The sequence below is a fragment of the Callithrix jacchus genome, chromosome 7, assembly GCF_049354715.1.
Source record: "Callithrix jacchus isolate 240 chromosome 7, calJac240_pri, whole genome shotgun sequence".
In the NCBI taxonomy this organism is placed as follows: Eukaryota; Metazoa; Chordata; class Mammalia; order Primates; family Cebidae; genus Callithrix; species Callithrix jacchus.
In genome coordinates this window covers 149363073-149423629 of record NC_133508.1, presented here as the reverse complement: position 1 = coordinate 149423629, position 60557 = coordinate 149363073, and the positions used below count along the sequence as shown (strand labels likewise).

At 42.6% G+C, this 60557-nt stretch overlaps 3 protein-coding genes across 5 annotated transcripts; 2 read left to right on the top strand and 1 right to left on the bottom strand.

Moving 5' to 3' along the window:
* Positions 1-5931: 5931 nt before the first annotated feature.
* Positions 5932-19171, bottom strand: ATP5PB (ATP synthase peripheral stalk-membrane subunit b). The gene is made up of 7 exons (XM_002751221.7): positions 19044-19171; positions 18752-18788; positions 14396-14541; positions 12604-12767; positions 12096-12221; positions 8909-9088; positions 5932-7652 (listed from the first exon to the last, which is right to left on the bottom strand). Exons 1-7 carry the CDS (start codon positions 19081-19083, stop codon positions 7575-7577), a joined length of 771 nt encoding a protein of 256 aa, XP_002751267.1. The 5' UTR covers positions 19084-19171; the 3' UTR covers positions 5932-7574.
* A 195-nt stretch (positions 19172-19366) lies between these two features.
* Positions 19367-29380, top strand: WDR77 (WD repeat domain 77). 2 transcript variants are annotated; one of them, XM_017975019.3, is made up of 11 exons: positions 19367-19573; positions 19812-19997; positions 21015-21156; positions 21443-21492; positions 24444-24514; positions 24647-24701; positions 25169-25240; positions 25780-25888; positions 27559-27627; positions 28263-28338; positions 28394-29380. In XM_017975019.3, the coding sequence occupies exons 1-11, from the start codon at positions 19459-19461 to the stop codon at positions 28454-28456; spliced, it is 1008 nt and encodes a 335-aa protein (XP_017830508.1). In that variant the 5' UTR covers positions 19367-19458; the 3' UTR covers positions 28457-29380. The 2 variants fall into 2 exon arrangements, with proteins under 2 accessions (XP_017830508.1, XP_002751265.1); XM_002751219.6 differs by having other exon boundaries at positions 28263-29380.
* On the top strand, positions 28970-56333 carry OVGP1 (oviductal glycoprotein 1). Of its 2 annotated transcripts, XM_017975018.4 has the most exons (9): positions 43487-43555; positions 44540-44596; positions 46268-46433; positions 46835-46959; positions 48524-48632; positions 48734-48919; positions 50810-50926; positions 53767-53902; positions 54845-56333. In XM_017975018.4, exons 3-9 carry the CDS (start codon positions 46278-46280, stop codon positions 56182-56184), a joined length of 2169 nt encoding a protein of 722 aa, XP_017830507.4. In that variant the 5' UTR covers positions 43487-43555; positions 44540-44596; positions 46268-46277; the 3' UTR covers positions 56185-56333. The 2 variants fall into 2 exon arrangements, with proteins under 2 accessions (XP_078188867.1, XP_017830507.4); XM_078332741.1 differs by adding an exon at positions 28970-42932 and having other exon boundaries at positions 43351-46433.
* Positions 56334-60557: the final 4224 nt, after the last annotated feature.

Here is a 60557-nt window from a genome sequence, read left to right as displayed (position 1 = left end):
TCCCACTACTGATCAGCACAGGAGTTTTGACCTGCTCCCTTTCTGATCTGGGCTGGTTCACCCCTCCTTAGGCAACCTGGTGGTCCCTCGCTCCCAGGAGTCACCATATTGATGCTGAACTTAGTGCGGACACCCAATCTGCATAACACACTACAGCCCAGAACTCCTGGGCTCAAGAGATCCTCCCACCTCAGCCTCCCAAGTAGGTGGGCTACAGGCACGTGCCACTGCACCTGAAAATTAATTGTATTTTCTTTATAAGTTATCTGGTCTCAGGTATTCTGTCATAGAAGCATAAATGAACTAAGACAGACATTCAGTAGTGAGGATAAATAACAAGTTTAAAACATTTGAAGAGAAAAACAGTGGACTGGATATATAACACAGAGACACAACAAGATAAAAACATAAAAGAGAGGCCGGGCAAGGTGGCTCAAGCCTGTAATCCCAGCACTTTGGGAGGCCAAGGCGGGTGGATCACGAGGTCAAGAGATCGAGACCATCCTGGTCAACATTGTGAAACCCTGTCTCTACTAAAACACAAAAAAAACTAGCTGGGCATGGTGGCGCGTGCCTGTAATCCCAGCTACTCAGGAGGCTGAGGCAGGAGAATTGCCTGAACCCAGGAGGTGGAGGTTGCGGTGAGCCGAGATCGCTCCATTGCACTCCAGCCTGGGTAACAAGAGAGAAACTCTGTCTCAAAAAACAAACAAACAAACATAAAAGAGCGATTAAAATATTAAAATTTCTAGCATGATCACTACAATAGAAATTGAAATACTCAAACTATTAGAGAAAATAATTGGAATTAAATTAGTTAGAAATACTCAAAGTATTAGAGAAAAAAATTGGAATTAAATTAGTTAATCCAAAACAATGAATAGCAAAAACCAGAATAGGCTGCAAAACAGAAAATATAAAATATATTAGTGGGAATGAATCAGAATAGAACAGTAATTGCTAATTACAATAAATGAAAATGGACTATACTGTTTAGTTAAAAGTCAAAGACTACCAGACTGAATAAAAAATCTGCTATATGCTGTTTGAAAAGATGTATCTAGAACTTAAAAAGCCATAAAGGTTGATAGAAGAAGGATGAAAACTTACACCAAGAAAGGGGGAGCAAGATACCTGGTATATTCATATCAGGCAAAATATACCTTAATGTAGAGACTATTAATTTAAAAAAGAGGTCATCATTACATACTGTTAAAAGCTTAACTCAGTGAGACGCTGTAACAATTCTATTTGCATCTAGTTACCTAAACTACAAATTTATAAAGTAAAATTGACAGAACTACCAAAAAAAAAAAAAGGCCCAAAACAAACACAAAAACCCCTAAACTTAACAGATCTACTAGCAAATTAGAAAATTGGGTTCACATTTCTCAATCTTTGGTAGATTAAGCAGACAGAATGTTATAAGTATATAAATTTGTGTAACACAGTCAGTAAGATTAATGTGATAAACATATATAAAACCCTGCATATGTTATGTGGAGAGTCCAGATTTCTTTTTTTCAAGAACACCTAAAATATTAAAAATTGAACACATTGCAAGCTAGGGGTAGGTAAACTTTTTCTGTGAAGGGCAGATAGTAAATATTTTGGGCTTTGTGGAGCAGATGGTCTCTGTGGCTAATACTCAGCTCTGCCAACATAGTAACAAAGAAGCGGTAGACAATATGTAAATGAATGAGTGTAGTATTATGTTCTGATAAAACTTTATGAACACTGAAATTTGAATTTTATGTAATTTTAATGTATAATATTATTTTTCTTCCATTGTTTCCAACAATTTAAAATGTAAAAACCATGCTTAGCTTCCAGGCTGTACACAAATCGGTGTCAGGTCAGATTTAGCTCACAGGTTATAGTTTGCTGACCCCTGTTTTAGGCTGAAAGTGACGCTCAGTCGTTTCAAATTGATAGCATACAGGCCACATTCTCTGACCATCCTGTAATTAAGTTAGAAATCAACAATAGAAAGAAGTAAAAGAACAAATCGGTTTAGAAATTTCAAAAACATACTTCTAAGTAAATCATAGGTCAAAAAAATCATAGTTGAAATGGGCCCTTTCTCACCAGTATCCTTCGCCTGCTTGATTTCCTCCATGCGATCTGGTCGAGATGCCCTCTCTTCTTACTCCATCCGGCTTTCCTAAGTGACCTCAGCCATTCCCTGGATTTACTGTCTATATGCTACTGATGCCATACTTTATGTTTCTAGCCATTACTTTGGCCAGATCTTAAGCTCACTTTCTAATGCTGCTATAGAACCATCTCATTGTCAACTTACATTCAACAATAAACTGAATGCTGTAGCTTCTCCTCTATTGTCTATCTTAATTAACAGTACCACACAGCCAGAACCCTATGAGGCAATTTACATGCTTTCCTCAATCTCATATCCTCCTCTCCTCCTATCAACAAGCAAGCTTTGTCAATTCAAAGTCTAAAATCTTACGGCAAGTCTCTTCTCTCTCGTTACGGCCATTCTCTCCCAGGCCACATCAGATCCTCCTTAGACTACTCTAGTAACTTCTAGATGGTCCCACCACCTACTCTTATTGTTTTCTACAGTCTTACAGAGGTCAAACGGATGTCAAAAGAAAACAACAGAACATAAACAATTATGTAGGACAGAATGTATGTGGCCCTCAGAGTCTGAACTCTTACAATCTGGCCCAATAGAGGAAAAGTTCGCTGGCAACTCTTTTAATACATTATCCATACTTACCTTGCATAAAGTCTACTTTTTAAAAACTGGCTTTCCAGTCTTTTGAAAAAAGCATAGAATTCTCAAATATGGTCAAAAGGCCATAAACGTGCATAATCTGTATGATACACTTCACCAGCATTATCTCCCGCATCCTCCCTTGCCCTCTCTGTGCTCGTCTTTCATTCTAGGGTTGTTTTTCAAGGTGCCACGCTCCTTCCTACCTCAGGAACTTTGCACAAAGTATTAATATTCCCTCTGTTTGATGATCTCTCTTTTCTACAGATACCACTTTAAATATTACTTGCTCTAGAAGGCCTTTCATAATCTCCTACACTAGATTAAGTTTACTTATATGTGCCCCTATCACCCTACAGCTTGTTTTTGTTTTTTTTTTTTGAGACAGAGTCTCACTCTGTCACCAGGCGCCATGCTGCAGTGCAGTGGCACAATCTCGGCTCACTGCAACCTCCACCTCCCAGGTTCAAGCAATTCTCCTGCCTCAGCCTCCTGAGTAGCTGGGATACAGGTGCACGCCACCACACCCAGAAAATTTTTGTATTTTTAGTAGAGACGGGGTTTCACCATGTTGGCCATGATGGTCTCGATCTCTTGACCTCATGATCTGCCCGCCTCCGCCTCCCAAAGTGCTGGGATTACAGGCTTGAGCCACTGCACCCGGCCTCACCCTAGTTTTAACAATGGCAACCCTATACTACTCAATGCCTGGATTGCTAGACTGTAAGGTCTGTGGTGATGCCATATTGTCTTACCTTAATTTCTAGCAGTAAGCATGACACATGGTATTTTTTTTTTTAATAAATGATTAATGAATGAGCTTCCTGTTCCTCAATGAAAACCTTCATTCTTTCAAGGTCCATCCTTACCTTTCTAGTTTCAATGAAATATGTTTACCTTCTGTTAATTTCTATCATGTGAATACTATTCTCCCACTTAGAGATTTTACTATGTTTATCTTCCTTCATGGTTTTCTTTTCATCCTCTTCTTCCATTGACTTTTTCTTCATTCGAGCCTCTTAAAAACAATATTCCCCTGAGCCAACCTTTGGCTCCCTCTAGTTACTGGGGTGAGAAGTGTTCTGGAAATTAGTCTACATTTAAGTCAATTTCTTCATTGCTGTTCAATCCTTTTAACCTCATGCACACTTCTTCTGTCCCTACCATTCAACCAAACTACCATAAGGACATTAAAGACCTCTAAGCTCCTAGCTCTAATCAGCACTTTCAGTCCTTCTCTTAATCTTAAAAAATTGGTTACTATTGACTCTTGTTTGATGAAACTCTCCAGTCTCTCAACTTGATGACATTACTCCCTGCTGTCTTCATCCAATGACTGGCCATTCCCTCTTTTGCAGAATACTTTTCTCTGCCATGCCTCAAATGTTGGTGTGTTTTCATTGCTCTATACTTAGCCCTATTCTTCCTGAAGCACAGTTGTCCATGTATTACAAATTAGTAAATAGTGCCTCCTTTTTCTACCCTCTCAAGCAAGAAACCTGATTCAACTTGATTCTTCTCTTCTTCCATATTCTCCTCAGTCGGGTCCTACAAATGTTGCCGTTAGTATTTCTCAACAGTTCTTTTCAATCTATACTGCCAAGGCCTTTGGTTAAGGCCTTCAATGTTGGTTAGCTAGAATGATCCAACAGCCTAACTAGCCTTGCCCCTCCTCTGTCACTAGTGATTTTTCTGAAACAAAAATCTAGTCATCATGGCTTAAAACCTTTGGGGGGCTGCCCTCTGTCAGAACAAAATCCAAATTCTAAGCACAGCATTTAAGAACACTAATAATAGGCCAGGTGCTGTGGCTCACGCCTATAATTCCAGCACTTTGGGAGGCGGAAGCTGGCAGATTGCTTGAGCCTGAGTTTGAGGCCAGCCTGGGCAACATGGTGAGACCCCATCTCTACCAAAAACCCCACAAAAATTAGACAGGTGTGTTGGTGCATGCCTGTAGTCCCAGCTATGCAGGAGGCTAAGGTGGGAGGATCACTCGAGCCCAGGAGCAGAGGCTGCAGTGAGCCAAAATTGTACTACTGCACACTCTGGCCTGGGTGACAGGGCCAGACCCTATCTAAAAAAAAAAAAAAAAAACAAACCAAAAACCCACAAATAAAACTTATTAAATATTTATATTTCGCCCAAACTTGAGTTTTTAAAATGTCACACTCCTGCATCTCTACAATCACAAATGCTGTTCCATCTTCCTGGACTCTATCTAATCCCCCAGACACCCTCTTGGCTAACTTAGAAATGCCAGCTCAGACACCATTTGTTTTCCAACCTGTCACCTTTCTGTTCTCTCCATGGTTTGCTTGACCTCCTGGGTCTGAAGTTTTTAAGCATTTTTATTCATTCAGGTTAACAAGTATTGATAGGATAGTTAGTGTGGTGTTTGTAATGTCAGCTTGGTTAGGCAGAACTACATTTTCCAGAATTATCGTCCCTCAGTGTTCTGGTTAGGTAGGGTAAGCCACAAGTCTTCAGCAAAATTTGAAGGATGAATGTGAAGCAGCAGCTGTTTGATAGCTCATACATGTTGTGTTGGCTCACAAGTTGCACCTGGACAACTTCCCACCTTTCCCTGGTTCACTCTTGTTTCTCTAACCAGGTTTCTTTAAACCAGGTGTTTATGATGGATATGGGGTTATATAGAACAACCACAGTATCAAGGCCAGAGATGAAAAAAACTGACCTGGGTTTGTTTGTGCTTGTTATTTCCACTTGGTTCTTACTGTCTCCCACTTTACATTCATTTTCCCTTAACTGCCTGCCCTGTGGACTTCAAGTTCCGGCATCAGAAAGAACACTAACAGCTTTTTGCATTGTTTAACTAGCTCCCACAAGAGCGTAGTCAAATTCCTTATACATAAACATCTATTCTGCTTCTCTGACTGAACCCTGACCTGGATGAGGCATATTAGGGAAACATGAGGCTGGTGAGACTACCTGAAATGGTGCTTGCCACACTCTCAGAGCACCCCGTGTGCAAGTCTGTATTATCACACATTCTTACTGTCTTCCCAGTAGATATTTAACTGCGAGGTAAGGACTTTTATCTCCGTATGATCACTGCATTATGTTGCTTAGCATAAACTAGGTGTTTTATAATTTTTTGTTTAATAAATAATTTGAAATAACTGCGGACCCAATCAAATGCTCTTTAAGTAACAAAGACAACAATCTGATTTCAATATTAGATTAGTATATTAGCTATCAATATTAACTCAAATGATTACACAAAATCTTAGGAAGTCAATGAAAATAGCAATCTCTTGATACAGATTTTCAAAAATTTCCTATTACGTAATCTGTCCATTTGAATACAAATAAATCCTTGTAAAAGTATGGGAGAATTAAATACAGATAAACCTGTGAAGGGAAGAATTGTCTAATTTATCTGCTGGATTTTTCTTCAATTAAAAAACTGTAAAGTACATACAACATTTACCATCGTAACCGTTTTTGTGTATCATTTAAGAATGGTATTAAATACATTCTTAATGTGCCACCATCACCACTGTCCAGCTCCATAACTCAACTTATAAAACTGCCTGACGTCCTCAAGTTTCATTCATGCTGTAATCAGTGTCAGAATTTTCCTCAAGGTGGAATAAGATTCCATTACATGGATATACCACGCTTTGCTTATCCATTCACCCACTGATGGACACTTGGGCTGCTTCCAAGTTGCTGCTATCACCATGCTGTACCAAGTATCTCTTCAAAACCCTGCTTTTAATTTTTTTTCAGTATATATATGCAGATGTGGGATTGCTGGGTCATGGTATTTCCATTTTAATTTCACACTTTTCCACAGTGGCTGTACCATTTCATATTTCTACAAACAGTGCACAAGAGTTCCAACTTCTCATCCTCGCCAACACTTGTTATTTTCCATGTTCTTGATAGGTGCCTGCTGGATTATTTTTTTCCCTAGACGGAGTCTCACTGTCACCCAGGCTGGAGTGTAGTGGTGTGATCTTGACTCACTGCAACCTCTGCCTCCTGGGTTCAAGCAATTCTCCTGCCTCAGCCTCCTGAGTAGGTGGAATTATGCCACCTGCCACCATGCCCAGCTAACTTTTTGTATTTTTAGTAGACATAGGGTTTCACTATGTTGGCCAGGCTGGTCTCAAACTCCTGACTTCAAGTGATCTGCCTGTCTCAGCCTCCCAAAGTGCAGGGATTACAGGTGTGAGCCACTGCGCTTGGCCTGCCAGATTCTTAAGGGTGATTTTATGACACACTGAGTCCATAATATTTTCTATAGGCATACTACTAAAATGGTAATAAAGTCGACAATATGAATTGATATACAATATTCCATTTAGTTATTTTAAGAATACTACAAAGCTTTACATATCTCATATCAGCCAGAAATAATTCACCACTGGATGGTCTCATAAACAAGACAGTAGTTCAATGACATCTTTAATTTTCACCTATATGACAAAAGCTGAGTATTTCAGAGACTTATACAACTTGAAAAACCTCATGTCATTCAATTGTCACTTTATTGCAAGATGGTAGAATTAATTACAAATTTAAATTATCACGTGGTAATCTTTAGGCAGGCAGCAAGTTTTTATAAAGGCAACTGCTTATACAGAAGTGATCATAGAATAACTCAAATGCAGAGTAAGAAGGATGAGAAATAGTTGATTGGCCGACAGAGATTTCGTTCTCTCACTATTTAAAACAAACTTTCCATTTTTAGGAGAGGTAAACCATAACTTCAGTAGACACCAATACAGAAAGATTTTGTCAAATAGACTCGTTTCCATTTAGTCAGTCAACTTTCTAGCTGTCTCAATTGGAATAGATACATTTACATAACTGGCTGTGCTTGAGCCTTCTTTGCCAGCAGCTTTAGGTCAGCAATGCACTTGGCAATTGTCTCCTTTTCCTGTGATAAGGAAAGAGAAATCTGGTAAGACCTTTCCAAAACATGGAAAAGTATAAACACCGTTATTCTAAAAGACACCTCCTACCAGACCAGAACCTCAAGATGATTACTGGCTTAACATTATACGGCTACTCGACTGGTTTAGAAGTAAAATTAAAACAGAGAAGATACAATTTACTTTAAGCAAATCCAGGGGGTTAGTTAAAATTCCCTGGCTCACAGCTTTAATGAGTAAAACCTGCATAGAATTTGAGGCCAGATATTCCTGTGACCATCTGCCATGATGCTGGTTCGTACAATAGCTGCTTGAAAAAGACCAACCTAACAAATACTAGTAATATACAAATGTTAGGAATGAAAATAATTTCTAGTCTCTTTTTTAGACTTCTTTTGTATTTTCTAAGTTTCTTAAATAAGCATGTATATTAGTATGTAAAAGATAGTTTTTTTAAAAAAAAAACAACTTTGATTGACCCTGTTTTTCTAATTCTATATAGGTTATGCTGAAAATGACCAGAAATACTTAAATGTTATATTCCTAAGAAAAAAATCAAGTCACAATAAAGCAAAAATGTAAATAAAAAAAGTAATTCAATTTAAGCAAATAGAAAACATTTTCATTCAAGACAGACAAATTATGCAGCTGAGAAGAAGAAATGGAATGTCATAGAATTAGAAAATGGAAGGGGCTTAGAAATAGCCTTGTTCCGTCTTTTATTTATTTTATTTTTTGAGACAGGGTCTTGCTCTGTCACCCGGCTGGAGTGTACTAGCACAATTATAGTTCACTACAGCCTATGCTCCCTGGGCTCAAGAGATCCTCTCACCTCAGCCTCCTGAGTGGGTGGAACTACAGGCGTTTGCCATTGCACCCAGCTAATTTTTAAATTTTTTGTGCAGACAGGATCTCGCTATGTTGCCCAGGTTGGTCTCGATCCCCTTGCCTCAAGTGATCCTCCTGCCCTGCCCTTCCAAAGTGTTGGGATTACAGGCAGAGCCACTATGCCCAGCCCAGTCTGTTTTATAGAGAATCTAAATATATTGGTTAATGTTACCCAAATTTGAGGAAAGAGAAAAGCCATCGAGGTAGGTATGCAGCATCTTCTTGCTTATCCCTATCCAGAAAAACAAACCGGGGTCACATTGCTGTTTCTAGGCTAAAGACTCCTTGCCAGCTATTCCTACCTTAACAAAACATCAGTAGATACTCGTTAGAGATACAAGTACAATGTCAGAACGTCAAAAATATTGAGTACCTGCTGTGCAGAGATGCTCTGCACCACGTGCTTCTCCACCCAATTTATCATGTGCTCTTGTTCCTTTCGACGCATCATGTTCTGCACAGATATGTGATAGTCCAGGCGATTCTTTACTTCCTTATATACCCTATGCAGTCGTTCCCGGTAAGTAACCTCCAAAGCCAGAGCAATGTTATTCTGGGGCAAAATTAAGAAGTGAGTATTGTTTGTACACTTGAAGGAATACTTCTACTCTGAAGATTCTGCTAGTGAGAATGCCCCACTTCTTTTGTATTTTATGTGAAATTCTTTTATTTAATAGGTAATACAAACCTAGAAATTATAGTAGGATATGGCAAAAACATATTTAAAAGTGTATGCAGTAAGAAAAATTCTCCTTCAGTCTCTCCCATAGACCACTAACTTCCTGTATTTCTTATATTCCCTCCCAGAAATATTTAATAAAAAGAGGTACACACATCAAAATATAGGCCTATACACATTACTTTTATTAATTCTGACACACAAACCTACCTCAATTTTAAGTTACATTGGATTCCACTATACTGGTATTCCATAATTCATTTTTTTGTACTACAAATAATGATGCCTACATTGTATATTTGTTTTTGTGTTGATGTCATAATACTTGCTGGGTCAAAGAATAGCTAACATTTGTAGAGTACCAACTATGCTCTAAACACTCTTATGTTCAGATTCAATTAAACCTTATAACCACACCATGGCATAGTTATTATAATTATATCCATTTTGCAGTGAGAAAAGTGAGGCAGAAGCTAGGAAACTTGCCAAGGTTACAGAGCTAATAAACTGTGAAGCCAAGATCAGCATACAGGCAGTAAGGCTACAAGGCCAAGCTCTTATGTATCTCTACTTAGCTAACCCATAGGCGTCACAAACCAATGCATACCAAACTGAAGGCTATTGGCAACAAGGCAATCAGAGTGATCCTTCAATGACTTTCTCTCGTTCAGAGTCCAAGTCAAAGTTCTTACAGAAGCTTAAGGTCTTCACATATCATAGTCCCAGGCCACCCTCTATCTCCTTTTATTCTCCCCCCACCAATTCTACTTCAGCTGTATGGGCCTTCTTACTTTTCCTTGACTATGCCAAGCTAACTTCCAGGTTTACAGCGTTTGCAAAGGTTCTTCCCTCTGCCTGAAACTTATTTCCTCAGAAATCCACATATATTGCACTATTAGTTCTTTCAGGTCTCTGCTCAAATATCCTATTAGAGACATTTCTTGAATGCCCTATAAAAATAGTAACTCGCTCCTCCTGCAATTTTGTAGACACGTGGTCTCACTATTTTGCCCAGGCTGGTCACAAACTCCTGGGCTCAAGTGATACTCCTGCCTTGGCCTCCCAATATGCTGGAATTATAGGCATGAGCCAAATATGCCCAGCCTGCAATCTTTTTAATACAAGTTTATTTTTCTATCTAGCATTCATTACTTGTTGACATTTGTATCTGTTCTATTATTTATTTTCTGTGCTTCTCCTATTGCCTGGCTAGAAAATAAAGAGTCCATGAAGGCAGAAACTTTTTTGTTCTCCACTGTATTTTCAGCACACTGCCTTGGTCAGAATATCTACACAGGAAGAACTCAATAAATATTTATCAAGTAAATATAAATAAATAAAAACCTAAACTACTATCATTTGACTCTTAGGAAAAAGCTATATTTTACAATATAGTTTTTGTTTTGAAACAAAGTTTCCCTCTCGTTGCCCAAGCTGGAATGCAATGGCATGATTTCAGCTCACTGCAATCCAATATGGTTTTTTAAAAAAGCCAAAATATATGTGTGCATGCATTCACATGTGTATATCTAATATGCAAGAAGCAGGAATCAGTCTCTGGTTGTAACCTAAATATACATGGAATTAACATTTTCTGAGATTTTCAAATATCCACGTGCTTAAGAGTATTTAGGGATCTTGTTTAAAAGAATATAGATTCTTGGCCGGGTGCAGTGGCTCACGCCTGTAATCCCAGCACTTTGGGAGGCCGAGGTGGGTAGATCACAAGGTCAAGAGATCGAGACCATCCTGGTCAACATGGTGAAACTCCATGTCTACTAAAAATATAAAAATTAGGTGGGCATGGTGGCGCGTGCCTGTAATCCCAGCTACTCAGGAGGCTGAGGCAGGAGAATTGCCTGAACCCAGGAGGCGGAGGTTGCGGTGAGCCGAGATGGCGCCATTGCACTCCAGCCCGGGTAACAAGAGCGAAACTCCGCCTTAAAAAAAAAAAAAAAAAAAATAGATTCTTGGCTGGCCCCTAAGAAAGGTTCTGATTCCACAAGTCTTAGAAAGGAACCAAAAACTTAATACCAAAGATAACTCTAATGCATGTGGTACTAGCCAAGATCCTAAATATTTCAGATGCTTACTCTATCTTAACATCTCATTTTTCATTTAATTTTAATATAAAACTTTGACATATCAGCACCTCACTTTTAAATATTAGCCATAAAATACAAAGCTCAAAGTAAAATCAGTAATAACAAAATACTTGAACATGTTCCTAAAGATTGTCTTAGAAGCTACATATTTTAGAATCTAATCATGTTCTGACCTTTATAAAAAGCTCTACTACTATCTGAATTTGTTATGTGTATATGTGTGTTTGAGACAGTCTTGCTCTGCTGCCCAGGCTGGAATGCAGTCGTGGGATCGTAGCTCACTGCAGGCTTGACCTCCTGGGTGCAAGCAGTCCTGTCTCGCCCTCTTCAAGTCCTAGGATTACAGGTGTGAGCCACTGTGTCCAACCTGCTTTGTGGATTCAGAATGTACAGTATCAGATTTCCTTACAACAAAGACATTAAGATGTTCTTGTAGTGTGGTGTATATGACATACACAGAATATATTTTACCTAGTCTTTCTTAGACAATGCATGCCATTTTAAAATTACCTTTAACTTAATGACTATTTCCTTTTGTGTGGATCCAAAAAATTTTTTAAAATAACTTCCACTGTTTCTAACTTTATAATAATTTGAATTATTTTTCCACTTGACAGTTCTTAAATGTTTAAATAGCTGTGAATGCCAACTCCTACACAAATCTCTTTTCTAAATAAAATATGTTCAATCTATTTAACCATTCTTCATAAAAAATTCTGAAAAAAAATCACACACAACAAATAACTTGATTTTTCCTAGAATCTTCTGAAACCTACCCTCTGCACATCAAAAAGGTAGTGGCGCTTCTGAACCAGTGCCTGCTGTGCCTTCTCCATATCAACTGCATCCTGGATTTGTTTGATAGAAGCCTGCTTTGCCTCTTCCAGTTGGGCAAGTTTTTGCTACAATTGTAATAGCAATGACAAAGATCAGTAAAAGCACATACAGTTAAAAAAAAAAAAAGAGGAGATTTCATGCTTCCTCAAAGTTGTATCTCTCATTTGTAAAAACATCCACAAAGAAACATATATAGAAAGAAATGTACAAATCCTTAAAAAGGCTTGCCCATAATAGCTACACAATATCTTTTCAATGATTAAACTATAGAAAAGCTGAAGGGTTTAATAGATATAAAAAAATCTCAAATTAGTAATAACATTACATTTATTTGAAGCATTAGATTCATTTCTATGTTGCTCCTCTAACACTCATATCAAAAATATCACTAGATGCCCTTCATGTTTCTGCTATTCTAAAATGGGAAATAACGTTTATGGTTCTTACCTCATTGAGTTTATCAGCAAATGCTGCAACAGAAGGACCAAACTTTTTAACTCCAAAGATATATAACCCTATTACTGCTAGGCCAGTGATGGTCTCTCCAGTAATCACATATATTTCTTTGGATAAGGCATACAAGATAAGCCCAGTTCCAAGCACATAGGGTCCTAAAAGAAGAAAGAGCTATTTTATGCATGGATTTGCTATGCCTAAAAGAGGGAAGCTAGAAACGTACTTGTATATTTGATCAGTTGAAGGCAAAGTAATGACTTAGTTAGATTCGAAGACCAAACACTAGATTGATAAGCAAGCAGTACGGTAGAGCTGAAAGAATAAAGATATGGGCTCAGGGAAACCCGTATACTGACTTTACAACTTTAAAGAAACTGAGCAATCTAAATAATCTCTGAATTTAGTTCCTTATTTCTAAAATGGGGACAGTGCCTTCTTCAATTTGATAAATTTGAGAAGTAATGTTAAGTACAATGCCCAGCACAGAAACTTAAGTTATTCTACAAAGATGTCACATAACTTTCTAAAGTAATTTGTCCAGCAAAATATTCTATTTAATGAATGGGAACAGTAGACAAGATAAAATTTACAAGAGAAACAAGCAAAAACCAACTATAAAGTGATACGTATATAAAAGGATGAATAAATATTAGGATTCTCAACTCCTGTAGCACCTAATTACAACAGTTCAAATATGGCTTTTTCTTTAGCCAGGCCATGAATTCTGAAAGGGTGTAAAGCATGATTCATATTTCTTTAGTCTTTCCTCTGTGCCTCAGAGGATGTAAAGGAGGGCCAGAGCAGGCTTTTAGGAAAACATTTTACAGTATTTCTGAGAATTGTCATAGGACGGCAGGATATATCACGAGAATAACAGGGTTACAATCTCAAATACATTTTACCCAGTTTCTCATACAAAATTCCAACAGTTTTTTAAAACTGTCTTTAATATATACATTTTAAATATAAATTTGCAAAAAACATCTATCATATGTAACATTTTTATCACCTATGGAAGTCTGAGACTAATGTTTCTAGCAATTTCAGTTAGGAAAATGCTACTTTAGGTGACTCCAGGGCTAAAAAACACAATCTTTGGTTGCCAATGTTCCACAGTCATAGCAATACTTGGGTACAGGCCAAGAAAGACAGTCACTCATTTCTTTATTGTCATCCTACAACAGAATGTCTGTTCCGTGACAGCAGGCATTTAACACTGGTCAACACTGTATGCCTGCAACAGTGCCTGGCATAAAGCAGGCATCAAAAAATTGGATCTACTAATGAACAGAGATAATGCTGTAAAATTAAGTTAAAATCCCAAATAAATTTGTAACAAAGACAAGTTGGCACAATCAAATCAATTGTTACAATTTCCTTTTAAAACAGCTGACTTGTGGCTGCAGGCAGGTGGCTCAAGCCTGTAATCCCAGCACTTTGGGAGGCTAAGGTGGGTAGATCCCATGAGCCCAGGAGTTGGGAGACCAGCCTGGGCAACATGCTGAAACCCTGTCTCTACAAAAAATAAAAAAATGAGCTGGGTGCATGCCTATAGTCCCAGCTACTTGGGAGACTGAGGTGGGAGGATGACCTAACCCTGGGGAGATGGAGGCTGCAGTGAGCTGTGATTGTGCCATTGCACTCCGTCCTGGGTGATGGGAGTAATACCCTGTCTCAAAAAAAAAAAAAAAAAAACATAAAAAACCAAACAAAAAAACCCACCTAACTTGATTTTAGTGGTGCCATCAAAATACATCATCAAAGACTCAGCAAAAATGCTCACCTGTTACACCAGTTTTAGGATAAAGATACTGAAAGAATTCCTCAGGGATCAGTCCATGACGAACTTTTCCTCCATATTCAGGAAGAGGTGGTACAGGGGCAAGGTGTGGCTGCTCTGTGTGAAAGGTCCTTGTTGCTTGCAATACCCTACAGGTAGCAATTGTACAAATGTGAAGCTGATTTTTTTAAGGAGAATACAATGTATGAATAATTAGCAGAAACAATGAATGGGGTTGAGGATTGAGGCAGTTTTCTAACTGTAAAAATGGAAAGAGTGGACTGGGAATAGGAAGGTTAGGGTCCAGTAATCAGCTGTGACAAGAGAAAAGACTTAATCACAGATGCTTAACCTTTCTATAAGCCTTGCAGATCATCTGTCTAGCACTTTGTATGTCTATTATTAGCACTGAAATATATAAGAATGTGGATGTGGTAGCCAGCTAGACTCCTTGGGTTCAAATCCTAGACCTGCCCCTTGACTTTGAGTAAAGAACTCAAGCTTTTGTAATCTCAGATTTCTCTCGGTGAAATGAAAATAAATACATGTAAAGTGCTTCGAATGACCTCTAGCACATGGCAAAGTTTTATGTAAGTGGTTAGCTATTATATGCCTGATATGTTGTAAGCTCCTTGACCTTTTTGAATACTCTTTTGATGGGGGTGCTAATCACTATATGTAACAGACTTTTTAAGTACTGGGTAGCTCTAATTATGTTCATCTTTAAATTGAGATACTACATACATTCTTGGAAGTTCAATCCATTCTTAAGTCTAATTTTGCTTTTCTATGTAAGATAACACACATGTACCTGGGTCAAACATCTGTTCCCTCACAATCCTGACTGCCCACAAGGAGCTCTCTGGTTTTTTTTTTTTTTTAATCCGGTATACAGAACTGAATATAATACTCTTAGTTTGGCCAACTCATTCATTCTACAAATACTTGTTGAGAACTTCTGTTGCCAGTACTGAGCTTGAACAATTGCACTATTATCAACAGTGGATATGGAAACTATTCTTGTATTAAAGCAGCTTAAGACTACATTTTTAACAGTTACAGTATACCGATGTCTCCTTAAGCTTCTGATAACATAAACTCTAGTCTCTTTATATCTGCTGTCCAGTTTGGTCTCCTTCAAGTTTTCAGTATATTTTTGTCCCACTTCCTACCCTCTATTCCTCCACCCTGTCAACTTCTATCTCCTTGTAATGTAAGAGTTGATATTATTTCATTTATTTTGGTACAATGCTTATCTTTTGAATATTATTTCTGCCTATAAATCTATTAGCTGCCCTGCCAGGTTTTGATATCTGAGAATCATGCTTGAGATTTCTTCATTTACATAAAAGCTTCTCAACTCAGCACTACTGATGTTTGCACTGGATGCTTCTTTGTTATAAAAGGCTGTTCTGTGCACTGTAGAACGTCTGGCAGTATCTTCCTGGCCTTTATACAATAGATACCATTAGCACCCTCCCTCCTGTACCCACCCAATGGTATCGCTGAAAAGTACCTCCGGACATAGCCAAATGTCTCATGCAGGCAAACCACCCCAGGGGACAAACCACCCCAGGGGACTGATTGAAATCATAGCACTAGAGAATATGCTTAGGCTGACAAGCCTTCTCCTCAACTAGCTACCTTAGTCCAAGCCCTTATCATCTCTTGCTTAGTTTAACAATCCAAAACTTGGTCTCTCTGCTTATTTTATTTTATTTTTTGAGATAGAGTCTTGCTCTGTCACCCGGGCTGGAGCACAGTGGAGAAATCTCAGCTCACTGCAACCTCCGCTTCCAGGCTCAAGCAATTCTTGTGACTCAGTCTCCAGAGTAGCTGGGATTTCAGGTGTGTGCCACCACGCCCAGCTAATTTTTCTATTTTTAGGATAGACAGGGTTTTGCCATGTTGGCCAGGCTGGTCCCAAACTCCTGGCATCAAGTGATCTGCCCATCTTGGCCTCCCAAAGTACTGCAATTACAGGTGTGAGCCACTGTACCTGACCTCTGCTTATTAAATTCCCCAACTTAAACCTAGCCACTCACATTACTGCCAATGTTTCTAAAATGAAAATTTGACTTGAAAACTAAACAGGCTGTCTCCTGCCTACAGAAAACTACTTAGTCTAGCATACATAATCTAGTACCTGTCAATTTTTTTTTTTTTTTTGAGACAAGGTCTCACTCTGTCACCCAGGCTGGAGTGCAGTGGTGCCATCACTGCTCACTCACAGCCTTCAACTCCTGGGCTCAAGCAATACTCCCACCTCAGCCTTCCCAATAGCTGGGACTACAGGCATATGGCACGATACCCAGGTAAGTTTTAAAATTTTTGTTTTTGTCTCACCATGCTGCCCAGACTAGTCTGGAACTCTTGGGCTCCAGTGATCCTCCTGCCGTGGCCTTGGGATTATAGGAATGAACCACCACTGTGACTGATCAGGTCAAATTTTATAACCTCATCTTCCTTCATTCTCTTATTCTCCTGGAATTACTTAACAGCTCTCAAAAACAAACGAAGAAACATCACAAAAAAACTGCCCTATGCTGCTCCTTCTGCCTTTTATTCCCTTCATACTACGACTTAATAGCAATGACTATCAAGACCAACCAGTAGCAATGACTACCAAGACCAATCAGCCTTCAGATTTATAAGGCCCTCCCCCATTTTGGGCTAACATTCTTTCTTTCAGTCAATAAAACATTTACTGACTTTCTACTAATACTAGGCACCGGGAACAAAGCTCCAGCCTTCAACTTTCTAGTGGGGGTCTGGGAAGGGTGAGTGTGTATCTCCATACAAAATTCCAGGTAGCTGTAAGTGCTGTGAAGAGAAACTGAGCAAGGTAAGGGAATAGGGAGCAACAGAATGGGGAAGAGTATTTGGTAGGGAGTCAGATGGCATTTAACCCAATGATCTGGGGAAAAGAGAGAAGAGCAGCTAGAAAGATCCTGAGGCAAGAATACGCTTGGTAGTTTTCAGAGGAACACCAAGGCCAGTATGGTTGGAGAATGACTTAAGGAGATGGTGTCAAGAGATAGAATGGGATCAGTTCATGTTGGAACTTCTGGGTTATGCTAAGTTTGGATTTTATTTCTAGTGGAACGGGGAGCTCTGGAACGCTTTGGTGGGAGACTGACATAATCCTTCTGGCTATTATGAGAATGGGCTGTAATGGGACAAGAATAGAGATGCAAAGCTAATTAAGACTACTAAAATACCTAGGTGAAAGTTTATGGTGCTTCATACTTTAGCGGTAGTAGAAGTAGCAGCCAGAGGACAAATTTCTAGAAGAAGAGCCTTGCTTAAGTACTGGACATGGAGTGTGAAAGAAAACCAAGGACATTTCTTGTATCTTGTAAATATAGTTATTTTATTTACTACCTGGTATTACAATTATTTGTTTACAAGTCTGTATGGGGTCCTTTTTCTTATAAGTTGGAAGGAGTCATTTATAGCCTTACTTTATTGCATACATGTGACTTAATTACAGATAAGACCACATTTTCAAGTCCATTTTTTCAATGTAATAGTTACCATATTTTGCATGTTTTAGAACTAAGTTTGGAAGTAAAAAGAGAAACCTCTAGGAAAACCGACATGTCTTATGAAAATTTTAACAGTAACGGCTGATTTACTAAGCACACACCATGTACCAAGAAACTGTTTTTGAGTTTCACAGAAATTATCTCTTAATTCTCATAAGCCACAATATACTATTATCTCCATTTTGTAGGTGAGGAAATTGATGTCACACAGGTAGTAACTGGAGGAGCCAGGTGTACCCTGTTCTGGCTTTGGAGCCCTCACTCGGAACCAATACTCTACCATTCCTAGACTGTGAGCTCCATGAGAGCAAGTAATTAGCCATACTTATTCTTGTATCCTTGGTTATGTGTTTGGCAACGTAAATATTTACTGAATCAATGAATGATTTCTCTGTTATCATATGGCAGTAAAAGGTAGGTATCTGGGAAATCGACTGTAAACAACATGCTTTACTGTTTTGTTGAACAAAATTTGTTCTTGGGTATGTAATGTATTCCGATTCCGGCTGTAGGAACGACATGTCATAAGGTCCCAAGGGAAGGTCACAAAAGAGAGGGGAGGGTATAGAAAACACCAAAACCAATTTCTAGTTTAGTTGGAATACGTTACTTAACCTGTTAAAGTCTTGGCCATTAGGTGATTTGAGAGCGTTCCTCTCAGTTACAGGACCAAGTGTCTGAAAGAGGGTTTAAATGTCCCAAAATTACCGGAAAGAAATTTCTGGCCTAAAGCTAAGGGGGTGGGGGCAGGAATCGAGAAATAAAAGATGATTAAAAACAAAGACGAAGGAAGCATTACCCTTACACTTACCCTGGACCTAGGAAGGCTGCATTCTTCAGAGAGGGGGCTGCAGATAGACAAGGCGAAGGTCAGCAAAGTCAAATGAAATCTGGATTACCCCTTCCTCACCCCCGCCAGGCTAGATCACTAAGGCCATGTAGCCCTTTTTCCTGTCCCTCAACACCCCACGCTCCCTTTCGAGCGGCGAGTATCACTCGCCGCTCAGGCCCCCGTGGCTGCGCCCTTCTCCTTTCCCTGTGACCCCTAGATTCGTTTCTTTCCAGTCACTCTGATAGCCCAGACCAGGGTCTATACCCCTCACCCGCTGTGGCGGCAGCAGAAAGTACCACTCGGGACAGCATGGTCAGCGGAGTTCCAGACAGCAATCTTAGCGTTCCTGTGACCCCTGATAGGAGAATCTGTCAGGGCAGGAGCAAGATGGCCGCTCACAGGTCTCGCGAGATAAAAATTTTTTGTAGTCTTCATTCAACTTTCATCGGGAGTTTTTTTTTTTCTCGCGAGAAGAGGCCAGAAACGCTGAGAACCTATCGCAGAAGGGCAACAGCTAGAAAGCAGGATGGAGCCATTGAAGCAGTTCTCGCGAGAAGTAGAGTTGCCATAGCCTGGAGAGGGGGGCGGAGGCTCAGAAGCACACCACGTGGGGTTTGCCGCCGGAGCTGAGTCTCCGGCAGTGTCCAGTTTGATTTTGAGTCTAGGTTGAAGTTGGAACCGTGGAGATGCGAAAGGAAACCCCGCCTCCCCTTGTGCCCCCGGCGGCCCGGGAGTGGAACCTTCCCCCTAATGCTCCCGCCTGCATGGAACGGCAGTTGGAGGCTGCGCGGTACCGGTCCGGTGAGCCGAGATCCCGGGCCTGGGAGCTCCCTCACCCCGGCCCGGGGTGCCCCTCCCCGGGACTGACCCTCCTAGCCCATCCCCGCCCTGCATGTTATCCCGACCGCGAGCTGTCCCCAGCCCTGCCCCGCATTCCTGAGCTCAGATCCAGACCCGGCCCGCAAGCTGTTCTGTGCGGTCTCCATGGAAACGAGCCCTTCCACCCTTCATGCGCTGACAAGCTTGTACTCCCCTGTAGATGGGGCGCTTCTCCTTGGGGCCTCCAGCCTGAGTGGCCGCTGCTGGGCCGGCTCACTCTGGCTTTTTAAGGACCCTTGTGCTGCCCCCAACGAAGGCTTCTGCTCCGCCGGAGTCCAAACGGAGGCTGGAGTGGCTGACCTCACTTGGGTTGGGGAGAGAGGTATTCTAGTGGCGTCCGATTCAGGTGAGTCACTTCCCCCTCATCCACCCCCCACCCCCACCTTCTGGTGGAGTGATGGAATGGAAGCTTGGGGTACGGGTAGGGCTGAGCTCAATATCTGATGTCCTATATACTCAGTACTTGGAGGAGCATGAGAGTATTGGCCCCAAATGCAAACTCTTGTGTAGGTGGGAAATATTTTTTCTAAAATTCTAAATGGTCTGGTGAGATTTCCTAGAAAAATCCATAACGAAATTAAGCAATGGATTGGAACCATTTTTCTTCTGTGTAACCTGCCCCTTAACCCCTGCAGCCCAGACCAAGCATAATCTTGATTTTAAGATGACACCGAAGTCAATCTGGGCTACCTGTCTTTTCCCATTTCTTCCCGCTTTCTTGTCTTCATTCTGCTTTTTTGTGTTGACTGTTAGGCTCAGCGATGCAGGCGTTGGCATTTAAAAAAAATCAGAATTTGGAAGTTGACCGCCATTGGATGGAAGTTTAAAAGTTCCACTTTTTAATGGATTTAACCTCTCTGACAATTGAACTTGACTGCTACATAATCAGGACAACTTTTGGTGGATTCTCTATATTTAGCCAGTCACTATACAAGACATTCAGTTATTCAACATGTTTTTAAAGACTCTGCAAGACATTTATTCAACTAGTCAGCAAATACTTATTACTATCGAAATAATTGCGAAGTGTTAACATCACTAGATAGTGTGCTGCTTAGACAGTTGTGGAAACTTCATCCTTGTCCCCTTGGAGCTGATTTTCCAGTGTTCTCTTACTAAAAGCAGATAATGAATTTTACAGGCTGTTCCATCTTTGTCTTTTTCTAGAACCTTCTCCACCTACTTGTCTGGGCTGTCTAAAGTCAAAGGCTCAGACATTAGCTAAATTCTCCAATGATGTGAACTTTGCTTTATAGGAATGACTTACTTTGCTAATTTAGTGACAATGGCTCTTTGAATCTTAAAAGTGAATTACCGCCTTGGTATAATCCAAGCTCATATTTTCCTTACCCTACCCCAACAGGTGCTGTTGAATTGTGGGAGCTAGATGAGAATGAGACACTTATTGTCAGCAAGTTCTGCAAGTATGAGCATGATGACATTGTGTCTACGGTCAGTGTCCTGAGCTCTGGCACACAAGCTGTCAGTGGTAGCAAAGACTTCTGGTGAGTCCCTCTTCTCACTGCTCCTGTCTCTGAGCCTCCTTTGGGTGCCTTTCTTATCCTATTAACCTCATTAGGTAACATTTTGGGCTTATTCTAAGAAAGCGGTGACTGATTTTAGCCTGTTTATAAGGTTTCCTTAGGGATTTTGCAGTCTACTGTCAGTAGACCATATTAACAGTCCACGAGGCAAAGACTTGGGGAATGATTACAGGAAGTTCTTGTTTGTACACGTTTTTGTGTTGCTATGTAGGTGGAGATTAAGTGTCTGTTTCCTTTTGCTTCTTAGCATCAAGGTTTGGGACCTTGCTCAGCAGGTGGTACTGAATTCATACCGAGGTGAGTATTATCCCACTTTTAGGCCTGGCCTTAGCTGCTGTGGTTTTCTTCTCCCCTTTGGACGTTTCGAACTTCGCTTTGATGCTAGGAGCAGAAATTCCACATTATGTCTGATAGTTTTCTTATAAAGCACATAGTCAGGCTCCAGTATCCACCCCTTGTCCTTTCCTCATTTTCCCTGTTTCTCTCTCTCTTTTTTTTTAGCTAGTCAAGTGCAGTAGTGAAAAGGGGGGAAAGAGTAGAACAAGGAGTTTAATCTGTAACTGACTGAACAATCAACTGAGATAACTGGCTCCCTTCAGACCAGCCAGTTTCCCTGTTGCTACTGATGGCCTCACCTCTTTGGCAACACAGGGCTCAGAGTCTTGGTCCTCCTCCACCCTTTCTGTTTCCCCACCATCAGTTGCCCACTGAGTTCTTTTTAGTCTTTTCCACTGATCAGTCACTTTCCTGTCCATTTCTATGCCCCCCATTCACTTTCAGGCTTTATCTTCCACAGGTGATGGCACTCATCTCTCCACTAGCAGTCTAGCTCTTTTGGTCTTTTATTGGTTTCCTGAGGCGTGTGGATTACATTCCCATTTTCTTGTCACGACATTGAAGCCCTTCCATTTCCTCTCTTCAAGCTTACTAGATCCTTGATGTTCTCGAGGGATAAACCTTGAGACTTTCAAATCTTGAACCTCTGAGTATTTACCTTCATAAAATGTCTGTTTTCTGGTGAGAACCGTCACTTTCTTAATGCCCCTCTTTCTGCTCACTTTCGTTAACAGCACTAGTGGTTGACTTTCTCTTGGGAGCCATTCTTTGTGCAGATAATATCTGGAGCCTTAATATGCGCATGGCTATGAGATTTAGGTGCTGGGTGATCACCGTGGTTCACTCCGTGGCCAAGTGCCTTTCCCTGCCGTTTCTGACTTCAAAGTGCATGATTCAGTTATAGGCCAGAGAAATCACAGACTCATATCCAAGGTCCAGTGTGCTGGACCTCAGGGTCACTTTCAAATAGGTTTACAATAATATTGAATGCCCATCTGGGTGTAGTGGCTTACCACTGTGATCCCAGCACTTTGGGAGGCTTAGGCAGGCGGATCACATGAGGCCAGGAGTTAGAGACCGGTCTGGCCAACATGCCAAAACCCCATCTCTACTAAAAAGTACGAAAATTAGCCAGGTGTAGTGCTGCGCATCTGTAATCCCAGATTATACTTGGGAGACTGAGGCCTGAGAATTGCTTGAACCCTGGAGGCGGAGGTTGCAGTGAGCCGAGATCATGTCATTGCTCCCCAGCCTGGGTGACAGAGTGAGACTATCTCAGGAAAAAAAAAAAGTCAATGTCCCCTGTCTATTATGTTTGCTTTTTATTTCTTAGACATATGATGTGCCTTCCTGGTTAATATTAACTCTTTTTCATTACTTCAGCCATTCATCCCTTAGTTCTTCGTGTTTGTGTCTTATTCCCCTTGCTGAATTCCAAATCCCTTCTTATTTCTTAATTTTTTGTACAGAGTCTTGCTATGTTGCCCAGGCTGCTCTCAAATTCCTGGGCTCAAATGATCCTCCCACCTTGGCCTCCCAGAGTGCTGAGAGATTACAGGCATGGGCCACCGCACCCTGCTCCAAAACCTTTGGCGGTAGAGGAACCATGCATTCTTCACCTTTTGTACACCACCATGGTGCTTGCCCCAGAGCTTTGCTTTGTTCAAGTGAGCAATAAATTCCTTTTCTTACTTCTTATTCTGTTGGCTTCCTGTGAATTCTAGGGCTAGGAAAGAACTGTGGAAGTCAGTAAAATTCCATCCTTCTGCCTCAGGGAGGGGCCACATTCAGACTCCCTGGGAAAGTCTGGTAGAATGACCGTAGAAGAGTTTCGCAGTTTCTAATTAACATGTAGCAGTGACTTAAAGTTTTTTACATGTAGACCTCCCAAAACAATTTTGAAAATCGATGCCCCCTCATACATTTTTAAACTGATACCTAAAAAATTTTAAGTAGTTGCAGAGAAGGTAACTTCTGGCATATAATTTATTACATACTTATTTCAGGCATACATTTGTCAAAATTTTAGATTCCTAGTTAGTTTGTACGAATGTTTGCCAGATAGCCTAACTGGCAAATGCCAATGTGTGTTGAAAAGCCAGTGGACCAAGTTAGACTAAGTTTTCTGTCAGAAAAAGTCTGACTTTGTTACCACATTCAGATAAAGTTGTTGAATATGTCCTTATCACAACAGTCTGTCATATTTCTTAGTTCTTGTCATTAGACAAGAGTTAAGTCACAGAACCATACTTGTGTTTGTGATATGACTGAAACAAGATCAGCCCCTTCACTGAATTTTACCCAGATGCTCCTTTTGCTCTTTGGTTCTTAGGGAAAAGCCCCTTTTGTCCCTTAGTTTAGAACCCTTATATTTTTATACCCCTGAGCATTGTACCATGGAAAGATCTGGGATAAATGACAGGTATCTGTTTCTTCTATAAAGTGGGAGAAGGGTGATGGTGAAAACAGAGGCAGTTCAATTTTAGGAAAGAGAACATTGAGAGAAATTGGCGCTCTTAATGCTATTAGCGCCCAGAACTCCCTCGCAAGTTTCTGTATACTACTTGGAGGTATGTGTACTCCATCCAGCATGAAGACTGCTATTCTAGGATTATTTAGCCCTCATGTCTAGGAGGTCTTAACTGGAAATTCCTTTATTATTCTTACTAAGCCCCTAATTTCTCATTCCCTGTCTTTACTAATACTTTTCTTTACAAGACTTTTTAGGTTTTATAGGTCTGTAAACTTCTCCTCTTAGCTTCTGTCTAATCCATAACCTACCACAAAATTTGTTAAATTGCATCCTGAGACCAACTCTTCCTCCCTCCTGTGCCTTGATTATTCCTGGGCTGGCCTTCTTGTAATGCTTCGGCTTGTTTTCTGTCATATTTATCTTTCTCTCTACTTTTCAGCTCATGCTGCGCAGGTCACCTGTGTCGCTGCTTCTCCCCACAAGGATTCTGTGTTTCTTTCATGCAGTGAGGTGAGAGATAGCTCCTTCTTCCCTAAACACACTCCAGTCCTCCATAGGCCACAGTCTCTAGTGTGGAGATTTTCTGGCCTACAGCTGCTCCTTTGGATTGTGAAGTCCTTTTTCTTTTCCGCCTCCCTCTAGGACAATAGAATTTTACTTTGGGATACCCGCTGTCCCAAGCCAGCATCACACATTGGTGAGTCTGAGATTCATTGGTGGGAGAATAGTACTTGGAACCCCAATAGAAGAGACTTTCTTTGGCCAGTGTCAAAGCAGATTTGCCAGATTCCCGATCTAGTTACTGTGACATGAGTAACATAATCTCCTTCTTTTCCACTGAGGCTCTCCTAACCCCATTCTGTGCACTGAATACCAAGAGGAAGGGCCAGTTCCTGGGTGGGTTATTTATTTTATTAGGTGGGAGGACAAAGGGGCCAGAATTGTTATCTTCATGACTGTGTTTGAAACTGGCCTGCGACTCATGTCCAGAAAGCGCAGGAGGCTGGTGGATAAATGGTTATGAGGCTGAAGGATGAGGACATTGCTGCCTTAGCAGGGTTTGGGAACTCCAATAAAGGTGCTCCTAGGATTTATAGTGATGTCACTTGAGAAAGTGCTTCTTCTGGGCTCTGAGTTTTAGTCCAGACCCTCTTCTCTTTGCAGGTTGCAGTGCCTCTGGCTCCCTTCCTACCTCACTGGCTTGGCATCCTCAGCAAAGTGAAGTCTTTGTCTTTGGTAAGGCAGCATGTCAGACTTCATATTGACTCTGGGAAAGGGGAGGAGGAGAGAAAAAGAGCTGACTCCACAATGCACAAGGCTCTTGCTGCTCAGTCTTATCAGCACTCGTGGACGCTAGATGAATATGAATTAAGGGTGGGGAGGTGGGGGTGATGCTAATGTAGTTTTACTGTAGCTTTGGAGAACATTTTTTTTCCCAGTGGATTTGATTTTTGATTGATTGATCCAGCTCCGGTATTCTGGGCATGGCTAGAAGTCAGAGAGCCACAAAACAAGTGGGTTGCTGTATACGGAATTCTCTTAGACTGTGGGTAGGTGTAGGGCTATTGCGGTCATGAGGCTGTGCATATGGTGACATGGTTTGTGGTTAAAATAATAACTCCTTCATTCATTAACTTAATTTTCACAATCGTCCAGTGACTTCTTATTCCTACTTTGCAAACCAGAAAACTACTGCACCAAAAGAGAAAACTGACTTTGGCTGGCACCAAGTCCATGCTCTTAACCACTGTGACATGTTCCTTTCTCTTCTACAGGGGACGAAAATGGGATGGTCTCCCTTGTTGACACCAAGAGTACAAGCTGTGTCCTCAGCTCAGCTGTACATTCCCAGTGTGTCACTGGGCTGGTGTTCTCACCACACAGGTACTGGTCTTTGTTATCAGGGGCCTGATGGGTATGAATGGGAACAGTGAGGGGGTGTGTGTATATTTTCTTTCTTTTTTTTTTTGAGACGGAATTTCGTTCTTGTTACCCAGTCTGGAGTACAATGGCGCGATCTCGGCTCACCGCAACCTCCGCCTCCTGGATTCAGGCAATTCTCCTGCCTCAGCCTCCCGAGTAGCTGGGATTACAGGCACGCGCCACTGTGCCCAGCTAATTTTTTTGCATTTTTAGTAGAGACGGGGTTTCACCATGTTGACCAGGATGGTCTCTATCTCTTGACCTCGTGTTCCACCCGCCTTGGCCTCCCAAAGTGCTGGGATTACAGGCTTGAGCCACTGCACCCGGCCTATTTTCAAAGCATTAGCTGATTAAATAGTTCTTTAAAGCAGACAGTGTTCTAGCTGAGGTTTCGGAACATGAAAGGTCTTCAGAGGGCTCTTAAGTGTGAAGGAGCAACTGCAGGCCAGAAAATCTCCACACTAGAGACTGTGGCCTATGGAGGGCTGGAGTGTGTTTAGGGAAGAAGGCGCTATCTCTCACCTCACTGCATGAAAGAAACACAGAATCCTTGTGGGGAGAAGCAGCAACACAGGTGACCTGCGCAGCATGAGCTGAAAAGTAGAGAGAAAGATAAATATGACAGAAAACAAGCCGAAGCATTACAAGAAGGCCAGCCCAGGAATAATCAAGGCACCGGAGGGAGGAAGAGTTGGTCTCAGGATGCAATTTAACAAATTTTGTGGTAGGTTATGGATTAGACAGAAGCTAAGAGGAGAAGTTTACAGACCTATAAAACCTAAAAAGTCTTGTAAAGAAAAGTATTAGTAAAGACAGGGAATGAGAAATTAGGGGCTTAGTAAGAGTAATAAAGGAATTTCCAGTTAAGACCTCCTAGACATGAGGGCTAAATAATTCTAGAATAGCTGTCTTCATGCTGGATGGAGTACACATACCTCCAAGTAGTATACAGAAACTTGCGAGGGAGTTCTGGGCGCTAATAGCATTAAGAGCGCCAATTTCTCTTAATGTTCTCTTTCCTAAAATTGAACTGCCTCTGTTTTCACCATCACCCTTCTCTCACTTGATAGAAGAAACAGATACTGTCATTTATCCCAGATCTTTCTATGGTACAATGCTCAGGGGTATAAAAATATAAGGGTTCTAAACTAAGGGACAAAAGGGGCTTTTCCCTAAGAACCAAAGAGCAAAAGGAGCATCTGGGTAAAATTCAGTGAAGGGGCTGATCTTGTTTCATTCATGCCACAAATACAAGGATTTTTCAGATTACGCAGTTTCTGTTGAAATGGCTAAAATGTGGTCTCATTCCTGCCCAACACCCAAAATGGTTAATACCGTGGGCTTCTGTAACTGTGAGCTTGGAAAAGCCTGAGTTTCTGGGTTATTGCTGAAGCTATAGAGAGGCACCATATGGGGTGGTTAGTCACCAGCATGGTTGTCAACCCTGTCTTTGCTCCATTTGCCTCATCTTCCCTTGAAACTGTTAGTGTGAACTTGTAGTAGCCAGACCTTAGCCAAAAGTGGGGATCAGGCTGTCTTTCCTGCGTCAGTTTGCAGTGGCGGTGGGTCCGGCCCAGTTAAAGTTTTGTCTTGGGATCCAGGCTTTACCTACCCTCTCTTCTCTCTGATAGTGTTCCTTTCCTGGCCTCTCTCAGTGAAGACTGCTCACTTGCTGTGCTGGACTCAAGCCTTTCTGAGGTGTAAGTGTGAAGTGGAATCCTTTGGGATTCAGGGAAAGGGAGCAGTGGGTGGGCGAGTCCTTTTCCTCTCCAGAAAAGTGCTTTATGCCTTTGGAGAACAAATTCTCCATCTGTATCCAAAGGGATTTGGTGATGGAACAGGCTGGCTGTTGACTGTCTGTCTTCCTGGGGCACATTCACAACCAGCTGTATCCTTGGAAGAGGAGGGTGGTAGGTGGTAGGTGGAATTTCTAAGTCTAGTACTCCAGCCCTCCCACAAGGGGGCGGTTGTCTACCCTTTCACATAAAGAACTGCATAGGAAATGCAGCCTGCTACAGGGTAAAAGGCAGCACCTGGAAGAACTGAATTGTCCTTCCCCCCCCGCCTTGCCATTATTTGCTGCCTGTTTCTGCCCCACATCACTGCCTTGTTCTAGCCAGTGTTTCTTCATCTGTGAAAATGGAGGACTGGATTGGATCATTGATGACATCCACTGTGGACAGCTACACTGCTGTCCTGGTGATGAGGCCATACAGTTGGTGAAATGTGTGTAACAGAGCCAACAAATGTGCCACAGATATGCTGGGTTCTTTTTTTTTCTCCAGGTCTGCTTTTCTTATCTCTACTATGCCCCAGCTTTTTTTCTTTCTTCTAGGTTTAGAAGCCGAGCCCACAGAGACTTTGTGAGAGATGCTACTTGGTCCCCGCTCAATCACTCGCTGCTTACCACAGTGGGCTGGGACCACCAGGTCGTCCACCACATTGTGCCCACAGAACCTCTCCCAGCCCCTGGACCTGCGAGTGTTGCTGAGTAGACTGGATTTAAGACAAAAAGCAAGTCCCCCATGAGTGTCCACTTCTTTGCTCTGCCCCCTCAACTTGTGAGACAACACAGGAGCCTTCTGCAGTATGCTGATACTAGATCTGTGCCATTAATAGGCATTGTCTCTCAGCATGAGGGCGGCTGGATTCTGGCATCCTGCACTCACAGGGAGGAAATGCCTTCTTCAAAATGGACATGTATGTGCGTCTGAGCGTGTGTGTAGAACTATACTTTTTAGTGGGGGCAGGAAGAAAAACATCTGTCCTACACCTTCGCTAAGCCCTGCTTCTCCGTCACCCCCAAAAACAGTTGACAAAAGGATTTTATGCTTCCCACGTAGCTGTCTATGAAGAATTGGCCATGTCTGGGTGGGTTAGGGATGTGGGCATCCCTGGGTTCTTGGAAGCAGCTCTTATGCTACTCATAGAGATAGGATTCATTTTATTTTTTTATAGTGCTTAATTCATTATTAGGAGAAATGCTTCCAGTCACAAAAATCCAGCCCAGTTCACTTTAAGGAAGAAGCAGGACTTGGTATGGTTTTACACAACTCCTTGCCATTACACTGAATCAGAAATCCATCTTCTGGCAGAATAAAAAGTTTGGCTTGCCTGTGTAACATTCACTCCCCTCCTCCCAGCTTTATAGTGGTGGGGTATATATTAGAGAGGAGTGTTTTTCTGTCACAGATGCCATGGGGGAAAGTTTGGGGATGAAGGAAAGCTTAAAGGCATTTCAATTAAGTTAGAAAACTGACACAGACTATTGAGAAATCTGCCACTTTTCCCACCCCAAAATAGCCTGGGGCCTGACGTCTTCTGCCCTGTGCGCCTTTCTCTTGATGTGAAAAGTCTGAATGCAATATTTATAGACTTTTAAGGTTTTAAAATCCAGCATCAGAAAGAAAATCAGAAATAGTTGTTGGTGAAATAAAGAGTTTAGGCATTGTTGGTCTGTCTTTTTTTGAAGCGTGTGTGTTATGTGTAGTTAGACATATTTCACTTACGTGAGTCATCAGGGTGTTGGTCTTATAGCCCTTTATTCTTCCTGTGCTTTCCAAGCCTCCCAAAGTAGCTAATTAGAACTTAAGGTAAACATTTATTGGTGGAATGGATGTTGCCAGTTAGAAGTCATGGATCACTTACTGATTATATTGAAACTAAATATGATAATTATGTGCTTTTGAGCTTTGCAAGTTCAGTATAGGTAAAATCATATTATGGAACTGGAAGAGTCTGAAGGAAAATGGGCAAACTATTTCCCAGTAAAGCTTCCATGCTTCACCCTTCCCATGATTACCCTTGAGTAAAACATGGTCATTTGTAGTCCTGTGACCTGGGGTTGATGTGGGGTAGGAATGAAGTCTTCCATCATTTTTATAATGTGGGAGGAAATAGAATGGGTAGGTATAGTCACTTAAGTTCTGCTTCTCAAAGATAAGACTTCAATTTTGTGGACACTTAGGGAAGGTAAGGGGTTGGGGAGCTTGAGGTGAGTAAGAATTTGCATAGCCCTTTTCCTCATGGTCTTAAAAACGATGGAGGAAAAAACCGTGAAAGAGATGAGAAAGGAAATGTGTACATGTGTCAGGGTGGTTACAATAAGGAAGGAAAACATAGTGTTTTTTTTTTTCTCTTTTGAAACGGAATTTCACTCTTGACACCCAGGCTGGAGTGCAGAGGCATGATCTAGGCTCACTGCAACCTCTGCTTCCTGGGTTCCAGCGATTCTCCTGCCTCAGCCTCCTGAGTTGCTGGGATTACAGGTGCACACCACCACGCCCAGCTAATTTTTGTGTTTTTAGTAGAGATGGGGTTTCACCGTGTTGGCCAGGCTATTCTCGAACTCCTGACCTCAGGTGATTCACCCTACCAGAAAGCTTGGTTTTTGAAGGACTATATTTTAAAATACACAAATACTTTGCATTTAATTTCATTGGTTCAAATGTCTAAACGCTAGAGTAAACCCATTTCCTTATCTACATTCTTACCCTGAAGTCCACTAATCCAACCTCTATTCCATGGCTGTTCTCTGGTCCACCAAGGTCAATGAGGCTTACCCCTTGGATGGGCTCAGAACCACAAGAAATACTGAAGAAGACTTGCATATGATTTCACTAATTAGGTACCTAATCAGTGAAATGATTACTTTCTAAGGTATCTCTCCTGCCCAACAGGACAGTTGGAGTCTGGTTCTTTAATAAATAGCTATATGGACATTACTTACTGGTTCACAATCACATTATAGCAGCAAAAACACCCAAGGTCTAACTGGTCTGGCCTCTAGCCATGTTACCTCCAGATAGCACATTAGAAAGGGCAAGAGGGCCGGGCGCGGTGGCTCAAGCCTGTAATCCCAGCACTTTGGGAGGCCGAGGTGGGTGGATCACGAGGTTAATAGATCGAGACCATCCTGGTCAACATGGTGAAACCCCTCTCTACTAAAAATATAAAAAAAAATTAGCTGGGCATGGGGGCGTGTGCCTGTAATCCCAGCTACTCGGGAGTCTGAGGCAGGAGAATTGCCTGAACCCAGGAGGCGGAGGTTGCGGTGAGCTGAGATCGTACCATTGCACTCCAGCCTGGGTAACAAGAGCGAAACTCCGTCTCAAAAAAAAAAAAGAAAGGGCAAGAGATTCTAAAAATCAGATTGGACTTCAGAGGGCTCCAAAATATTCTTGCCACATCTAGACCTCCGAGTAAAGGGCTCTGATTGTTAAGAGACAGATTAGTGTTGCATTTGGACAGTGTGAGTAATGGTCATACTGAACACATTAGAAGCACTTGTGAAATTGATTTTGTTTTAAAAAAGGGTTAGCTGTAGTCTCAATTTTGAGTTAATTAAGATTTCTCAAGAACTTCAACAGTTCGCATAATACAGTTTTGGAAGAGGTAAACAAGGTAAGCAGACAACTCTGGGACCCCAAACACATTTTCTTTTTTAGTTCTTCATGAAAAATGGCGTTTCTGGAGTTTCTTTGGTCTCACTGAGTGGTCACAGGACTTCTTCAGTCCGGGGAATGGAGGGAGCTGTGAGCATCTGAGAAGAAAAGTTGGCTCTTGTTTTAAGTTGTAGACATGTGATGTGATTAGTGATCCCATAATGTTTTATCATCTGGTATAACATTTACTAGAGTAGCATTCTACTTGGTGTGGAAACTGTCCTTATCTCGTACATGATGTTCTGTAGCATCAAAATGTAATGAGTGGACCATCAAAGTTCACAGTATAATGAAGAATTTAATTCCCAGACAACATCCTTTAACATTCTGGTGAAAGCTCAGCCAGTGTCACTGGTTGAAAGTGGATATCCACCTTCAGTGAATATAGCTGTATTTCACCTGTTCCTGTGATCATGAGGTACCAGATTACGGTCACACATTTCACTCCAGGAGGCACTATGTTGTAAGCAGTAGGAATTTCAGTTGCAGTTTCCTTTCTGGTAGCAACTCTTATCTGGGCTCTCAGCTAAGTAATGAAAATTGTTCAGATTAGAAAATGCACTTTTTACGTACAGGCTAAATTAGCTTCATGTTCTGCAGTTTTTGCAAGTTGTCTCACAGAAATCCTCTGAGTAGAATTGAACATGAGACCCTGTAAGACCATTATCCAACCACAGTTTGCTTGGCAGAATTAGCATTAATGCAACCTTTGATCTAGGCATCTGGAGGCAGGTGAGACAGGCTCCGTGTGCACCACTGTCCCTGGATGTGTTGTGGCGGATTCCTTGTGGCAAGAGCAAATTGGGCCTCTCGTTTGAGTTTTTAAGGTCTTTTTTAAAAGTAAATTTGTCATTTTCGCTTTTTAAATATGCAGTTAAATGGCATTAAGTTAATTTGCATTTCGTGCATCTCTCACCACTTCCATCTCCCAAACTTTTCATCATCAAAAACTGAGACCATGCTCATGAAACACTAACTCTCCTTCCTCAAGACCCTGGCAATCACCATTCATCTTCCTTTCTATAAATTTGACGATTTTAGACATTTAAGTGGTAGCATACAATTTTTTGTTTTTGAAGGAAGGTTCTGGCTTAATTTTGTGAGGTGTTAACTTGTTCCTCAAAGTGTGTTCTAGAAACGGCAGCATTTGCATAACCTGAAACTTGCTAGAAATACAGAATGTCCAGATTTACTGAGTCAGAATTTACATTTTCAAAAGCTTCCTAGGTGACGCACGCATATTTAAGTTAGATTACCAGATGGATCAGAAACCAGACAGAAATCATATTCAGTATGAGCAGCTATGGTGTGTCAGAAGCTTTTGGGCATTTCGTGGCTTGATAATGAGCAAGACGGACATGGTTATCCTACATTCAGCTGCTTAGTCTAGAGACAGGATGGAATTAAGTGTTTAGGTGCTAGCCAAAAGTAAAGATTCCTAGAAAACAAGGGTTCATAACCCAGTCATGAAAGTGAAAAATTTTCCCTGATTAACATTTACATTTTTTTAAATTTAAAAAATACTTAAATTAGGCCAGGCGCAGTGCCTCACACCTGTAATCCCATCACTTTTGGAGGGTGAGGTGGTGGACCACTTGAGCTCAGGAATTCGAGACCAGTGTGGGTAACATGGTGAAACCCTGTCTCTACAAAAAATACTAAAGTCAGGCATGGTGGCATGCACCTGTAGTTCCAGCTACTCAGGAGGCTGAGGTAGGAGAATCACTTGAGCCTGGGAGGCGGAGGTTGTAGTGAGCTGAGATTGGGTCATTGCACTCCAGTCTGGGCAATGGGAGTAAAACAGTCTCAAAAAAAAAAAAAACAACATTAATTAAATATTATGTATATTCAAGGTGTACAACATGATTATACATGTGTACATGTGTAATGAATTATCACAACAAGCAAATGGTACACTCAAGATAGTTTAGGAGGGTTTATTTACAAAGAGACTAATTACAAAGGTTTGGGAATGGTATAGGAAAACTAAAGGGCTAGTGCCCAAGGGCAATGGAGGGGAGAGGTTATCATCTTCTATGTCCTTATTATAGGTGAAATTTCATGTCCTCAACACAAGGATGCTCAGAGTCCTTCCATCTTAACCTAAATGATTAGGCATCGTTAGTGTCCTCATATAAAGTAGCAGTAGAAAAGTGAAAAGAGAAATACAAGTAACAAAATATAGCTGTTGGAGTTCCTATTCTTAAATGCTCATGTAGCCTAAGTATCATGGCATCCTTTCCCACCATCCATGTGACGTTCCCCTCACCCTCTGAGAACCTTGGTGAGATGACCAAAACTGGCGTGCAGTGTCTGAGTTCTTAGTGATTTGCTTTTTATTGGGCTTCTGCAGCTTTTTGTCGCAGGAATTACTGGGCGAGAGAGTACTGGAGATGTCCCAGTGAGTCCCCAGAGTTGCAAACACAGTCCTCCTTTCCCTAGATGTGCAGCAGCAACTTGATTCCCCCTTGGTAATTGGGATCAATTACCCCAACTGGTACAATGGCTTCTTTCTTTACATTTTGTTTCAGTGGCCTTAGGAACCCCAGGTGACCAAGGGGTAGCCTTAGCTTCTAATTCACTGAGGCTGTAACTGTACTGGGTGAAACATTCCTCATTGAATGCTAGAATCTTCAAGCCTACTTAGCCAAGACTGCTGAAAAAGAAGCCAAAACTCTTCAGGTGAATTATTAGATGTAATAGTAAAAGAGGCAACTCCTAGTTCTACCCATTGGTTCTTATTGCAGCTATGCATTTTGGCCTTGGGAAAGACAGCACCGTATATTGTCCCTGATTTAAGGCATTAATGGAATTAATGCAGTGGACTGATACAATGTTCTATGGGCTAGCAAGAAAATTAAGTTCCCTTTGTACTATATTAGAACAAAAAGTGGAAGAGTTGGCACAGTCCTGGGGCAAGATGGTATTAATAAAAGTCTACTCATCCCTACCATACAAGTACAGTTTCTCCAAATTCCTTAATGATTGGAATGGAAAATAAAGCAGGTCAATAGCTGCATGTCCAGTGTAAGGGGCTGTCTGGAATTGCATTTGTGATTGGCGGCACAACCTGATTATGATTATCAACTGTCATTCTTCAGAATTCGTTTGGTTTTCCCACCAGCCAATTAGGCGAATTAAGGGATGATGTGGTAAGAATCATCACTTTGCATTTCTCAAGTTTTTGATAGTAGCATAATTTCTGCAGTTCCTCTAGGGACACAGTAGTGCTTTTTAAAAAATATTTTTAAAATTATAGAAGTGTGTGTGTGTGTGTGTGTGTGCACACACAGACACAGACACACACACGCATACATATAAGCAACTCCAGAGGTTTCTGTTGACCCTTTCTATCATAACAGCCCTCCTACCAGAGGCCAGGAAAATAACATAAGGACTCTGCTTGTTACTGATATCTATTCCCAGTGTACTTCTGGGACTTGGGAACAATCACGTAATAAGTCCGTGATTACACTGCTTAGGTGGACTCAGGCCAAGACTTCATTTACCCTTAAGCCCCCAATGACATGTAAGGCACACTGGTGTTTCCAGTCTCTGAGAATCAGTGTAAATTTAGAGACAGTACCTAATGCCCCTGCATGGTCTAGTCACTTCTTTCCCCAGTGTGAAGTCTATCTCTGGGGAAAGCTTGGGTGAAAATTCAGGATGTATACCTGTGGCCGCATTGCAGGATCCCTTCTCAGAAGGACCCAGCTTCCTCATAGTTAAGTGGCTCCAGGACTCTGAACAAGCTTGGATCTGGGAACTAGGTAAAAAGCTGTGACTCTCTTTCATAGTAATTTGGGTTAGGTTTCTGTTTTGTAGATTTAGAAATATTCCACCTGTGTCTGTCTAGCAGCCTTCATAGACCTCATTTATTTCATTTCTTGGGACCTCACTATCAATTAGTCATCACTACAGATTCTTGTTTTTTTTTTTGAGACAGAGTCTTGCTCTATTGCCCAGGCTGGAGTGCAGTGGTGTGATCTTGGCTCACTGCAACCTTTGCCTCCTGGGTTCAAGCAATTCTCTGCCTCAGCCTCCTGAGTAGCCAGGATTACAGGCACCCACCACCATGCCTGGCCAACTTTTATATTTTTAGTAGAGACAGTGTTTCACTTCTTGGCCTGGTTGGTCTTGAACTTCTGACCTTGTCATCCACCTGCCCCAGCCTCCAGAAGTGCTTGGATGACAAGTGTGAGCCACTGTGCCTGGCCCACTACAAATTCTTAAAGGTAAAAACAAATGGTGATCATTTCTTTATATTTAGTTTAATTAACTTATTTATATGAGACAGAATCTTGCTCTGTCTTCCAGGCTGGAGTGCAGTGGCACGATCACAGCTCACTGCAGCCTTGAACTCCTGGGTTCAAGCAATCCTCCCACTTCAGCCTCCTAAATAGTTGGGACTACAGGCATGTGCCGACATGACTAGCTAATTTTTTAAAACTCTTTGTAGAGACGGGGGTCTCTCTATGTTATTCAGGCTGGTCTTGAACTCCTGGGCTCAAGTGGTCCTCCTACCTTGGCCTCCCAAAGTGCTGGGAGTACAGGTGTGAGCCCTGCATCTGGCCCATTACTATCATTTCTTTCTTAAGTTTATTGTGTTCACTGCCTAGCTTGTATCTGATTGATCAGGGAACTGATTCTCTTGCATCTATTCCCACCATTATCTCCAGCATACAGAGAACAGCCACCATAGAGCTGCACCTTTTTGAATTGGATCAGTCACCATGAGCAAAGGAACAGTACTGGGGAGATGGAAAAGAGCAACTCAAGATGGTTTAGGACCCTGCCTCCTTCCTGCCGTCCAATGGATCTCTGTTCCATTCCTTCTTTTACTTGGCTATAAGCATCTTCCTAGAATATCCTTTTGATTGTTTCCCTTTTCTGCCCAGATACCTTCCATAGTAAAGAAGTTTCTAGACCGTCTTCTTGCCAAACTGCATATTTTCTTAATCATACTTATACAAAATATAAGCAAATAGGAAGAGGTAATTGTAGTAGCAGTTTCTATTGAAATTCCTCTTCAGATTTATTTGAGAAAGTGCCCTAATATCTGCCTTGGGTATAGACAGTGAAAGCCCAACCATTTTGGGTCTGTTTAGAACTGAACTGTAGCAAATAAGGGAGGAGTTTTTCAGGAACTCGGGAATGGGAGAGAGAGAACACTGGGACAGCTGAGAGGAGCCAGGAGTTGGTGAAGTCTTGGCCTGAGGTGAAGTGACCCTTTACAGGCACCCCTCATCCTATGCTTTTAGTAAAAACTGCCAAGAACTTGATGTGTAAGGATTTCTTATGGAGGCCAGTAAGAGGGTTAAGTCATGCACCAGGAAGCCACGAAGAAAAACAGTCTACACCCAAGGATGCAGGAGCACAGGAGTAGAGAAAAACATAAGGAGGAATTCTTGAGACTTTGCTGGATTCTGGGGAACACTTTGGGCTGACACAGGCTGTGGGGCTGGGATTTAGGCAGAGTGTAATCAGACCACTGAGGGGCAGGGAGTCTCTAACATCTAAGTTATATGCTTACATTTAAAATTTTTGTGATTTTAGTTTTTGTCTCCTCCATTAGAGTAGAAAATAAGTATTTGTTGAATACATTAGAAAAATGAATGAATGAATGAACTGCCTTCAGGACTATGCTGCAGAATGTTGAAGTAGGAAAGGACCTTAACAATCTGTTAAACCTGTTAGTTTAAGTAATAGGGTTAGCAGTTAGTTCAATGAGCAGTTAGTTCAGTGTCATTAGGTGCTGATCTCATTGCCAATGATAATAACCATTAGCAGCAGCAACAACAGTTGCCGCTATGAATGCCCACCATGAGTCAGACAGTTTACACTTAAAATCTCTATTTAAAAAAAAATGTGAAGAAAAGTGTCATTATTGCTACTTTTCAAATATGTTGTCTGACGTTTCTCAATTCATAACCGAAACCTGCCTGTTTCTAAGCTGGGGCATGCCCACCTCTTTGGCTGCGCTTTTTCTCAGCTCATTCATTTCAAAGACAGACCATTTAACCACTGGATCTGGGGCAACAAAGGTGAATCAGTCATGAATCCTTCACTAAAAGAGCTTGCTTTTTAATAGAGGAAACAGTTTAAATCTAGTGTTGTAAGGGTTTAAGTAGTAGCACACTTTCAAACTTCTGTTGGAATGAAAAGAGTAAGAACAATGACGACCACAAAAAAGCAATTCTGCTTAAACCAGGGTCTCTCACCCTTGGCACTATTAAATTATCAGTACAGGTGGTCCCTGACTTTTGATGGTTTGACCTACGATTTTTCAACTTTATAATGATGCAAAAAAAAAAATGGTGGTGTCAATTTGTTCATTGATTTATGATGGAGTTACATCCTGATAAAATCATGGTTAGTTGAAAACATTAATTTTTTGTTACATAGATATACATGTGCCATGGTGGTTTGCTGCATCCATCATTCTGTCATTGGTTTTAAGCCCTGCATACATTAGATATTTGTCCTAATGCTCTCCCTCCCCTTACGCCCGACCCTCCAACAGGCCCCGGTGTGTGATGTGATGTTCCCCTCCCTGTGTCCATGTGTTCTCATAAACATTAATATTTTCAACTTAAAATGGGTTTATTGAGATTTAATCCCATCATAAGTCAGGGAATCTCTGCCCTGAATATACTTCATTGTGGAGGGCTGTCTTGTACATCGAGGGATGGTTAGCAGCATCCCTGGCTTCTACCTGTTAGGTACCGTAGCATACCTTCCACTGTCATGACAACCAAAGTATCTCCAGACATTGCTAGATTGGGCAAAATTGTGCGCAATTGAGAATCACTGGCTTAAAAGGAAATGGGCCATTGCATGGAGAGGCATGGCCATTTCCTAATATGTCACTTAATCAGTTAGGATTTTTGTTTCGTATTTAGCATTTTGCTGTTACAAATAAAGCTGCAATGAACATTGTTTCTTTATGTATTTGGGCATGATAAATTTCTAAAAGTAAAATTGCTAGGTTATAAGATACTGTATTTAGGATTGTGATGTTGCCTGTGTGACCCCTAAAGACATTAAACAAATAGCACTACCTTTACTATTTTATTTAAGATACTCTTTTTAGAATTTCCTCAATTTTTAAACTTAAATAAGATTCACAAAAATATGGGTTTATATGACAATACTCATTGTCTTAGTATATATTAAAATAAACACAGTAAATATTCTTTAAAAAATTTTTCATGCACAACCAAAAATAATAATAATCTTTCACACCAAATATTGGAACACTCCCTTCACTTTAAATATGTGGTAACTGACTAGAAAAGAGTCCTCCCACAAGTTTACAGTGATCTGTAGTCAAGACTCTTTGGATGCTTTTATTATTCAACTAACTGATTTTGTTTAAGTCATACTTCTCTAATTCATCACATGGGTATCATGAACTATTTGGCCAAATGCTAGGTTAAAAGCAAAGCACTTCACATCTTTGATCTTCCTTCATCTTAACAATTCTTGTAAAATGTGAGCGGTGTCACACTGCTGCAGGAATTTCTTCAGTTACTCAGTAAAGGACATTTGCAAATGCCTTTTCTAACTTCATAAGAACAGGCTAAGCACTAGGGAGGGATATTTTCTAAGTATCCGGGTGGGTGTGTAAAAATAAAAAGTAATGGTTGTAATTATTTTTTGACAGCAAGAATTGAAGGAAATGGATTGAGAACACACAGAGCGACACGGCACACTGATTTTCAACATAACCCCCATTCAGCATTTTACTGTTTATCATCTGCTGTACATATGGAGGCACAGTTGCCAGCTCTTTGGCACGGTCATCCCCACATTATACAGAGGTCATTCCTGGGCATCCATTGTTATATCTTGGCATTCTCAACATCATCAGTCATTTTTGCAAGGCACAGAGGGGTCAGGTCTGAGATCTAGCCACGCTCAGTGCAGCAGAATAGGAGTCCAGAGGATGACTCGGGTGCAGATGAATGAAGTTCAAATTGCCAGGCAAATGTGGCTTCTGTGATAGGAGCAGCATTAGCAGCTAGTGCCCCTATTAGGAGTTTGGGTGGAAGGTCATAGCCTAGTGGAAAATCTCAGTGATGTGAAATCTTGTGGGGTAGGGGAGGCTGTGGGAGGAGACTGAAAAGTGGATGAAGGCAGGCATTCCACAACAAAGAGATCTTAAAAGACAGGAGGCCCTTAGGCTATGGCATATGGGGAGCCTGGCAAGACAGGTTCAGAAGACCCAGGACCTAGGAACCAGCTGTTGTCCTAGCAGTTCAAAGAACAGGAAGAGAAGTCAAAGCAGGGACCAGACCCAGTTATAAGAATGAGGGCACAAGGGCTCGGAATGGGGAAACAAGAGCATGGTCGTTATAGTCAGAAGACACGTGAGGGATAGTCTAACCAGTGGTACAAGTTGTTGCCAAGCATGATTCAGTGCTGGTCTCAGGAGGCCTAATTATCTCCTGATTCAGGTTAATACTGGTCCAAGGAATGGAGGGTGGCGTTGAGCATCAAGTGGGACTCAAGTTGCCTCAGTAATGGTACAGAGTGGGAACTGGATATGATCGATCTGTTCACTACATCATAAGCTCCTTGAAAGCAGACACGATCTCAAGTGCCGAGCAGGGAGTGGCACATGCTCAGTGAATATTTGTTGAATACATGAAGAAAAGGAGAAATAGTCACTGTTGGGTGGGGTATTCCATCAGGCTTTCCCAGAGTTTCAGTGAAATACCCCAAACATTTCATACTATTTGCTGTTTTTATTCCACCATATCCAAGCAAACTGCTGATTTGAAACAATAACTTTCCTGGTTTCTTCATACTAGAAACAAAGCATAGATGTTACATGAATTTGACCACTAGTCATTATCTCCCTGTGTTGTGCATTATGTTGACATCTGGTTAATACCTCGTGGTAGTTTGTGTGGGTTACAATGAACAGCATCAGTCTGTGAAGATGGACATAGGGTCCGAGACCCTCTGTAGCAGAGAAAGAAAACTGATGAATTATAAAAGTATCTGGCTTGTAGTCCTATTTTATCTTTCACTCTCCTTTTTTAAAAAATATATATTTTATTGCATTTTAAGTTTTGGGGTACATGTGAAGAACATGCAAGATTGTTGCATAGGTACATACATGGCAATGTGGTATGCTGCCTTCCTCCCCATCACCTATATCTGACAATTTCTCCCCATGTTATCCCTCCCCAACTCCCTACACCCCGCTGTCCCTCCCCTAGTTCCCCCGACAGACCCCAATGTGTGATGCTCCCCTCCCTGTGTCCATGTGTTCTCATTGTTCAACACTCGCCTACGAGTGAGAACATGCGGTATTTTATTTTCTGTTCTTGTGTCAGTTTGCTGAATGATGGTTTCCAGGTTCATCCATGTCCCTACAAAGGACATGAACTCATCATTTTTTGTAGCTGTGTAGTATTCCATGGTGTATATGTGCCACATTTTCCCTGTCCAGTCTATCATTGATGGGCATTTGGGTTGGTTTCAGGTCTTTGCTATTGTAAACAGTGTTGCAATGAACATTCGTGTGCATGTGTCCTTATAGTAGAACGATTTATAATCCTTTGGATATATACCCAGTAATGGGATTGCTGGGTCAAATGGAATTTCTATTTATAGGTCTTTGAGGAATCACCAGACTGTCTTCCACAATGGTTGAACTAATTTACACTCCCACCAGCAGTGTAAAATTTCCTATTTCTCCACATCCTCTCCAGCATCTGTTTCTCCAGATTTCTTAATGATCGCCATTCTAACTGGCGTGAGATGGTATCTCAATGTGGTTTTGATTTGCATCTCTCTAATGACCAGTGGTGATGAGCATTTTTTCATATGTTTGTTGGCCTCATATATGTCTTCTTTTGTAAAGTATCTGTTCACTCTTCCGTTGTTGCATTTTAAAAAAACTGATTATTGTCCAGAATTGTATCCATCATATTTTTGAGGTTCATGACACATCCTCACAATTGGCTCATGCACTGACTCAAATATTGTTGACTCAAATATTCAGGTGTTGTCTTCTCCTGAGAAACTGAAAGATCCAGCAACACTGGGTCTATTTCTCTGCAGGGCAACCATTAGCAGCTGCTCAGAGTGCTGTTCCTTTTCATACCGATCTCTGTTGTCTCCTGACCAAGAGGCTTCATGACAGTTGACGTGCATCACTGGGCATTAACTGCTACTTTTCTAATAAAATGGAGGGAACTATTTTATTGTATCTACTCCATCCATTTACATTGCCTGCCTGGTGAGTGTCATTTGAGTTTGAGAACTCTGCTCTGCTGGGCAACCCTTTTGACATCCCCAATAATAGCTACCATTCATTGAGCCCTTATTATCTGCAAGCACAAAACTACAATTTTTGATCCATTATCTCTTTAATCTCTATCAAGTTCGATGAGGTAAGTCTGGGCTGTCATCTCCATTTTTCAAGTGTGGGAATTGAAGCTCACAGAAGCGAAATAACTTGTGCAAGATTACAAAACTTCTAAGTGGTGACACTGAGATTCAAACTTGAATTCAAACCTTGGATTCAAAGCCTGAATCCAAAGCCGGGGTTTAAAAAATGTTTTTAAATTACACTGCTTCCCAACCAATAATCCTTTAATCATAGAATTACTGCTATCAAGTGGGATTTCTTTCCCATATTCAGTCCATGTGGTACTGAAAACCAGGAAGAATATCTTCCTGGTATTCAATGCCAGCCTGGAGCTGTTGGAGAGGGAGGATGTGTGGTTCTGGGGTCACTATGACTCTCAAAAATTAGTGATCCTGGCAATGGGGTGTGTGTGTGTGTGTGTGTGTGTGTGTGTGTGTGTGTGTGTAGCTGGGCTGTCCCAGCGCTATCCACAGGGAAGCTCTTATAAAGGGCTCCATCTCTGGCTTCACAGCTGTCAGACCATTGAGATGTGGAGGCTGTTGCTGTGGGTTGGTGAGTGTGACAGGTCCCAGCAGTGTCACTCAGTCCAGGAGGTGCCAGACTTTATGAGTTTGTCATCTCTCTGGTGCTGAGACAGCAGCCTGGGACTCAGGGAGCCTGGATTAGGTAGAGATGGGATGGGCCATAGTGAACGGTCAGAGGGACCCAGGGAGACGTGGTCAGAATAGTGGTTCTCAAACCTGGTGGCATATTAGAAATTTTAAGTGCCTGAGTTTCACCTTGGACCAGTCCAATCGGAGTCTCTGTGTGACCAGCCAGGATATCAGTCATTCTTAATTTGCAGCGGGGGTTGAGAGCCACTGGCCTCAAGCTTTTTCTGGGACTTCTAACACTCACTGTTGTCCCGGTGCAAACCATGAGAATATACACGTGCTTATTAGAGAGAAAAGGAACTTACATCTAGCTCCACTGGGCCAACCTTAGAGACTAGGAAGCGAGTGAGTGGTGTCTGTCCCCATGTGTGCGTCTGCACCTGCATAAGGTGGTGTGTTGGTGGGCGCCCTTGCTAACCAGAGGGTGTGCCGTGGCATGCCACTCTGGCGAGCGTATGAATCTGTGTGACTCCTCCCTTTGTTTCCTGCAGGGTTGGTTCTTGTGCTGACACACCACGATGGTAAGGAAACTGTTTTCCCTTTCAGAGCCCGGGAGAGTCTCCGGCTGAGAAGTCCTCCGCATTGAGTGCCCCCTGCAGCCCCCTTTGCTCTGGCTCCTCTGTCAGGGGTTATTGATCCAATACAGTTCCTCAGAGGATTTTTGGTCACCTGCTGTTTGTGTCATTGACTGTATGCCTTGGTCCAGATCTGAGAATCCGTTCTGACCAGGATTTCACAGGGCATTCTTTACTTCCTGAGACCTCAGCAGTGGGGGAGGAATAGAACCTCAGTGTAGTTTTGAAATGGACGTCAGGGTCGGGGAGAGCAGGTGTTAAAATGTGGCCTGGCCCCTTGGGCTGTGTTCACATTGTTTTCTGGAAGCTGAGCTCTACCCGTTCCCTGGGTCTCTGCCAATTAATGTGTGCTCTCCCTTACCAGGTGCTGCCTACAAACTGGTGTGTTATTTCACCAGCTCGGCACACAGTCGGCCAGGCCCCGCCTCCATCTTGCCCCATGACCTGGACCCCTTTCTCTGCACCCACCTGATATTTGCCTTTGCCTCAGTGGACAACAATCAGATTGTTGCTAAGGATCTCCAGGATGAGAACATTCTCTATCCAGAGTTCAACAAACTAAAGGAGAGGTGTGTTAGATTCGATGTGGGGGTTGTAATTTCACATGTAGAAGATAACAGCCTATTTCTCCTGTTACTCTTCAACCTTCCTCTATTACAGTCCTAGCTTCCTCTCAAATCGGGGTCCAGAGCAGCCCCAACTTGAGAACTCCCTGTCACAGACACCTGGAGCTCTTTTCCGCCTCCTTGCTTCTGTAGTTGCTGTTGCCTCTGCCTGGAATGTGCTTCTCTCTCTTCTCTGCCTGGCGAACTCCAACTCAGCCATTGAACCTAGTTGTGAGGATTTCAGGTGTTAATGCTGTTAAAGTGGGCCCACACATCCCAGATGCTCAACAAATGCTCGTGTTTTAGTTACCATTTGTCACCTGTGAACCACTCCAGGGAAGGGGCAGTGTCTGCTGTGTCGTTGTAGCCCAAGTGCTAGGTCAGTGTCTCATACCGCGTTGGTGCTCAGTGTTTGCTTACATTTTCCTCTCTCTAGCACTCCTGGGATCGTTCCCTGCCCAAGAGAAGGTTTGTTACTCCGTTAATAGTTACAGATGAGCAGGGCAAAAGTTCTATGCCACTAGATTACAAGCTCCCTGAGAGTGGGGAGCTGATCTGTGTTATTCTCTGTTCTAAAGTGCCTAAAGCAGTCAGTGGCACATAGACATTGCTCAAGAAATATTTGTTGAATAGGAAAGTTAGTAAAGAGAAACATTTTAGACTATTCTTTTTCAGAAGCATCATGGGGACATGGGCGAGTTTGGTGGACTTTGTGCGGCCTTGGAGTTGATGGGTTGTGATGGCCCTTGGGTTGATTGTTCTCCTCTCTTTCCTCCTCTCTCATCCACTTGTCTCTCTCTTATCACCTTCCCTTACCCTTTTCCTTCCCTTACCTCCCATCTCTCCTGTGGCCTGTTTTTCTTTCAATGAGCAAAACAAAAGAATGTAGCAGCAGCTGCCCACTGGAGTGGAGGACCCAGCTTATCAACCCTTTCTTCCACATCATAGGAACAGAGAGCTGAAAACACTGCTATCCATCGGCGGGTGGGACTTTGCCAACTTAAGGTGAGACTTTGCTCTTACTGTCTTCTCCCTGGGAGGGTGGAGCAGGCTGACTAGATGTGAAGACAGAAGGGGAAGCCAGCTTGGCCACAGGGACAGCGAAACTAGTGCAAGCACTTCCCTAAGTCGTGAATCCTAGACCCCCTGCACTCGAGGGACATCCTGGCCTCTTCTCCATGGTGGGTCAGGGGAGATGAGGAAGTTCTAGCAGGTGGTAAGAAAGGGACTGGGGGAAAATTAGAGGCAAAATGAGGCACTCACAATTGTCTCCTCAATCTTTCATAAGAGGCAAGGGTTTTGTCTCCAAGGGAAGGAAAAATGTACAGGACGAGAATAACTCCCAAATCTCATGGGCTTCCTCACTTTATTAACGGATCCAGGGATATCAGCCTCGAAGGACTGGATTGGAGGAAAGGAAATAGCAAAATGCTAAGCTTAGTGCCCAGCACATGGTACACGTTCAGTGTGCAGCAGCTGCTCTTGTGAGCACTTCAGTCTCCATGAGGCAACGTGGAGATGACAAACTGCCTTCATATTTTCTGAAGAAACATTTCCCCTATTTCATGGCTGAGGACTGGGGTGGAGGCCATGCTTGCCTTGTTGCCTTAGAGGCATGAGATGCAGGAGAGGGATGCCTGGTGGCCTGGGAGTGTGTGAGAATGCACTTTGCAAGATGGAGGAAGGATCTGGGGCAGAGGGGTGAGAACCAGCTCTGCTAAGTCCCAGGCTTTGCCTCTTCCATTCTCTGAACACTCCCTGTGTTCCAGATGCTGGGCTAGGGCTGTACATGCATTGCCCAGTGAACACTCAGAGGAAACTTACAAAGTGGTTATATTCCAAATTGGTACAACAGAAAGCACAAGTCACAGGTATTAAGATATTTTCCAGATTTGTCCCGGGTATTCCTCAGAGATTGCCCAGCTTGGAGGTGTCAAACTGACCATGGAAACGAGGTCTGTTTGTGAGTCTGGTTAATTTTCTAATCATGGCTCAGGACTACCCCAGAGTTGCTTAAAGTTCAGCTCCAGTAAGTTAGAATGTTTCCAAAGTGTTGTCACTATGGAAGAGAAAACAAAGTACAATAGAAAACTGTCGAGCAAGCAAGTGAACAAAATAACACAGGATCAGGAGCCCCTCGTCAGAGCGCAGGCCTCTTGTGCCAAGTTATACAGCTCAGGCCCAGATTAACTCATAGGTCTTTCTGGACCTGCTGGCCCTTGGCTCATGTTCTCTGCCTTAATCCAGTCAGGTAGAAAATGTCAGCTAAGATAGGTCGTGGGAACCGAATAGTTACCTATGAGGAGATAGCACAGAGAGGCACAGTGCCTTGCCAGTGAGCATACCATGTATTAGGGGACAGAGCTGGACTGAGCCAGTTCTCCCCACCCCAGGCTACTGTTTGGTTCTGTGCCTGCTGTTCCCTGTGCCACCTGGCCTCGGGGCAGCACATGGTTTTCAGCCTCTTTTAGCTGCCTGAATTCCCCACTCCTGGGTATCAAGCTCCTGGTGCTGGGAGAGGCGTGTCAGAAGGTGGGGGAGTTGCGGAGATCTGCCTTCCTTTCCTCCAGCCACATCTGCCATGCCCACCATAGGGCACCAAGCTTGTGAGGGGCCTTGTAGGAGGCTGTGATTCTGTGGATAGTGTTCTTTGCCTTACGCCTGGTCTCCCTGCAGGTTCACCTCTATGTTGTCCACATTTGCCACCCGTGGAAAGTTTATTGCTTCAGTTATATCCCTTCTGAGGACATATGACTTTGATGGTCTTGACCTTTTCTTCTTATATCCTGGGCTGAGAGGCAGTCCCAGGCATGACCGGTGGACTTTTCTCTTCTTAATTAAAGTAAGTCCGGTCTGGAAGTGCCAGAATCAAGAAATTATTCTACTTTTAGAGGTGGGAGAGGAGCATGAGTCCAGGGGCAGGGGCAGAAGAGGGTGACAGAATGTTCTTTTACTGTGAGACCCTGGAGGGCAATACCTATAACACCGGAGGTTACTCTGTTCTCTGCACCTGAGGCTTGCTCCAGCCCTCCAGCCTAAGGGATGCCTTTGTGCAGCTTTCTGCACTCCCTCAGGCGGTGTCTGTCTGAATTCTGTGCCCTGTGGCAGGGCCCATGTCTGACTCACCTTCGTGTCCCAGAGCCTGGCTCAGGGGCTGAGTAAATGCTTCCTGGATGACACTGCCCACCAGCCCCTGCCTCTCTGTTTGTCCAGTTCTCTGTGTCTTTCTGTCTTTCCTCCTAGGAGCTCCTGTTTGCCTTCCAGGAGGAGGCACTGCTCACCATGCGCCCTAGGCTGCTGCTGTCTGCTGCTGTTTCTGGGGTCCCACACATCGTCAAAACATCCTATAAAGTGCGCTTTCTAGGAAGGTGAGTGGATATTGTCTTGGTGGGGCAGGACATTGGAGGGAAGCATGTGTCTTGAGCTTAGAACCCCAGGGCTTCCCGAGCACTGTTTTTGAGCTCACCATGTGCCTGCCCTGATGTCAGTGCAAGTTTGGGGCTGGGCTGAGGGGCATGGATGGGGACAAGGGCTAGCTCCTTTAGATCTGCCCCCAACAATGTTAGCGTGGGTAGAATCTTCTGTGCAGCCTATTGCTGGGTCTCATGAGGAGAGAATCCCAGGGTCCTGACCTCTTTCTATTTAGAGTATAGCTGTAGACTTACGCTCTGCAGCAGATGCTGGCAACCACTGTTGATGATTTAACAACCACTGTCACAAAACAAAAGTAGGAATGCCCAACCACACCCAGTATTCAGAGCAGTTCTCCATGCAAAAGTTCAAAAGCTAGACAAAGAACAGGACATAAGTCTTTTTGGACATGTCAGCTCTAGGTATATATATATATATATACCTACATATGTGTGTGTGTGTGTATATATATACATTTTTTTTTTGGGACAGAGTCTCACTCTGTCACCAGGCACCAGGCTGGAGTGCAGTGGCGCGATCTCGGCTCACTGCAACCTCTGCCTCACAGGTTCAAGCAATTCTCCTGCCTCAGCCTCCCAAGTAGCTGGGACTACAGGCGCGTGCCACCATGCCCAGCTAAATTTTTTGTACTTTTAGTAGAGACGGGGTTTTACCATGTTGGCCAGGATGGTCTCGATCTCTTGACCTTGTGATCCTCCCACCTCGGCCTCCCAAAGTGCTGGGATTACAGGTGTGAGCCACCGCACCTGGCCTCTAGGTATATTTTTTAGAACTTTGAGAATCAAGTATTTACAGAAGAGGAAACTGAGTCAGATGTAGACCAAAAGAGAAATGGGATGTTCCTGTGTGGTTGCACTCGAGAGTGGTTTCAATGTGGGAGGAAAGAGAGAGACGCAGGGGACATGGAGTTTGTTAGTGTTGATCTTTTAGCCAGGCAGGATTAAGAGAGTCCTGCCTTCACCCAAATGGGCAACTTTAGGCAAATTAGTTAACTCGCCTGAGTTTCAATTTCTTCAACTTTAAAATGGAGGTAGGTACGGTACTTAGGGAATTAGCCAGATTGAAATTAAATTAGATCATCAATATAAACTCTTATCCCTGTGACCTGGTAATGATGAAAGCTTTCTAGAGGAGGTGGGTTTCAATGGTGCCTGGAATGGTAGAAAGACAAGCTATGGGACAGACTGCTTTTACTCATGACTATTTGTGCAGATGTCTGTTAGCATTTGTATCAGGCCTGAGTGTATTTTCTCTCATCTAACTCCTGCCTACCTCCACAGATACTCTCAGGATGCATAGATCTTCATGCACAGCTATTCCTAAGCAGCTGTTTGTTCCAGTGGCAGGTGGCCAGCACAGCCTGGGCAGGGCCCACAGGCAGAAGGAGCAGGGAAGCTCTGGTGACCAATGTCTAGCTAGTTAGCTAGACAGTGCTGTGGCGATCTGACTTGGAAATCTGGCTAGCCCAGTCTTTATATCTCTTCCTCTTGCCCCTTGCAGACTCCTGGATTTCATCAATGTCTTGTCTTATGACTTACATGGAAGTTGGGAAGGGTTCACAGGACATAACAGCCCCCTGTTCTCTCTGCCTGACGATCCCAAATCTTCGGTAAGAAAAGGAAAGATCTCAGGTGGCCCAGATATCTGCCCCTGAGCTCAGGCCATTGGCTGTTAGTAACAAGGAGGGGTCTGGATTCTTCCTACCTGCAGGCGTATGCTATGAATTATTGGAGAAAGCTTGGGGCACCTTCAGAGAAACTCATCATGGGGATCCCCACCTATGGACGTACCTTTCACCTCCTCGAAGCCTCTAACAGTGGGTTGCAGGCCAGAGCTATGGGACCAGCATCTCCAGGGAAGTACACCAAGCAAGCAGGCTTATTGGCTTATTATGAGGTAACGGAAATAGCAGCCTCTGTCTAAGGCTCTCCCAGTTAGGACTCTCCCACCCTCATCTGGAGCAAAGGCCAGCATAAGGGGCAATGGCAAGGGTGAGAGCTGTAGACAGGGTAAAGAGGTAATCTATTAGGACAAGGGAAATCCACTCTGTGGAATATTTTCTTTTTCTTTGTGGTAAGTTATTTGAGTCCTGTGTAAGGGATGAAAGGCTTGGTGGAATCTTCATGGAAGGTTTTCATTGTACCCCAAAAAAGAATCTTGAATGCTATACAGGTAAACCCTGACTTTCTATATGGCCTAAATAAAAATCATTAATATTTGCAATGTATATCATTTCAAACATATATAAAAGTAAAAGATAGTACAAGCTCTGTACCTCCCTGACATTCTACCCACTCAGCTTCAATCATTAATCATTCATGGCCAATTTTGTCTCATCTCTGCTCTCCGACTTCCTCCCTCCCTACTACTAGATTATTTTGAAGCATTTCCAAGACATTCTCTACTACAGGTTTTTTCTTTCTACTCCACCTCCACCCTCTTCATCCTCATCACAACCAAATTTGCTACCGAATGGCAGAGACATGTTTCCAAAGGAATGTAGCCACCAGAGGTGACAACACGCGCCACAGCAGTGTGTGGTCGTAGTGACCTGGAAAGGTCTTATGGAGCAGGTAGATTTTGAGCAGAGTTCGAAGCACAGGAAAATCCTGATGGACAGGAATGACCAGACGGGAAGGACTTCCCAAGTAAAGGACAGCAGGTCCAGAGGCGCAGGGTGGTAGGAAGTGCTAGATGGAGAGCTGCAGCCTTACTCTAGGCAATAGTGGAGGTGCTGCAAGTCTCTCCAATCTCTGCTCTGTGCTGGATGGATGAGGGTGTTTTTCTGCTAATCCAATGAAGCATTTTTTTATTTTTATTTTTTTTTTTTTTGAGAGGGAGTTTCGCTCTTGTTACCCAGGCTGGAGTGCAATGGCGCGATCTCGGCTCACCACAACCTCCGCCTCCTGGGTTCAGGCAATTCTCCTGCCTCAGCCTCCTGAGTAGCTGGGATTACAGGCACGCGCCACCATGCCCAGCTAATTTTTTGTAATCTTTAGTAGAGATGGGGTTTCACCATGTTGACCAGGATGGTCTCGATCTGTTGACCTCGTGATCCACCCGCCTCGGCCTCCCAAAGTGCTGGGATTACAGGCTTGAGCCACCGTGCCCGGCCCCAGTGAAGCATTTTTATGAGTGAAGGCATAGCTGAAACAATGTTCTTCCAGGGCATTTGGGGCCAAAGAAGCTTTGAGAGACCGATGCTTCAAAGCACCAAAGGAAAAAAGGAACGACTTAGACATTAACTCGTGCAGCGTGGCTTGAGCACCTCTGTCGTTTTGCAGCATGTAGTTTCCGGCACAATGCTGGGCACCCAGGAGACACTCTAATGCTTCATTGATTCTAGCAACCCACTTCTCCCTGCCTTCGAGAACTTTACATCTACTAGAAGTTGAGGTGCTAGTTTGATAACTACCTATATGAGGCAGTTTGTGCTGGCATCTAATGAACAGAAGAGGCTTGTTTATGAAAACACTTTGAATGAGATACAGATTTGGTCAAGGATGAGGTGTGTTACTCTTGTTATTTTGGTACTTGTATGTCATCCACTCCTTGGTTCTCTTTTTTCCATCACGGAAAGTAGAGGAAGGAACGGTTAACAGTAAAAATTTATTCAAAATAGGGGCTTCTTCATGACTGGCCTCTCCATTCTTCTCTCTTTGGTTTACCTTTTTCTCATTCACTGGTTAGGGATTCTTAGGTTCTTTATCCTTGGACAAGGAGCAACTGTTCCTGCTGCTTGCCTCTGTGGCACTTCCCAAAATAACCTGATGATCCTCTTGGCAGATTTGCTCCTTTGTCTGGGGAGCGAAAAAGCACTGGATTGATTATCAGTATGTCCCATATGCCAACAAAGGGGACGAGTGGGTTGGCTATGATGATGCCATCAGCTTCACTTACAAGGTGAGACCCTAGTTCTTTTGTGCTCCAGCACATGGTTTCCTACTGGCTTCCATGGGGCCCTTGTTTGTACAATGCATGCACGTGTATTGGGTCGAGGGTGAAAGCTGAGGATGATTAGACCAGGTGAGTTTCAGGCATACCTACACTTTAGTTCCAACTGGGGTTTCATAATCCCATCTGTTCCAAGTCTCTGTTCTGAAGAGAAGAAATCTAGGATCTGAGGGAATAAATAATTCTCTCTGTTCATACAGTTTTTTTGATGATCTTTTTGGTTTCTTCTTTTCCATTTGGACCAGCTCATTTCATAGCAGATAAATACCAACAAAAGGTAGATCATGGTAAGTGTTCTACAAATATTACTGACATGTAGCAGAAATGAGGAAGTCTGGGAGGGCTTCCTGAGGGAGGTGAGCAGGAGTAGGAGAAGATGATGACATGGGGGAAAGGCTCAGTGGTGTAGAAAACTGATAGCAGACTCAAAAAAGAATTTGGGTGAACCAGAGGCTTTTTATGAAGGGACTGGAATGCTGGTAAAGGTGTTTGGTCTTTTTCCTGTGGACATTTTAAGGCAGAATCATGTTTCTACCGGTGGATGACCTTTAACTTGCAAACTTCTAGAACTAAACTAAAACCCTCCCTTCATATAAGTGGTGTTTTATGAAGTTGAACCTGGCAGGTTTTTCTAGTGGACTAAAAGAGAACTGACATGCGCCAGCAGGTCCTAGACCTGCCTCCGCTCTGGAATCACCTGAGAGACTAGACACATGTAGAAATCTTGGTTTCACTCGTGAATATTCATTAGGTCTTAGAAAAACTTTGAAAACTGTTTTAGAATGCCTCCACATGTGATCCTTCCAGGTTGGCATTTTGGGAACTCCAGGGGGACACAGAGGTGTCCAAGCATGAGATAATGAGGGTCTGGACTAGGGTAGTTGGAAGGAGCAGCAGTTTACAGGTGAGAAATTGTTAGAATGTTGCTTGGATATTGAGACTTAGAGAGAATTCACAGTTCTCCTATTACCGGTGACGCAGAAATGGCAGGTGTTGGCTGTTCTTTGGGTGAAGTTTGTGTGGGAAGCACCAGAGAGGGAGGCACTCATGAAGATTTACTGTGTGGCTCGTCTGTGCATTAACACTGAGTGAGGCCTGCTGGGGAGGAGAGGGGTAAAAGAGTGTGGCTTCTCCCCTCTGGGATCTTGCTCTGTGGTTTGGGAATAGGAAGACACAAACAGGAAGGATCAATGACTCAATGGATTTATTCAATTGTATGGAATTAAATCTGTGACCCATAGGGCAGAGAGAGGGCAAAGGAAGCAGACAAGCTAAACGAAAGTAGAGAGCTGCCTACCTCTTCTCCCCAGAACCATTTGCCTTCCTTCAAGGATTGTGAAGTCCCCTTCCCAGGGAGGACTTGTTTACATTCCAGGTTCTCTCCTCTCTCTGGAGGGGAGGAGGGCCACATATGTCAACCATCCTATATAAGCTCTGAGTCTCATAATTTCAGGGTTGTCCTCTGCAGCACAGACCCCACTGCATATGCAGGTGAATTGAACATCTGACTTTCCTCACACTGTCTTTTGGATAATTGGGACATGGAAACCGACTCAAGGTGTTATTCTGGCTATTTTTGTTTTGTTTTGTTTTTCCGTGAATAATAAACATTCTGTCCTCTGATACAGAGGTCTAGGGTGTGTGTGTGTGTGTGTGTGTGTGTGTGTGTACACACACAAAACTGGCAGGCTAATTAGTTAGCTTGTAAGTAGAATAAACTTCTCAGAAACTTCACAGTTTCAGATTTAACGATTGGATCCCTCCTTCTTCTTATTTTATATTTGGGGGAAATCAACCCCTAAAATTAGCCAATTGCCTTGGCTAAGGCACACAGCTATTTGGACCTGATGGAGTCTGTCTTTTCCATCAGACTTGATAGAGAGCACTGGTAAGGTAATAGGACCTGGACTTGAGTCTCAGCTCTGCCATTTAGTTATAGTGGAGGTTTTAAAAAGCGTGGATGAAAGTCTTTATTCTCTTAGCTGTGAGAAGAGTACAATATTTTGTGCTCTACTGTATTTTATAGCATCACTGTGAGATAAGGAAATAAATTTTAAATAGTAGAGCAATATCTACAGTTGAATATGATAATAATGGTGATTAGTGAGGTGGGAAACCCAGAGGGATAGTAGCTAACATTCACTGTGTGCCAGGTATTGATCCAAATATGCATAGGAACTCTTTAGGAAAACTTATGCAGCATTCCTATGTAACATAAAACATAAGATTTACCATCTTAACCACTTTAAAGTCTGAAATTGAGTGGCTTTAATGCATTCATATTGTTGTGTAATTATCACCGCCATCCATCACCAGAAACTTTTCATCTTCTCGAATGAAAACCCTGTGCCCATTAAACAGCAACTTCCCCTTCCTCCTTCCTCCATAATTCTACTTTCTGTTTCTGGGAATTTGACTACTCTAGGTACTACATATAAGTGGAATCATATGGTGTTCATTATTTCGTATCTGACTTATTTCACTTAGCATAGTGTCTTCACACTTCATCCACATTGTAGTGTGTGCATGTAAGAATCTTTTGAGTCTAAAAATGTTGGACATGTTATTATCCTGTTTTTTTTTTTTTTAACAAATCAAGACACATAAGGGTTATGTAACTTTTTCAAGATCTCATAGGTAATAAGCAGTGAAAGCTAGATTCAAATGTAGACTACACTTGTGACCACCCTGCTACGTTGCTTCCTCAGGGGCTACCTTCAGTTTTTGGCCATTGTACCCAGTCAGGAGGGTGACAAGTACAGCGCGTTGACTGACTGTTACTTCTACAGGCATGGTTTATAAAGCGAGAGCATTTTGGGGGGGCCATGGTGTGGACATTGGACATGGATGACGTCAGGGGCACTTTCTGTGGCACTGGTCCTTTCCCCCTTGTCTACGTATTGAATGACATCCTGGTGAGGGCTGGTAAGTAACTGTGACCTGGAAATTGGGGGTGGAAGTTGTATAACCAGGCACTGGGTGAGTCTATTCTGCTAGATCTAAATGCCTGGGTGAGGCAACATGACATTGAGGGGACAGAAAAAGCTTTGCCAGGCCAATATGTTTTCCAGTCTTTGTTTGGATACTCGGACCTTATCTGGTCTCTTTGAGCTTCCTTTGCTCCATCTAAAATGAGAATAATCTGTACACTCATGACGTTATTATAAGAACTAAGTGAGCTGTGGAATGAAAAATTGTCTTAGCACTCAATTTACGTTAGTCTATTTCTCTCCTTCTTTTGCTCTCATGGTCAAGGGCTAAAGGAATTAGGTTTCTTTTGATATCTCTTCCTTGGCACTGAGGAGATGAAACCTAGTGTGCAAGAGGTGAAGCATGCATATAGATGGTTTATAATCTTCATTCTACCGGTAACGAGACTGGATCTCAGTCAGGTCAAGTCTTTAGGTGAGCCCCAGTCCCACTGTTCACAGCATGCTGTCTCCAGCCTCCTGGCCCCTGGCTTTGTTCCTGCAACACAGAGACAGAAGAAGCTTCTCCTTGAACATTCATCAAGTCATTCTTTAGAATTAGGCCTTGGGGCAAGGTTTTGCTGGTGGTGTAATCAGAGATGTCAAAGTGAGGGCTTAAGCACAGGGAATGGGCTTCTTTCTGGGGTAATTCATGGGAAATGTAGCAAATCCACTGAGTGCCCGTGGGTGTTTGCGCCTTGTGAATAAGACGGTATGGAGCAGAGCTTCTATGTGGTGGGATTTCCTCTGTGTCCTCAAGGAGGTATAGTGTGAAATCTTACGCTTCTGAATTCTGGAGCAGGTACTTCAGCCCTGGAGTGGTTCTAGTTCTGCCAGTAATTAATAGGATGGGAATGAAGCGGCAGGAATCTCATTCTTTTCTGTTGATTTTCCCTAGTGTTCAATTCAACTTCTTCACCACAATTTTGGCTGTCATCCTCCGTGAATTCTTTAAGCACTGACCCTTCAAGCACTTCGATGCTGGCTGTGACCAAGGCATCGACCACTGATACTAAGATTTTGCCCCCAGGAGGAGAGACTGATGTCACTGAGATCCATGGAAAGTATGAAAATATGACTATAACCCCTAGAGGCACAACTGTGACCCTTACAAAGGAAACTGTATCCCTTGGAAAGCACATTGTAGCTCGAGGAGAGAAGACTGAGATCCCTGGGGCAAAGACCATGAGTTCTGTGGGTCATCACTTCATGACCCCTGGAGAGAAGGCCCTGACCCCTGTGGGTCATCACTATGAGCCCTCTGGGAACAAGACCCTGACCTCTGTGGGTCATCAGTCCTTGACTCCTGGGGAGAAGACCCTGACCCCTGTGGGTCATCAGTCCGTGACCCCTGGGGAGAAGACCCTGACCCCTGTGGGTCATCAGTCTGTGACCCCTGGGGAGAAGACCCTGACCCCTGTGGGTCATCAGTTCGTGACCCTTGGGAACAAGACCCTGACCCCTGTGGGTCATCAGTCTGTGACCCCTGGGGAGAAGACCCTGACCCCTGTGGGTCATCAGTCTGTGACCCCTGGGGAGAAGACCCTGACCCCTGTGGGTCATCAGTCCATGACCCCTGGGGAGAAGACCCTGACCCCTGTGAGTCATCAGTCCATGACCCCTGGGGAGAAGACCCTGACCCCTGTGGGTCATCAGTCCGCGACCCCTGGGCAGAAGACCCTGACCCCTGTGGGTCATCAGTCTGTGACCCCTGGGGAGAAGACCCTGACCCCTGTGGGTCATCAGTCTGTGACCCCTGGGGAGAAGACCCTGACCCCTGTAGTTCATCAATCTGTGACCCTGGTGAGTCATCAGTCTGTGAACCCTGGAGAAATGACTATGACCCCTGTTCATTTTCAGACTGAGACCCTTAGAGAGAATGCAATGGCCCCTAGAAGGCAGGCTGTGGCCCTTGAAAAGGTGACTGTCCCCTCCAGAAAGGTATCAGTCAGCCCTGAAGGGCAGAGTATGCCTCTAAGAGGGGAGAATTTGACTTCTGAGGTGGGCATTGACCCCACGATGGGTAACTTGGGTCTTGAGATGGAAGCTGAAAAGAGGATGATGCTGCCCTCCAGCCCTATCATCCAGTTCCCGGAAGGCACTCCTCCAGCTTTTGACAATCGCTTTGTTCCTGTCTATGTAAACCATTCCTCTGTCAACTCAACGACCCCTCAAACAAGTCCTCTTTCTCTAAAAAAAGAAAATCCAGAAAACTCTGCTGTGGATCAAGGAGCCTAAGCCCTGGTGGTGTCAGAAACCAGGGAAAACGCTTGTCTTTTCTTCTAAGTAACATGATGGATGCCTCCTCATCCTGGGGCAAGGCAGGCATCAAAACCACAATTGGCCAATCTCTTTTCTATTAAATAAACTGGAAACACAAGAACCCACCTGAGTTCTCTGAGATTCTTTTCTTGAATTGGACTCTGCAACTCACTTGTTAGCTTCTCCCTTTCAAGGTTATTTCCCCACTGCTATTTTTGGAAAGAGGGAGTTTGTATCTGGTTGGAAAGAGGGAGTTTGTGTCTGGTTGGAAAGAGGGAGTTTGTGTCTAGTTGGAAAGAGGGATACAATGTTGCTATCCTGTGTGGATGATGTACTTTCTTCTTTGCTATGAGGAACTGCTCACTTCACCGTCGGTGGGAGCCAGAATCTCTTAAAACAGTTTTCACCATCCTCAAGGGGAGCTGAGGCGGGAGGGGAAAGCTGAGTTTTCCAATTATATTCTCCCCTTGGTAAAATCCTTGTTGTCCCTGAAAAAACAGTCCCATCTAGTCCCTCCTCAAGAAGTGTTTGAGGAGAAGGTATAAAAAAGATACTTTAAAAATTATTTCTTACAGTATTACTTGCACACTTCTGCTAGGTCTCCTCCAGAAACAGCATTAAATGCTCTATACATGCATTAAATGTATATATATATCTCATGCATTAAATGTTTAATACACCTGTGGAACGTTTTCCTAGGTATCACTGTCCCTCATAAGTTGCTATAGCCACCGGATCAATTTCTAGCCCTCCACTTTTAGAAGCTAGTGCTACATAAACTGGGTGTCATGCCTATCATTAATACTACTTTTTTGTTTTGGAAGTGTAGCCTCCACATCTTTCAGCTGGAGTCTCAAGTTAAAATGTCCATAGAACCAGGCATAAAGATTGAAGCACGTGAAAGCACATGGCCATTTGCTTAACAGAACCTAGGTCATGTATGAAAGAAACCCTTTTGTCTCAACAAAACAATTAGCTGGGCATGATGGCTCATGCCTTTAGTCTCAGCTACTTGCGAGGCTGAGGTGGGAGGATCACCTGAGCCTTGGAGATTGAGGCTGCATTGAGCCTGGGTGACAAAGCAAGACCCTGTCTCAGAATAAATAAGTAAATATTTCTGATGGATCTGAGAGTTTTTTCTGTCCCATCTTCTGCACGCACTTTATTCAAGGGTAACTTGCCTTCCAGTTTCTAATTTATTTATGTTTTTATAGAATTTATGAGCTGCCTTGAACTTATCTCTTAGCTATACATTGGCTGGGTCTTCTATCTCTATCATCTAACCCAAAGCATAGATCAAAATTCTTGCTTCTATTATGATAGCTGTTAGTTGCAGACGATGGAATCCACTAAAGCTAATTTAAGAAAAAAGACACTACATGGTATTAGAGTTTCTGGGAGGATAAGGAAACCAGGATGGGATACTATACATCTGGATACAACACATCCAGGGGATATGGATAACTCACTTTTTAAGACATACTGTTAAAGGTCTCAGATTTTACCCTACTTGCAACCTAGCAACCCAACCTTTCTGCAGTGCGTGTGTGCCCACAAAAAACAAGACCTGTGGGTCAGAGACAAGGGAATACATTAATAATAACACAAGCCAGAACAATATCTTTTGCCAGTTCCAAAAGCTGCAAGGGAGATGCAATGAGGGCCAAACTGTGCCTGCACATTCAGTGGGTACATTTCAAGAGAGGAACCCCCAAATTAGGAAACTATGATGTTATATATAAGGCTTTGGATGACCAGCCCATTTCCCCCCTCTTCTTTTTTGCCCAGAGATAGAGATTTATCTCTAGGTCTCAAGTTTTTTTGCTATTCAAATATCTTTGAAAAGATAGTCCAAGATGTCCAGAAATGCCAGACCTGTGGAAATACTTTGGGATTATTCTAGCAGTAATCGCACTGCCTGCAACTCAGCATCCATGATGTTGGAGACTAGATACTAGAACCTCCGACTCAGCTTTCCCAGAAAACCTGGTCTCCCCTATACATTCATTACCTTTATTCTATAATTCACCTAAGTTTCCTATAGCCACATTTGCTTAGCAGAACATAGGTCACAGAGGAAACCCTTACTTCAGGGAATCTGGGAATTCAATTTTAGCTTGCTAGCCTGTATCACAGAAAAGCATACTAGAGGGTGTTAAAATGAGTACGGAGTTAGGCAATGTTACAGCTTTTAAGGATCACTCTGTGGCTATGTAACATACATATATACAGACATATATATTAATGCTTCTCATACTTGAGTATACTAACAACAAGAATTGCAAAGAGTCCTCTTACCTAATAAAATGCAAAAATGTATCCTCTCAATGAAAATGTGGCAGTGGTGGGGGCAGCTAAAAATGGAATGCTGTTACAAATGAACTCTACTTAACAACAGCAACATAACTGAACTGAAGAGGTTAGGGAGGAAAAATACAGGCCTTGGTAATTTGAACTTTGGAAAATAGGATCTTGAATTTATATTGAAAGGCTAAAGACAAGAGGAACTAGACATAAATATTGTACTCTCATTGGTAAATTTATTTCTTACTGATGTATACATTAGCAATTCTTTTTTTTTAAAAATATATTTTAGGTTCAGGGGTACATGCAAAAGTTTGTTACACAAGGTACAGTTGTGTCACAGGAGCTTGTTGTACAGATTATTTCATCACCCAGGTATTAAGCCCAGTACCCCGTAGTTGTCTTTTCCTCCCTTCCCCCTTCACCTACCCTCCACCCTCAAGAAAACCTCAGTTTCTGTTGTTTCCTTCTTTGTGCTTCTGAGTTCTCAGCATTTAGGCCCCACTTATAAGTGAGAACATGTGGTATTTGTTTATCTGTTCCTGCTTTAGTTGGCTAAGGATAATATCCTCCAGCTCCATCCATGCTCCCACAAAATACACAATCTTCTTGGTTTTTTTTAATGGCTGCATAATATTTCATGATGTGTATATACCACATTTTCTTTATCCAATTTGTCACTGATGGGCATTTAGGTTGATTCCATGTCTTTGCTATTGTGAATAGTGCTGCAGTGAACATTCACCTGCACGTGTGCTGTATCCATTTTTTTTTTTTTTTTGAGACAGGGTGTCACTCTGTTGCTCAGGCTGGAGTGCAGTGGCACAATCATGGCTCACTGCAGCGGATCAGGTGATCCTCCCATCTCAGCTTCCCCAGTAGCTAGAACCACAGGCATGCACCACCACACCTGGCTAATTTTTGTGTTTTTGGTAGAGATGGGGTTTAGCCATATTGCCCAGGCTGGTCTCAAAATGCTAGGATTATAGCTGTGAGCCGCCTCACCTGGCCACGTGTGTCTTTATGGTAGAATGATTTCTATTCCTCTGGGTATATACCCAGTAATAGGATTGCTGGGCTAAATGGTAGTTCTGCATTTAGCTCTCTGAGGAATAGCCATACTGTTTTCCACATGGGTTGAACTAATTACACATCATTAATAGTATATAAGTGTTCCCTTTACTCTGCAATCTCACCAGCATCTGTTATTTTTTGACATTTTAATAATAGCCATTCTGACTGGTGTGAGATGGTATCTCATGCTGGTTTTGATTTGCATTTCTCTGACAACCAACGATATTGAGATTTTTTTTTCAGATGTTTATTGGCCACATGTATGTGTTCTTTTGAAAAGTGTCTGTTCATGTCCTTTGCCCACTTTTTGATGGGGTTGTTTGTTTTTTCTCTTGTAAATTTAAGTTCCTTATAGATGCTGGATATTAGACCTTTGTCAGATACATAGTTTGCAAATATTTTCTCCCATTCTGTAAGTTGTCTATTGACTCTGTCAATAGTTTCCTTTGCTGTGCAGAAGCTCTTGAATTAATTAGATCACACTTGTTGACTTTTCCTTTCGTTGTCTTTGTCATGAAATCTTTGCCCGTTCTAATGTCCAGCATGGTGTTGCCTAGGTGTCTTCTAGGGTTTTTTTTGTTTTTTAATAATGTTTTGTTTTACATTTATGTCTTTAATCCATTTTGAGTTGATTTTTGTATGTGGTGTAAGGAAGGGATTCAGTTTCAATCTTCTGCGTATGGCTAGCTAGTTATCCCAGCACCCTTTATTGAATAGGGAGTCTTCTCCCCTTTGCTTTTGTCAGCATTGTTGAAGATCAACTGGTCGTAGGCATGAATTATTTCTGGGCTCTCTATTCTGTTCCACTGGTCTATGTGCCTGCTTTTGTACAGTACAATGCTGTTTGGTTACTATAGTCTTATACTATAGTTCAAAGTTGGGTGATGCCTCTAGCTTTGTTCTTTTTGCTTAGGATTGCCTTGGCTGTTTGGGCTCTGTTTTTGTTCCATATGAATTTTAGAATAGATTTT

What these genes read in the sequence shown, in the direction of transcription:
- ATP5PB (XM_002751221.7), bottom strand. Translation starts at nt 19,083, where the DNA reads ATGCTGTCCCGAGTGGTACTTTCTGCTGCCGCCACAGCGG. An exon ending in TTCTGCTGCCGCCACAGCGG is followed by an intron (nt 18,789 to 19,043) that starts GTGAGGGGTATA and finishes GTCTATCTGCAG; the next exon opens with CCCCCTCTCTGAAGAATGCA. An exon ending in TTGCTGATAAACTCAATGAG is followed by an intron (nt 12,222 to 12,603) that starts GTAAGAACCATA and finishes TTACAATTGTAG; the next exon opens with CAAAAACTTGCCCAACTGGA.
- WDR77 (XM_002751219.6), top strand. Translation starts at nt 19,459, where the DNA reads ATGCGAAAGGAAACCCCGCCTCCCCTTGTGCCCCCGGCGGCCCGGGAG. An exon ending in GGCTGCGCGGTACCGGTCCG is followed by an intron (nt 19,574 to 19,811) that starts GTGAGCCGAGAT and finishes ACTCCCCTGTAG; the next exon opens with ATGGGGCGCTTCTCCTTGGG. An exon ending in CTGGTGTTCTCACCACACAG is followed by an intron (nt 25,889 to 27,558) that starts GTACTGGTCTTT and finishes TCTCTCTGATAG; the next exon opens with TGTTCCTTTCCTGGCCTCTC.
- OVGP1 (XM_078332741.1), top strand. Translation starts at nt 46,278, where the DNA reads ATGTTGTCCACATTTGCCACCCGTGGAAAGTTTATTGCTTCAGTTATA. An exon ending in GCTTATTGGCTTATTATGAG is followed by an intron (nt 48,920 to 50,809) that starts GTAACGGAAATA and finishes TCCTCTTGGCAG; the next exon opens with ATTTGCTCCTTTGTCTGGGG. An exon ending in TGACATCCTGGTGAGGGCTG is followed by an intron (nt 53,903 to 54,844) that starts GTAAGTAACTGT and finishes GATTTTCCCTAG; the next exon opens with TGTTCAATTCAACTTCTTCA.